The following is a 72,089-nucleotide window of genomic DNA, read 5'->3' as shown; positions in this document are numbered from 1 at the left end:
AGAGTAAAAGTTAAAGGAAAAGAACAAATAGAATTTGATGAAAAACTTGATAACTTAGGCCTGGATTCATCATCCTTTCGCATGATGAATCCTGCGAAAAAGGGGGGCGGGGGCGAAGGGGGGGCAGGCCTGCAAAAGCCCGCAGCCTTCGCACCATGGCGGTGCGCCAGCTGCTGGCTTTCGCACCGAATAGCGCCGCCGTGAAAGGTGATGCTATTCGGTGCGCTACTGCCGACAATAACGTTACTAACCTTATCGCCGGCAGCAAAGACACTGCCGAGTCCGCCCCCTCCCCTCGTCACCCCGACTCGAATTTACATGCTGTCGCACGTGAAAAGAGCCTTTTCGCGTGCGATAGAGGCTTATCGCACACGATATGGCCGTATCGCGTGCGATAAGGCTTTAGAAAATAATCCCGTTAAGTTGGAAATGCTGTGGAGAAAAAATAGGCCTTAAAGGCATTTCTAAATTTTAAATAATCCTTCTCAAGATGAATGGAAAATGGAAGGGAATTCCAAAGACTTGGGGGCCAAATAGGAAAAAACATGTTTCACTATTACAATACACTTAGAGGTAGATTTTTAAAAAAAGCGCGTTCGCGTACTTTTGTTCGCGCACCAGGCGCAAACAAAAGTACGCTGGATTTTAGAAGATACGCGTGTATCTTCTAAAATCCTGGATCGACGCGCGCAAGGCTGCCAATTTTGGGCAGCCGACGCGCGCCGAGCCGCGCAGCCTGTCTCCGTTCCCTCCGAGGCCGCTCCGAAATCGGAGCGGCCTCTGAGGGAACCCTCTTTCGCCCTCCCCTCACCATCCCCTCCCTTCCCCTACCTAACCCCCCCTACCTTTATCCACGGATTTACGCTTAATTTTATATTGTGCGTGCAAGTACACGTTTACAATTTAAAATATCCCTACCATGCGTGTTGGAGCCTTTATGCGCGAACTCATTCACTGGGGGTGGGGGGGTTGGGAGAGAACCTTTTAAAGAGACAGACAGACAGACAATCTGACCCTCTATATATCTCCCACGGTAAGGGGGCACTTTCAACTCAGGTTGGGGTTTTTTTGGGAGGGGCAGTGTTAGAAGGGTCTATAGACCCTTGCGCCCTAGGCAGACCAATGTAACACTGCCCCCCCCAACCCACCCAGAGTTGAAAGTGCCCCCTTACCGTGGGAGATATATAGAGTGTCAGACTGTCTCTTTAAAAGAGCCTATCTTTCTCTCTCTCCCCTGCCAGACTTGCGCCTCATCAGGATCTGTAGTAAAGTTACCCAGGTAAGATGGCACATGTTGCTAGGGTCAGCCTTGCAAAATTCAGGGGTTGCATGCATACATCTTGGCCCCGGCTCCAGAACAACCCATGCCTCACCCCTTTATGGCCTCATTGTTCATGCGTGTACAGGTACGCACGCGTTTCCCAGCTTCCTAAAATTCAGGTTGCTCGCGCGCAGTCCACATACGCATTTATGGGGCCATTTTTGCCCGAGCAATGCTTTTAAAATCTACCTGTATCTTTGCTTAAACAATTCTAAAAAAAATCTGATGCATACAATTATTTATATCAGTAGTAATATTACAAAACATGAACAGACATAAAATACAATTATGTAAAACAAGTTTTAGGCTATGATAGTAAAATGTTATAAATGCTATCAACATGGAACCTGCTTAAAGCTGTTTATGAGGTAAATAAATCACACTATACAGTTTGTGCCTTGATTAATTTTAAATTTTGTACAAAAAAAAAATCAACATTTCAAAATGATCCCTAGCCCTGTGATACCATGGACAGTTTTATAGCGTACATTTTGAAACTCACCTATATTGTATATATTATTAGTTTACTACACTGCTAGTAAAGCAAATTTTTAGCATAGTAGTGTGGTAACTTGGGCTGGTCATGACTGGGGAAACAGCCAGTAAAATAATGGAGGCAGGCACTGGCTGTTTCCTTATATAAGATCTATTTACAGAGATAAGGCAAAACAGAAAAAGAAACTGCTCACCCTGCAGTGCTGATAACAAACCCAATCAAATGTTAAGTGGTCCTGGTGTACTCTGACTTCTTTCCTGCTTCTCGGGGTCTCCCTAACTCTTCTAGGCCCTGAGTTCTTATGTTCTGATGAAGGACTTTCCTTCATCCAGGATTCCCTGTGGGTCTGGCTTTTAAGGAGGACTGGGGAAGAGAGATGTGCCCAGTCCCTTAAGGTAGACTGAGAGAGTTTCTTGTAGTCTCCCTCACATACCCTCCCCCTCAGCTCAGCCCTGTTGAGATGCATGCCTGCCCATACAGGGACGCCACTCTGGACAGGAAATCCGCATTGGCGTTTTCCTTTCCTGCCCTATGTCGGGTTATGAACCATCTCATCACCCTCGAATTGGACTTCTTGTTCCTATTCATCCATAACAGTGGTTGGTGGTCCATTATGAGCATGAACTGCCATCCCAACAGGTAATAGTGCAAGGATTCTAAGGCTCACTTGAATGCCAAGGCCTCCTTCTCAACTATTGAGTAGCGCTTCTCACATTGCATCAGCTTCCGGATAACATATGCTACAGAATGTTCTTGTCCATCCTTCTCTTGGACTAAGACTGCTCCCAAGCCTATCTCTGAGGCACTGGTCTATACCGTGAAGGGTTCGGTAAAGTCTGGACTTATCAGATACTGGTTCAGAGCAAATTGCCTGTTTCAAAGCTTGGAAGGCTTTCTCTGCTTCCTCTGAACACTGAACTTTTTCTGGTGCTTTTTTCAACAACAGCCTTGTGAGAGGCTCTGCAATTAGGGACTAACCTTTGGAAATATCCCATTAGCACTAGGAACACGCTCACTTTTGCCTTTGTTTGCAAGACTTGCACCTGGGTGATTGCCTCAGTCTTCCGGGTCTGCTTATGGACCTTGCCCTACCCCAGGGTGTAGCTAAGATATTTTTTTATTTATTTATTTATTATTTTTATATACCGACATTCATCTCAATTGAGATATCACACCGGTTTACATTCAGGTACTGTAGGTATTTCTCTATCCCCAGAGGGCTTACAATCTAAGTTTTGTACCTGAGGCAATGTAGGGTAAAGTGACTTGCCCAAGGTCACAAGGAGTGACAGTGGGACTTGAACCTTGGTCTCCTGGTTCATAGTCCACTGCTCTAACCACTAGGCTATTCCTCCTCCTGCCCTCCCAACAAGCAATTCTTGCTTGTTGGACTTGCCCTCCCAACAAGCAATTCTTAGGGTTAGCCATTAGTCCTGCTTTCTTCAGACTGGTTAGCATGGCCTGGAGTTGGTTTAGATGTGTTGTCTAATCTGGGCTGTACAACACAATAACATCTAAATAGGTGGTGGCGTATCCTTGATGTGGGCAGAGCAAGCAGTTGACCAAGTGCTGAAACTTTGCAGTCTCTGTCTCACACAAGTCTCTCTGATCCCAGAGCCGGGTTCTTTTGCTGGCAGAGGGAGGGAGAAATTTCTTCTCCAAGGCCCTGGGTAGCAGGGGCTTAAACTGTCTCTCTTACATGGGAGAGGTATGAATTCCTTTTTACCTTTGCAATGTGACTGCCAATAAACAACTCAGGAGATTCTGGTCAAGTGTCCAAAAATAAATGTTATCGTAGATAAATCAATAGCACTGTTCACATCAGTTCTTGGAACCACAGATGACATTCACATTGATTAAAAATGACTGATTTTGCTCATTTGTTATGTATGCACACATAACATTTTTGTTTAAGGGTGTTGGGTTTTTTTTTTTTAAATCTTGTTTTTAGTGGTCTCCTTGTTTGTATTTAGGAGATTGGGGCTGGATGAGCTATAGTGTTACCTTTATTTGTATTTTACTGTAGGAGATTAGGAGGCAGGAAGTGCCAGCCTATGAGTTTTGAAAATGCTTGCATTGTTGGCATGGACTACAAGCAGGATGCGCTTCCACCTCTAAGTCAGGTTACCTGAGAGAGGCAGGAAGCAGATGCTGTAGAAAGGGCAATGGCATATAACCCCCTCTTTGTGGAGCTCCCATAATGAAGGGGCACACGATAGGCCCTGGGGCTACTTAATATTTACCTGGACCTCGTAATCTCTCCACATGCCTCCAGGGTCCATTCTGGCAGGGGGGAGGATACTTCTCCCGGGCTTTTGGTGCATGGGCGTGGGGGCCCACTTTCAGTCCTATCACTCTCTCATTCAGGGAGTGCTCACTGTCTCTCGCCTCAGATGTTGGCTCAGGATCACAGCAAAAATAGGCAGGACAAATTAAATAGCATTTAAAATAAACTTTTACTGCAACAAACATAAAAACTTTGAAAATTCATTTCACAAAACAAAAAATCAATGTCCATGAATTTTCCAAAAATAAATGCAAAAGTCTATAGTGTCTGTGCCTGTGTGATAGGGAGCACCCCCCATTCCTGGGTGACCAAAAAGTAGGATCTTGGTAAAAGAGCCAAGCCTCTCTCTCTCTCTGATGGAAATTAGTAATACTGGACTTCAAGTAGCAAAGTCCAAACATACCTTGATTCTTCTCTTGGGCAAATGCAATCCCCACTTTGAGGAGGGAGGGGGGGGGGGGGCCTTCCCTCCTGAATGGAAACGGGTCCAAAAGCAAATCACCAAAAAAGGTCCTTTTTCATTGTGGCCTGGGCCTGTTAGGCCCCCCAAAGGGTCCTCTACAAATCTCTCCTCCTCCTCCTCTCACTCCAAACACACCACCTCCACTCCCTGACTACTCCCTTTGTCATGCTCAGCCCAATTTATAGGGCAGAGCTAATCAATCCCCTGTCTGGGGTGAAGGAACTTTTAGGGTTGGTCTGAAAAAAAAAATTGCAAGCCACCCTTAGTGGCTGTCAAAAAGGTAAATTTATCGGTAAAAGGAATTGGAGCATCCTTTACATCCCCTCCTGTCAAAAACACACACAAAATATTTTTGATGTTAGGGAAACAGATTCAGTTTTTTTTTCTTATGACACTTAGCCAATCCCCTGTAGCTCAGCACAGACACACAATAAATTAAGCACTGTGAGGAGCTTAAATCCAAAGTAGAGGTTGTGTCCTGCACATCTTTCTACTTAAAGCATATTGCAGACAACACTTAACACAATACAAGTGTATCCCTATGCACAATACATGTCATTGACTTCACTCTCCCACTTTCCCAATTCTGAAGCTTTCCCTTGGACCACCTTGATTAGATACCTCTTACCGACACAAGAAAACAGTTCTCCTGGATGGAGGGCTGAAGCATTTTTCCTCTTCCTCTAAATTCTCACAGTAGCTCTCCTGCGTGGAGAATAGGCCAGTCATCACCAACCCTTTCATGAATCTGGACAAAACATCCCCACTCTGGGTATGCCAGGACCCCCTTCTAGATGACAGCCAGCCCATGGGCAGACAGTACTAGTAGGAAGGCATACTGTTCTCTCCAGCATGCTCACCCATGTCTGCCCACCTGCAGGGAACAAAAGATCCAATCCCCAAACCCAAATTACTACATCACATTTACATTTCCTTGGGTAAGATACTGTGGTGTATCATCCCTGGGGATCTCTGGGCTAGGGAAGGTGGCCTCAACTCATTCAGATCTATAGAAACAAAACTTAAAAACACAAACTCTTCTTCAATCACCAAAGCAGGAGACTCAGGATAAGATTGGCACTACAACGAAAATAGTTAAAAGATGGAAAGATCCAAAATGCAGAGATCCCACCTTAAAATGGAAACATTAAGATTTGGATGTTATTGTTAAACCAAGGAACACTTTTTTTTTTTTTTTAAGACTTTTGCTATTTTTATTTGGTATTTTCTTGATTTTTTCAAGATGTTTCCTCACTGAAAGTCCTAAACAGCCTAGTTCCAAGACTCAGGAACATGCCTGGGCTTGAAAGAAAAAAACAAAACATATGGCACACATAAGGCAAAGTATAGGCTCTTTGCAGTCTCTCTTAATTGAAACAAGAAAATTATAGTTTTGGAGGTGGCAGTCTCCTTAGGTAGAGGGGCTTCTCTGCGAGCAGTAGGGTACTGTTCTTCTCTCTACGATGTGATCTAGCTTTTTAAATGAGCACTCTACAAGCAATAGGAAGCTGCTTCCCCTGCTTAAAAAGAAAAAAAAAAGTCTTTGGTGGGAGTTGCCTGTAAGAAAGGCTCCCTGCCTCTCTCCAGCACTGCTCTGAGGCCTCCCTGCGGTCAGGGCTGACAACCCCACTCCTCCCATGCTGCCACTACTTCTTTAGGGCATGTTTATCAGCTGCCTCTTCACTCAGGTAATCATGCTGCTATAGCTCTCCCCCAGGTCAGCCCTACACTTCTGCTGCTTCCTCTGCTACCAGAACGCGATCATGCAGACACAGCCTCTTTTCTTCAGGCATGTGGTCACTCCAAAAACAACTCTTCCCTTCCAGCCTCACGCCTTCTCTAATGCCCTCTGCAGTTCCATGTGGTTAGTAGGGAAAGCATCAGGACAGGCAGTGACATCTTCAGGTATACTCCAGTTCTACATGGATCCTCTCTCCTCCTCAGGCCTGGAAAAGCAGCTGTTCTCTCCACCCTGGGCCCTCCCACCATACCTCCTGACTCCATGGCACAATTTCCTAGAGTCCAACAGTTGATGCTTCAGGCCTTACTGCTGCAGCTTCCCTGGGCCTCCCTATGCAGCAGGTTGGCTTCTCTCCATAGATCCAATTTCTCACAGCAGAGGGCAAAACAAGTCCTGCAGGCAATGAAAGCCACAGCTGCTCTTTAGGCATGCTCCTGCACCCCATGGGGCCTCTCCCTTCACCAGGCCTGCTTGGGAATGGGGTCCAGACTCCTCTCTAGGTGCAATCTGGCTCCTAGTTTGGTAACCAGCCTACAGCAGGGAACTGACCACATACCTCCTCAGCTGGCCACATTACCTCCATGGCTTTTAATCAGCACATCTCTGCCTTCTCACTGACATCAATGCAAGCTCTCCTGAGACCTTTTTCAATTGTTCCTGCCCTGTCACTAGTACCACCCTCTAGGTAAGTGGCATAAGGCTCCTTAGGCTTCACCATCAGCAGGGATGGCAGCCATTTTTAGTCCATTACCCTAGGGCAGGGGTGGGCAGTTCCGGTCCTCGAGGGCCACAAACCAGTCTGGTTTTCAGGATATCCCTAATGAATATGCATGAGAGAGATTTGCATGCACTCTGCCTCAGTTGTATGCAAATCTATGTCATGCATATTCATTAGGATATCCTAAAACCTCGACAGGTTTGTGGCCCTCGAGGACTGGAATTGCCCACCCCTGCCCTGGGGAGTATTTGTTTGCAAGTGTCTCCAAAATATTATAAAAGTCCAAAAAATGTTTTCGTCACATCTGTCTTCACTTCAAAGTCTATGCCAGAAGTGCCCATGGGTCCCTGTTCAAGAATCATCTTATGTAACCCCTCCATTCAGGGACTTCCTGGAATGCAGGGGCACTTATCTACCCAGATCTCTGGTTTTCTCCTCTCTTGTTCAGAAGGTATTGGAGTGCTGGAGTCTATTCTGGCGCAGAAGAGCATACACCTCCAGGGCTCTAAGTGCACAGGAGTAGGGGCGCACTTTCAGTCCTATCCCTCCCATGCAGGGAGTACATACTGTAGGGATGTGCAGAAGAAAAAATTTAGTTTTGGTTTGTTTTTTCATTTCATTGGTTTCATAGAAAAAAAAACCCAATTCGTTTATTAGTTTCATTCGTTTTTCGTTTGCCATTAAAGTCAATGAGGGAAGTATTTGCAGCCTATTATTGGCTGCAGAATTGGGGTTTTCTTATCAATTCGGTGAAACTTCTGGGGAGCAATCATCAGAACAGGAAAAGAGCTCCAAGGAACTTAGACTTTGGCAAAGTGGCACCAAAGTGGTATGAATAGCCTAAGGCACAGTAAAGGGGCAAAGGGGTAACAAGAGTGGCAAGAGTGCTTTAACAGAGGTACAAAGCAGTAGCCAGATTGTCAAAAACACCCCACAGCTTCAAAAGAGAGCACCGATAACAGTTGCATGAACCCTCAAAGGCAGCACGAGAGGCAAAGTCGCAAGACAAGTGGCATCAACATCCTACAGCACAATGAAGGGAGAACATAGCAAGCAGAAAGGGTGTCAGAAAAAACCACAAGGAGCTGATAAAGGGACAAAGCAGCAGAAAGACTAGCATCAACACACTGAGGAACCATGATAGTGGCAAGAACACCACAAGCAGTAGAGTCGACTGGTGTATGGCTGCAAGATAGAGTAGCAGAAAGTTGATAGGGGCAAGACAGGCTGGCATAGTGGAGGTAGTCAGGTTGCTGTGGTGTTGATAGGAGCAAGACAGGCTGGCAGAGTAGAGGTAGTTTAGTCCCTGTGGGGTTGATAGAGGCAAGACAGGCTGGCAGAGCAGAGGTAGTCAGGTCACTGTGGTGTTAATATTTATTTATTTAAAAGGTTTTATATACCGACATTCATCAATGATATCACATCGGTTCACAGCATAACATAAAACTAGTGCCTGAAGCGGCGCTTTACATCGAACAAGTTTAACATAATACAATTAATAGGGGCAAGACAGGCAGGCAGAGTAGAAGTAGTCAGGTCCCTGTGGTTTTGATAGGGGCAAAACAGGCTGGCAGAGCAGAGGGAGTCAGGTCACTGTGCTATTGCTAGGTGAAAGACAGACTGGCAGAGTGGAGGTAGTCTAGGTCCTGTGGTGTTGATAGGTGCAAGACAGGCTGGCAGAGGAGAGGTAGTCTGGTCCCTGTGGTTTTAATAGGGGCAAGACAGACTGGTAGAGGAGAGGTAGTCTGGTCCCTGTGGTTTTGATAGGGGCAAGACAGGCTGGCAGAGAAGAGGTAGTCTGGTCCCTGTGGTGTTGAGAGGAGCAGGACAGGCTGGCGGAGGTAGTCTGGTCCCTGTGATTTTGATAGGGGCAAGACAGGCTGGCAGAGTGGAGGTAGTCAGGTCGCTGTGCTGTTGATAGGGGCAAGACAGGCACACAGAGTGGAGGTAGTCTGGTCACTGTGTTGTTGATAGGGGCAAGACAGACAGGCAGAATAGAGGTAGTCTGGTCCCTGTAGTTTTGATAGGGGCAAGACAGGCTGGCGAGGTGGGGGGAAGGAAGACAGGGCCTCCCGCTTCCGGCGCGACTGTCAACCGGGGCATACTGTCCACCCGACCCATCTTGAAACATGGCCCAAGAAGTCTAACACACATGCTAGGACCTGAAAGATGATGAACTATGCCTGGGTGTAGCTGCAACAGGTGCATATCTTGATGGTATTAGGAAATATTCAAACAAGAGCCCCAGGGAGAGTTCCCTTTCCTTTGTGCAGGAAAGGGCTCCCTGGAATGGGTTCACCCCGAGCCTTGGAAAGTGTGGTGAAGTGGAGGAGGTTTCCATGTGAACAGCGGTTCAAAATGGGTCAGTGGGATCTAAGAGATAGGCAAGACCCGGGGAAAGTTCCTTTTCCTTTGTGCAGGAAAGGGCTCCCTGGAATGGGTTCGCCCCAAAAGTGTGGTGGTTGTATTGGTGTCTAGTGAGCTCTCGCTGGTCTTTGAAAATCTGGGGGACATAGCAGATATACAAACGAGAACTTTGAAGGCCGAAGAAGAGAAGGGTTCCATGTGAATAGCGGTTCAACATGGGTCAGCGGGTACTAAGAGATAGGCGAGACCCGGGGAGAGTTCCCTTTCCTTTGTACAGGAAAGGGCTCCCTGGAATGGGTTCACCCCGAGAATGGGGCCCGAGCCTTGGAAAGTGTGGCGAAGTGGAGAAGGTTTCCATGGGAGCAGAGGTTCAACATGGGTCAGCGGGTACTAAGATAGGCAAGCTCCGGACAGAACTCAGAAAGGGAGCCAGTGCTACCTCCTTTTCCTCTCCCACTACGACCTGAGATCAGATGTGGCGACCTGCTGAATTGACGGAAGGGCACCACAAGGAAGATGAACTTGTTCCAGCTCTTCTTCATTCAGTTGATTACTGCTGCTGTACTGCGCAAGGCGGGACGAGAAACGGATGGACCTGCAACTCTTAGTGGTGGATCACTCGGCTCGTGCATCAATGAAGAAAGCAGCTTTCGAAGCCTCGATGCCCTCCCCATACAGAATGCGGAAAGGGAGCCAGCACCTCCTCCTTTTTTTCTTCCACTACGACCTCAGATCAGACGTGGCAACCTGCTGAAATTTAGCATATTACTAAGCGGAGGAAAAGAAACTAACCAGGGTTCCCTAAGTAATGGCAAATGAAGAGGGAAGAGTCTAGCTCCAAATCCCCACCCGTCTGGTGGGCGCTGGAAATGTGGCATACAGAAGACCTCCTCCCTGGTGCTGCTCAGAGGCCCAAGTCCTTCTGATTGAGGTCAGGCCCTTGTAGTGATGTAAGGACAGGACGGACAGGCACAGTGGTTGGTGTCAGGCTCTTGTAGTGATGTAACGGCAGGACGGACAGGCACAGCGGTTGGTGTCAGGCTCTTGTAGTGACGTAAGGGCAGGACGGACAGGCACAGCGGTTGGTGTCAGGCTCTTGTAGTGACGTAAGGGCAGGACGGACAGGCACAGCGGTTGAGGTCAGGCCCTTGTAGTGACGTAAGGGCAGGACGGACAGGCACAGTAATTGAGGTCAGATACATGTGCTGATATTATCTGGAGCATATGAGGCAGTTGGAGCTGCTGGAAGGTTTTAATTGCTTTTATTCATCTTGCAATTCACAGAGAAAATCTGGAAACCCAAGCAAAGGCATGTTTATTTTCAAAAACACTAGAATTTCCATCAACTCTGGGGCCAGCCTTGAGCAATAAGGGCTCATGATATCCCCAGTTATTGAAAATACACATTCACTGGGCACAGTGGTTGGTGGTCATGACAGAAATCGCTGAGCCACTTTGGCTAGGAGTGGCCAGACAGTGGACTTATGTGCCCAATATGCCAGCGCATCTGCTCCATGTCCTCAGTGGGCTCTGAGAGATATTGTGTCACTGACATTTGTACTGGTGTCTCCTTTGCTTGGGTTGGCTGAGAGTCCTTCCTGCCAGCTGCTTTCACTCTAGCCTGTGCCAGAAGAGATGATTTATTTTTTTTTTAGGGGCAACATGGCTTTGGCATACTGAAGTGGAGGAGGTAGTAGCTGTCACTGACAGAATGCTACTTCTGCTTGGGCTTGCACTACTCTCTGAAGTGCTCGCTGTTTCCTCCTCTGCTTCATGCCTAATCTGTTTCTGCCTATGGTGCTCATCTTCACAGACCTTTTCTAACAGCATTTTCTTCACAAATGTGAGACAATCGGACTGTAGGGCAAGTTTCCCTTTCACACGGGGATCACAGACTGTGGCAAGCATGTATGTGTGGTGTTTTGCTAAAGGTCCTAATCTGTTTTGCACCTGCTTCTGCAAAATGTCCAGACAACACATCACCTCTGCTGTCATTCTCTCTTTTTGTTTAAAGCCCTCCAAATTTTCCTTCAGAATATTAACTATAGGGATGACATCAGCCAAGGTGGCACTTCTGGAACTCAGCTCCTCCGTGACATCCTTGAAGGGCTGCAGGATTTTTACCAGCTGACTCATGACTAACCAATCATGATGCCCTAGGGAACTCTGCACACCTATGTCCATTTCCTCAGAAAGTTCATGAAGGGATGCCTGCAGCTCCACTAACCTCTGCAGCATCATATAGGTAGAATTCCACCGGGTGCCAATGTCTTGAAAGAGACACTTGTGAGGCTTCCCCAAATCAGTCTGCTTTTGTAGGAGAACCAGCCCCGCCTTCAGACTTCTGTGTAAGAACGCTGCTATGTTCCTGCACTTGTGTTTTAAGTCCTGCAGGTATTCATTCTCTTGGTGTTGGGACTCCAACCCCACAGCTGACTTCACTACCAGGTGCAGAATGTGTGCAAAACATCGGGTGTTCTGAAAGCGCCCATCACATATTGCCTTTACCACGTTTGCACCATTGTCTGTGACAAAGAACCCTGCCTGAAGATTCCTGTTTCACTGGTGTAGCTGCCAGCCGGCCAGCATGTGTCTGATGCATGCAAGAATATTGGCTGAGGTATGGGCCTCATCCATCAGGTGGGTGTGCAGTAAAGCCCACCTGCACCCTGATATTTATTCATTAATAGAGCTGCTGCCTGCCCCTTCCTCAGCCAGGTCCCACCAGTGTGCGATCAGGGAGAGGTAAGAGTGTGCAGCATTTAGTGCAGTCCAGATATTGCAAGTGAAATGCACATTCCCCTGTGCCTTAACTAGCAGCACTTGGATGCGACTGCGACACTGGTTGTACAGGCTGGGGCTGACCTTTCTGCTAAATGTGGTTCTGGAGGGGACTTTGTAATTTGGAACTACAACCTTCAGAAAATGCTTGAAACCCACATTCTCCACTACCTGCAAGGGTTGATCATCAAGGGCAATCATTTCCCCCAATGCTCCTGGTTACAACTTTTGAGGCTGCCTGCCTCCTTCCCTGGGATAGCGTTACCTCACTCCACCCCATTTCCTCCATGGTGGGTTGTCGCTTCTGACACATGGCAGGGGGCTGCTGGCCTGCCACCTGACTTCTAGAAGGGGCTGAGGGCGTGGGATGACTCTGCTCCTTTTCAACCACTTTAAGCTGCCTGGAAAAAGGGATTCCCTGACTGGTACTGCCACCATCCCCAGATGTCAGTACTTTTGAGTATTGCTTCTGTGTAAGATGTATCATGCCAAAATTAGTTAATGTCCCACTTGCTTGCCTCTGTTAATATCCCCGAGCAAAATGTAGGTCCTCCCCTCAGTTTAAAGTGGCTCCAGATCACAGATTTCTTTCATAATCCCTTCTCTATAGCCTTCAGGGTAGATACTGGAATTGGAGAAGCAATGCCAGGGGCATCAGTCACATTCTGTGCCTACACTGACTGCTCTTCCTCATCAGTTTCCTCTCTCCTCCAGCACTGAAGTGGAGGATAAGACAGAACTAACTAATCCTCCTAAACCTTCTTCAGCTATTAATTCTTCCATTTCTGATAAAGGGAATCCCACACAAGATGATTCTTCATCAGAATCAGATTCAAACAGTGTCTGTGGTACATTGTCAGCGCTAACTAGAGTCTGTTACTTTTGGGTCTTGCGCTTTTGTCTTGGATAGCTCAGCCTCCCCTTTCCTCACCTCTAAAACAACAGGGTCAGAAATAGGTGGTGGCAGTGCATCATGTTTAAATTTAAGTTTTTTTCTGGATAAACTGCCTGCCCCTCCAGAGATTTTAGATTAGAACCAGTCCCTTTTTAACTTTAATGGGGGATTGGCACTGCCTTTTGAAGTGCCTCCTCTGCCAGTGCCAATCACATCTACCTTTCCCTAACATCATGGATTTAATGTCACTGCCTATTGGTATTTCAATTAAAAAGATTTTCTTTATTAGTGACTGAACACCTCTGTACCAATATATGTGAGTGTGGAAAACTACACAGACACATAGTGCAGTGCCTTGTTGTACATTACAGCCAAGAGTACTCTGTGTGCACAAAAACAAACTCCAGATGAAACAATGGAAGTCTGCAAGCCCAATGCCTACAGTACTCACTGTGATGCTGCTTGTAGTTTGAAAATCCCAACTGCCAGACAGTCACTGCAATTATCGCACTATCTCCCACCCACCCCCTGCAACCTACCCCAGGAGGGTAAGATCAGCAGCAAAATGCCACTGCTGGCAGCTTTTCTCGGTGGGTAAGACAGAGAGACAGTCTGGGTGCCTGGCCAGCAAAGAAGCAAAAAAAAGAACAAATATCTTTTTTCAGCAATAGCAAATTGTAGCAATAGCAATTAAAGATTTGAGACACTCAGAGCTCAAACAGCAAACAACCTTCTCAGATAGAACCCAAGAAGAAAGTGCACTGTGCTATACTAGCTCGAGGTAGAAAATACAGTAGGAACAGCATCATAGAGTAGTGATTGGCTGAATTAGAAAAATGCTTTGCTCTGATACATTGGCATTCTGGTCTCCTTGCCAACCTGTCTGACCCACTCTATATAACAGGGCTGTGAGGTCACTTATGAGTCACAGGAAAGGGCTTGTGTTGCAATGGATACTCCCACATGACTTATTTCAGAAAGCTAAGAAAGAACTATGAACTAAACAAATGAAATTAATATGATGTTTCATTCATAGGGGGGGGGGGGGGGGGAAATCACCATTCATTTGCAATGAATGTCCCAATGCACATCCCTACTTACTTGCAACTGACTCAGATTGCACTGGCTGTTGAGGGGAGGCAAGACAACTTTAATAATGTTCAAAATAAGACTACTGCAATACAAATGAACTTAACAAAAACTATGAAAAATTTTCCTAAAATAGAATAGGTGCTGGCCATTTAATTTTTAGTTTGCTGTTCTGAGCCAGGATCTCTATGTACCACCTGAAGTTCCCACACTGAGTGACCAAGAAGTGGGCTCTTGGCAAAAGGGCCAAATCTCAATCTGACTGGACTCCACGTAGTAAAGTTCAAATACCTCAATTCTTAAATCTTGTCAGCAAATAGTCTCCACTTCAGTCGGGGAGGCCTAAAGCAAAGCAGTCTGCTGCCCCCATTTCCCACAGGCAAGGAGGCTTACCCCTTCTGAATGGGAGTAGTGGCAAAAGCAAAAAAGTTCCCTCATTGTGGCCTAGGCTGAGGGTCCTGTGTCCCCCCCTCCCCAACTAGGATCCTCTACGGAGTTAAGGCATCAGAGTTCTAACTACTCCCTTTGCACATGCATCATCTCAGTTTACAGAGCAGTGACCAGTCCCAAAACCTTGTAAGCAGAAACCTGTAGGGATGTTTAAAAAAAAAAAAACCACTAAGGGTGACGTGTGGTATAAAAAAAAAAAAAAGGGTAAGTTTTATTGGCAAGAGATCAGAACAGCCCTTGCTGACAGATTTAGTATTTTGCCACCCTAGGCACTGTCAAGGTTCAATGGCAATGAGTAGAAAGTTTAAGACAGATAGTTTTCCAAAGCAGCATGGCTAGATGACAAAGTTAAGAGTTTCTGAAGCATCTCAAAGAGTATTTCCATCTCATTTTACATTGAGATTTTTCCAGTTTTGCTTGTCCATATTTTGTATTGGGGAAGAAAAAATATCCTCACAGATGAGAGCTCAGGGATCAGGCCTAGGAAGACTAAGGCATTTAAAATAAAAGTAGGTAGCAGTAGAGGGTTTGGAGTTTCGGCATAAGTGAAAAGAATCCAAGCCTGAGCTTTGAATTGCAGGGGGAAGAGATGTGCCTATACCCTTATCTGGTCCTGATCACCCTTGCATCCCTCTAACTTCCCACTCTCCTAGCAATCCCCCCCCCAGCCACTTAATGTCTCCAAGTTGTGTTACTTCTCTGCACCAGGCTTACCCTTCCCTTCATGCCAGGAGAGGGTACTAGATTAGGGAGCAGAGTATCTACACCAGGCTCATGCTCCTGTTATCTGCCTGGAAGGGGTTGATAATGCAGGTCTAGTCTGACTGAATTTGCTGATTTTCACCTCTATTAGGTCCACTCTGCCTGGTGCAGTAGCCTATTGAGACATCCAGGTGCAAGTATCACTTAAATTGAATTACCTCTTACTCAGAGCTTGCATGTCAGGGAGGGCTGAGAGCCACAAAAGTTATAGGTTGTGTTACATGAAGTGGAAGATGCATTAGTGGCCATCTTACCTAATGCAGACAGCTTCTACATCTTAGCTAGCATTATACCTGAATGCATCAGCATGATGGCAAGTCACAAGAGATCCAAAATATTTGCTTTATCCCTAAACAGCTGACAAATTGCTAGTTTAACCACAAAAATGCTTAGTTTTAGTGTCACAGCTGACTGGGTGATTCAGCAGGCTGTCAGTATAGCTTAACATAAGAAACTGCAATGCTGGGTCTGACCAAGGGTCCCTCAAGCCCAGCAGCCTGTTTCCAACAGAGGCCAAGAGAACCTGCCAAGTACAAACACCAAGATCCTATGCTACTGCTGCAATTAATAGCAGTGGCTATTACCTAAGTAAACTTGATTAATAGCAGTTAATGGAATTCCTGCTCCTTCCATGCTCTTGTAAGACTCCAAAATAAAGCCTTGACTAACTTATTTTCTTGTCATAAGGTATTAAATAGAATCCCTAGACAGCCAGTATAAAGCATATTAATGCCATCTGATACTTTAGGTAGAAACAGTATTGCTGGATGTAGTTTCACTACTCCATGGACTGATGAAACACCCTTGTACTCACATAATACTTTGCCCTATGTCTCCACAAAAGAGTCCAATAAATCAGTTGACACTTCCTTCCCTGATGTTTGAGTGCTCCTAGTGATACATGCTGGAGAGCACAAGAACAGGCAGAGGAGCAGCTCAAAATACAGAGCTTACAAAGCCTACAAGGGGCAGCTGATGTTTTGGCTAGTAACTATGGCTTACATGTAGATGTTAACTCTTGTAGAGAAGCTTCTATGAAGCAGCTTGACCAGGCCCAGAACAAACTGCATGTGTGGCAAAGAGCCAACACTGATTCACTCTTAGGAGAATGCAAGATATGCAGAGTCAATAAGCATAGGCTTGTTACCTACAGATTGTATGGAAGACAAAACTAGAGATCGCCACTAGGGATAAAATCCTCCCCCTTTTGTCATGTTCATTGCAACAGATCTAAGTGCAAGCTACTACCTGATCACAGGAGGCAGGTCAGTATTGCACTCAACTCCCACCTATGTCTATGCTACAGTATCTGAAAACCACCATTTACTTTCAAGATCCCAGAATCTGCCTACCTAAGTCCTGCTTATTTTTAGTTTGAGAACATGGACATAAGCCTCTTTAGTTCATGCTTTAAGAAGTCAGGTTCATTCTATTGATCAAGAAATGAAGCTTCCATTACAACCACATGCATGCAGTAACAGGTTTAGAATGGTCTATTGCCCATGTCTAAAGCAGTAGTTTTAGCCAGAGAGAGGGGGCTCCCTGCTTAGGCTAACTAGTATACCACTTTACTTACACTGGTCCAAGCATCCTCATGGGTACCAGTGTCAGCCAAACTCACTGCTACACTTGCTAGGACAGGAATTTGTTGCAGACATCCAAAAGGTGTTCTTGAAGTATCAGATACAAGTGCTTAGCTACTGCACTTATGCTCCTGTAAGCAAGTCAAGCAGTCTAGAAATGCTTTGTAACAGACAGGAACAATAAGTACTACAGCCTCTCAGTCTGAACTTTTATCTACTAGTAGATGCTGTGCAGCTCTAAAATAAAGTTGTTTTCTAGCAGGGCCCTACGGATAGGGAATATAATTCTGTTAGCCACATCTGGCCAGAAGAGGTTAAAGCATTTAATCCAGGTATATATGGGCATGTGTTTCCTTCCCTCTGCACGTCAACTGTAGGTAAAGAGTAAATGTTTATCTGAAGAAAGGACACTGGTTCATATTGACTGCCCAAAATATTTATTGCTAATAAAAATATGACCAATTATAGCTAGAGACAAAGCATGGCCTATGTGAAAGTAAGGTTTAATGGAGAGCCTTTCAAGCAAAATGTTCACAGTACTGGTTCAAACAAACATTCTTAAATATCAGATTTTAGATCACATTTAAGCCCCACTTGTAAGAGATGGCAGGAAAGATGTTATGACATACTGAGCTGGCAGCATGTCTCATTTAAGATACATAGCTGCTGTACAGACCATTCTAAACAATGGCCATTTTGGCTGCTGGAAAATCTGTATGCTGATTAACTTCATCCAGAGGCTCAGTGGAAAAAGAAAAAAGTGTACAGAGATTGTCTATCTAGGTTTTATAGAACCATCTACATTTCAGTTACAGGGTAACAAGCTTACAGATCTACATGAACAAGGCAGCACATGGAGTCTTAAAATGGAACAAGTGCCTTTAATAGCTATATCCTCCTAAGAGGCATAGTATTTGCTTTGCTCTATTCTGGAGTTAGCCAATAACAGCCTACATCCATTTCTACAGAGTTGCAGTGTAGCTTAAGTGCTGTGCCTTGCAATCAAGACCTCATTTCCCTACAGAATATTTTGTACTTCTGAAAGTCACACTGCATAGTTTGATATTTCTTCCCCACTTGTCCTCAGATGAAACCAACAGAAAGCAGACATTCCTGACATTCAGTGGAACAGTAGTTTGAACAGGTAATTTCTAGGAAAATATCACCTCTTAACAGCTGACTATACATAGAGACTGTCTGGCTAGCTGGCTTTTTCCTCTACAGGCTGCAATTGGTGGTAAAAGCAACCCAAGCAGCTGAGTGGTATGTTAAGATAATCCATTTTCTTCAGCTGTGCTTTACTGATGCTAAAGAGTTGATCAGACACATCTCTGAAGGAGGCGGCAGAGATGAAGTTCTGGTAGATGTTTCTAGCCATAGTATGGGCACTGTGAACCTGGTCCTGGATGCTTGATACCAGAGTGAGGCATGTTGTCTGAAGCTGGTGAGACAGGTCCTGGACAATAGCGAACATAGGTGATTCAGTGTGTTTAAACTGAACAAAAAAAAAAAGGAAGACGTTTTAGAATCTGGTATCCTATTGAATTAGTTATGCTTGTGATAGTACCCAATATTTTAATAAGGCTATATCAATCTCAGATTGTTCCAACTTGTTTGAAATTAAAGACTTGATCATGTACAGTATAAAGAAAGTTAAAGTAGCTGTATGCCTTTTCAAAAAAAAAAAAGCCAGCCCAATAAGGTTACACTTGACAATGGTCTAAGCCCTGCCCTACTGTCTTGGCTGCTTTCAATTTATAAGCATGATAGCAGATTAATGTTGGCAAAAACTCCAGTTGAGACCCATGTAATCCATTGAGCCATGTCACATGTTGCAATACTAAGGCATGTCACATTTTTTTAGTACTAAGTCCATCATGAATTTTATTCATTTAGTAATTAGATTATGAGGTATAGAGCTCAGTTAGATTGGCCTCTTAAAACAGTTTTATTCTAGGATACAGCCTTCTGCTCCCTTAAGCTTCCACCTCAGTTGGAACATACTTGTGGCACCAGTCTGATTTCATGAATACTTGGAGCTTCCCCAGCCTCTTTAGTCCAGTCACCAAGTAGTCAGAGTAAAATAAGAACTCTTCTCTAGAACCTAGTACACCAAGCTGATCCTGATAATTGTGAACCCCAACTCCCCATCTAGTTTAGAAAGAAAGTTTCAGACTTAAATCTTATGAAATCCCCTCCAATATTTGGAAGAGCAGTCTTCACAGCAGCAGAGCACTACAAGAATTAGCTTTATGAACAGCATGCAAGCTGAAAGGGAAAACTTACAGTACAATCAGGAAGATTAGCCACAAGTTACTGCTCAGAATGTAGTCCAACCTGGATTGTGCAGATTTTACTGAATGCTTTTACTAGCTAGATCAAGAATTCCCAGTCAGGCTTGCAATATATTTACATTGAAATGTCATGCAAATAGCTTGAAAACTCACTGGCAAGGGGGCACCAGAACAAGTTTGGAACCTGTCCTAAAGTTGCCTGTGCTAGATGCCTCATTGTTAGCCTGTGCTTTTCTTCCATGCCACCAAGAACTGGTATAGCTTCTCCTGGGCATCATGCAGTCTTGTTGGCATTGGACATACCATTTGTAAGTGTACAAGAAATGAGTGTTTTGATTCAACACTGCAAGCAGTTTGTACCAAAGACACTTAGTCACTCAGGTTGAGATTAACATCTCAAACATGTTTTTTGGAGAAGCTATTAGATTTAAAAGATGGTAGACATGGAACTTCAGACCAACTCTTTACTCATGTAAGGAGTACCACTTAGACCAACCAACACAAATCCCAACATGTCTGGGTTCAAATGCTGCCCTAGTTCTTGGGCACATTAAGCTTTGATACTCAAGCTTTATGGGTTTGGAGACAAGTACACTGGTTCCAATACTGTACATGGTAGTGTCAAGACCAATTACAATTCCTACACCAAGACTATATAGAACATTGATCACTGAAGATACAAGTTCATCCAAATAGATTCTTACCAGATAAATGGTGGTGTAGAGCTGGGAGATGGCATCCTGGCTCCTGCATTTAGCATCTTTGACTCTGGTCAAGGCCTGCTCATAAACTCTTCTGTGAACCTTGGAAGACAGTGACCCTAGTCTTATGTAGTAACTTGGCTCCTGGGTTCCAGCTTCAAATCCTTCACCTCTTGCTTTTTTGGCTGTGAAAGAAATGAACACAAGCCTTAGTTGCTTATGTTTAGCTTTCCATAGATTGAGTTTGAAGTCTAAAATTTGTCAACCCTCTGCTATAAACTAAATGCAATTTTCTGAAACCTAGGCATATGGAGTATGCTTACTCAAGTTAAGAGGTTTGAACTAAGAGGGGAACTAGAATATAGGAAAGGGGATTATAGCCATAAACTTTGAGAACTCAGTAACTAGTACTCAGAATCAAATAAGAGTTACTCTGGCAATAAAGAAGCTTGGATAATCTTAGGGTAGTTTCTTACCTACTTCCTCTTCAGTCAGTGGGAGATAGTGATCCACAAGAGCCTCAGACTTGGTCAGTGCAGCATCTATCCCAGTGCTCATCATCTGCACTATGCGGCTTCCCAGAACAGTGTTAATGCTGCCAGTCACAGCCTTAGTCATTTCCATGCTCTCCTGCACAGCTCCCTTGGTCTTGTCCACCACTCCAGTGATCATATGGGCAACGGTGTCCTTGGCACCTGTCACAGTCCTTGTGATAGCTTCTTTTGCATTAGCCACCATGTCAGTGGCATCAGCAGCAGTCTAGTGAAAATGGGTTCATGTTAATGCAGTGAAAACTTCAAAAAGGCATGCCTCCAAAGAAATAAGGAAGCAGGCAAAGAATTTGAGCAGTTTACATGAGTGATTTAAAAAAGAGTTGTTACGAGTTGGTTAAGTCTAGCCCTACCATTACTGGTTAGGGTTGTGTCAGTGCAATGGCCCTGATCTCTAATGTTACTTTCTATTCAGGAGTGCTGGTAGAACAGGCCAGAAGGTTCATTGCTCACATCTCAGGACAGTCCCACCTTCTACTTGTCAATGTTTTGTGGGGGGCACAGGGCTTCTGCAGTTGAATTGCCCTCAGCCCTGCCATGGTACAGTGTTGCAGTCTGGAACCAAAAGGATTAAGTAATCTATTGTAAAGATAAATTCCTGTATTGAGACTAAACATTAAGTTCACTGATGAAGAGTTGCAAAACTGACAGATGAATCTTATTTTGGGCCATATCTAAATGCTATAGGGAAATGTTTGTGTAGCTACCTATCCTGAACACTTGTGGTATGCATACCAAACAGGTCCTTTAGGGAAGAGTTATAAAAAACATCCCAAACTGGTCCTGGTGACCTCAAAAGACCCTCTAATTAGATGGAAGAGGGACACATTTACAATTTTAACACCTAAAAATGGAAACTCTAATTAGTAATTATAGTCTAGTTTGACTGAAAAAGCCTTAAAGAATAGTGGTAAAGATTTTTACAGCCTTGTGCAAGCTACAGTACTTTTCCTGAAGCTATTAGTCTAGGCAATATAAAATAAATTTGCTTAGATATGGGATCTGAGAGATTTCAAACTAGATCATGTATAAATATGGTGCTGGGCGTTTAGTCTGTTGCCTATGCACACTTCTTGCATCCGACCTTTCCACTTTACCCACCATGATTATATGCACCTTAAGGTGCAAGTTACATTTCTAACTTGACATCCATTATCCAGTAGGGATGTGAATCGTTTTTCAATGATTAAAATTATCGTCCGATAATGTTTATATCGTCTTAAATCATTATAGAACACGATACAATAGAAATTCTAACGATTTATCGTTAAAAATCGTTAAATCGTGTTAGTGCGCACTAACTCCCCGTTAGTGCGCACTAACTGAAAATGATACAAATAAACACTTTCCAGGTCACTGAAGGTCAGTTAGGAATGAATATGTGTTCCTATTGGCTGGCTACCCTCTTATCTATTGATGTTACCAAGGTTACCACTGAGGTGATGGTTGGGGGGATGGGAAATGGAACTGGAAACTAACGAACACCAACAGAAAATGAAACAAAGTGTTCACACTTCCCAGGTCAGTAAAGGTCACTTAGGAATGAATATGTATGTATGTATTCCTATTGGCTGGCTGTGCTCTTATCTATTGATGTTACCAATATGGTTGGGGGGATGTGAAATGGAAACAGTTGGAAGCTTGACAAAAAAAGTAATGTAATGATCAGCACTCACGTGACTAGAACTTGTTTGTTTTATTTTTGTTAGCAGGCACCTGAAATGCTAGTGCATGTTGAATTTGCCAATCACTGTGCATTTTAGAAAGGTGGTCCTGGCTGGAACTGTACACAGTTCAAATATGTAATTGATTGTTGGTAAGTATTTAAGTAGCCACACTGGCACCAGTATGTTTACTTTTCCTCCTACTTAACTCACTAGCTCAGCTTTGTAAGAAGGGCTTCTCTGCTTGTGTGTTTTTGTTTGGTGTGAGGAGAGCAGAAACATCAGATCTTTATTCAATCTACTACAGTCATCTCTTACAGTGCCCTATCCCTATTAATACCAGGAGTGTTGTGATCTTCCTGCACACAGTGCCCTAACCCCGATACCAGTCAGACCGCTCCCTCCCTGCATTACTAGTGAGAGGCTGGCTTCAGACAGGGGGGAGCTGCCTGACCCTCACTCCTGACTTCCCCCATGTCCCAGCTAGTGAATGGTGTGTGGGTGAGGGGGGGGGGAGGATGTTGAAGTCTGAGACAGCTCCCTCCCTGCATTACTAGTGAGAGGCTGGCTTCACAGACAGGGGGGGAGCTGCCTGACCCTCACTCCTGACTTCCCCCATGTCCCAGCTAGTGAATGGTGTGTGGGTGAGGGGGGGGGGGAGGATGTTGAAGTCTGAGACAGCTCCCTCCCTGCATTACTAGTGAGAGGCTGGCTTCACAGACAGGGGGGGAGCTGCCTGACCCTCACTCCTGACTTCCCCCATGTCCCAGCTAGTGAATGGTGTGTGGGTGAGGGGGGGGGAGGATGGTGAAGTCTGAGACAGCTCCCTCCCTGCATTACTAGTGAGAGGCTGGCTTCACAGACAGGGGGGAGCTGCCTGACCCTCACTCCTCCGGGGTATTGTGATCTTCCTGCACACAGTGCCCTATCCCTGATATCGGGATGTGTGCAAGAAGATCACAACACCCCCGGTATCAGGAATAGGGCACTGTGTGCAGGAAGATCACAACACCCCCAGTATCAGGAATAGGGCACTGTGTGCAGGAAGATCACAACACCCCTGGTATTAGGGATAGGGCACTGTGTGCAGGAAGATCACAACACCCCTGGTATTAGGGATAGGGCACTGTGTGCAGGAAGATCACAATACCCCTGGTATCAGGGTTAGGGCACTGTGTGCAGGAAGATCACAATACCCCTGGTATCAGGGTTAGGGCACTGTGTGCAGGAAGATCACAATACCCCTGGTATCAGGGTTAGGGCACAAGTTCTAGTCACATTGACTGATCACATTACTTGTTTTGTCAAGCTACCAACTGTTTCCATTTCCCATCCCCCATATACTGTCAGTAGGAAACTTGGTAACATGAATAAGAGGGCAGCCAATAGGAATACATATTCATTCCTAAACTGACCTTAACTGACCTGAAAAGTGTCAAATTGTATCATTTTCAGTTAGTGCGCACTAATCGGAAAAAACGATTAACGATTTTTTAACTAAAAAATCGTGCCTAAGACGATTTTCTTGCCCTGCCACACGATTTCTATCGTTAAGACGATATGGAAAACGATTCACATCCCTATTATCCAGTTTACAACACTTGCTTTAGGGTGCTCAAGCATCTCACAGCAGCCATTGGCATGCTGACAAGGAGACTACTGTGACTTCCTCTCAAAGATGGTCTGTACTGTCCTATAGTCATTTGGCAGTTTATTCAGGAGAAAAAAAAGTTGCTTTAAAATGTGCATGTTTATATACTATATAATTTGTGAAAGATTAGACCTGGTACTAGAACTAGTCCCCATTGAAAAACTCAATCGTTTGACTTGATTCTGAAGAGATGTGGTCTTAGGGCTTTCTGTACAGAAAGAAATGGCTCCCCTGTTGAGAATTATTGCTTTTCCTATTCTCTCATGTGAGAACCCTTTTGCTTATTGTTGGGAAGACTCACCTTATAAGTGGGCTGGAGGAGGATGGGCAGCTTCTCTTCAATTTTGTCCAGGCTGATGCGGGCATAGTTATTAGCAAGAGCAACTGCAAAGAGGAAACTACAGCCTTGAACAAAAAAAAGTGTTTACATCCATATATCTTTGATATCATCTAACAGTCTTGGTAAATCTTAACTTAGAGGCAAATGATTGCATGGTAATTTTGAGGAAGACAAGCTCAGGGAGATTCAGATCCAGACTGCAAAGTTCTTCACCCAACTTAGGACCTATTGTGCCATCAGCATGGCCACTGACTTGACCTAGTCCTCCACCCCCAACTGCACTCATTTCTCACCTCAGGTTAGGTTTCACTTAGCCACCCATCCCCCTTATGTCTTATCCAATCATTAACTTAGAAATATCAGGTTCTTGACCCTGGTATCCTTACCAGTAAAGTCATCTCTCTACATGTCTGCTTTGGGCACTATGCCCCAATGTTGGCTCACCTTCAGCATTTCCTGTGTCTTGCTCTACAGGGCATCTCTGGCTGAAGTCTGGTTCTCATACTGACTTAGTCTGAAGTTCAGTCACCTGGTTTGCTAAGCACCCTTTCCTACAAACCCTGTTTCCCAGATTGCCTGTCATCCCCTTTACTTTCTGCCTTATAGATTACTTTTCATGAAGCTCACCACACTTCTTTTCCTGAAATCATGGAGCAGGATGGGGGGGGGGGGGGGGAAGAACTTCTCATTCTTACTCCAAAGTACTTGTTCTGCCTCCATTCTCACCCAGGTCTTCAGTTTCTCTTCTACAATTCTCCCTTCCATTTACTACATCCTCAGTTGCTAGGTTGCCAACTGTGCACTCTGCCTTCAGGCATGCTGTGATCATGCCACTTAAACCATTCCCTGAACCTTCTCCATTAGTGCTCTTTTTACCCTGGTAATCCACCCTGGAAGGGCATAAAAGTTGTAGCATTCAAGTAGACCAATGGCCAGACTCAGGGTTTCATCATATTTTACCTCAGAGAGGACCTAGGCCCAGAGGCAAAGCAATGGTCTTTTTTGGCTGGACAGGGATCCTGCTATATAGTTCTCCCTTTTATCCAGACCTATAGCTAAGTAGTTTGGCACCTATGGCCAAGTGAAAACTGCCCTCACCCTTTATGCATACCATGAATTGAGAGACTGTTCTGTTTGTACAGCAATGCAAGGGGATTTGAGGCCCTAGAAAAGTGTACAGCCTTGCACCCCCTCCTCACAAAGTTATGCATTTATATTTTTCATGTAAAATATGAAAAGCAATCGGAGGTAAAAATCTCACTTACAATATGTATATTTACATGTACTGCTAAGGTGCCAACCAGAAAACCCTGCAAAAGAGCAAGAGATGCTTGGAACCAATATGTATTAGGCCTAATGTAATGCATCTTTGGCATGGGCATGACCCTCAGAACTATAAAAAGCTTAGATAATAGCACTCAAACAGCAACTTATGAAAGTTACTACAAATATTACACCAGGCCTAAAATAGTAATACACCCCTTATTAGGAAAAAGGGAACAATCCAAGCTACATGGAAGCTATACACAAATAGACCCTCAAATACAGTATACTTACAAGTGTACAGACAAACTGAACTGGAAACTGCACAAGACAAGTTCTAATGCACTGCAAGTGTAGACATTACCATTCTTCAAAACAAAAATTAGTAAAAGCCATACTAAAAAATTCAAAGCCATTAAATGAACATTCAATAGTTAACACAAATCTACCAATGTCACAAGCACCCAACAATTAAAAAACTGTTTAAGAATTCAGTTATCCATAACTTGGAACTTTGTTTCCAGATGCCCTGAAGTTGTCATGGATTTGCAGTCAGTAACTGGGGTTGTTCACATGCACCCTCACTTCCTCCTTGACATAGCAGGCAGCAATCTTTCAGCCCCATGGCCAAGAGAACTTCTGACCATGGGGCCAAGCCAGCTCTAACACTGGACTTCCAGTAGGTGCACTCCTCTGCAGGGCAGCCCTGCTAGGTATGATAAGTGTGGCCTTAGTAAGTGGAAAAGCAATGCAGCCCCACCAGAATCAGTGTTGCTTTTCTACTTACTAAGGCTACACTGACCAGTCAGTTTTGATAGGGCTGTGCTGCTTTTCTCTTGCAGAGGACCCACTGGCAGCCAGCTGTAATGCTCTCATTGGCTTATGGTGCCTTTTTGATAGCAGCACCTATATGGTCACAGCCATAAGCATGCTATGGCTCTTATCTTTCTTGTCTCCTGGAAGGGCACAAGACTAAACTAGTTAGGGCTCACTCCAAAATGAGTCTTCTAGTTTGCTGGTGTTACTATTCAACTCAGAATACCCAACTGTAAGGCAGGTTTCTATAGCCAGTGCAATAGCATTAGTTTCAGATGCAAGGTTGGTACTTTTTCCCTTCCCAAATTTCCAACTTCTACAAAGTTATTACCCACTGTTGCAGATACCTTCAGTTGTACATCCAAACTCTCCTCCGGCCAACTCCAGAAACATTCCGTCAGTTCTCGCAGGGTTCCCCACCCCTTACCACTTGTTTCCTTTGTCTTCCACTGCTGTGACACTTACCAAGACCCTGGTATTGGCCTCTTAGGTTGTTTCCTCATGAGAGGGGACACCTTCCAGCTTTTATTTTTCTACCCTGTTTAGAAGTGGGTTCCTTCCACTTCCACCTGCCAAACCATGAACTCAGCATCTTATGTACTAAAGATGCTACAAACCTCTTCCCCCATAAGTCAGTTTGTATATACTATAGGGAGAAGCTGTTATTCTTATTCCACAAGTTTAGTAGTACCCAAGTAGTTTAGCCTCCCTTATCTAGAATCCTCTCCAGGGATGTTCTGTTTCTATATTTGTATTGTTACACTAAAATCCAACTTAGCATAAATAAAGTAAGCTTTTAAAAATTGAGCCAAACTGTTTTAGCTACAGTTTGGCTTGTTTTTCCTATATGTATCCCTTTATACTTGTGTACATTAAGCCTTCATCTGCCATTTACATGACCAGTGTCAAATTCATTCATGTGATCAGTTTCCTTTTCCAGATCATAGTAAAAGCACCAGTCCCAATAGATCCTTTGGGGGGGGGGGGGTGGTTTACTCTTTCCTCCATTCAGAAAGTGGAGGATTTAGTTCCTGTCCTAACCAGTTGTAATCCACAATAGTCATGGAATAGCAATCCATGTCCTAATTCAGATGTTTGAGAACTTTAGTACCTTCTGAAGAACCAGACGCACTGATTCACCTTTATCTACATGGTTAAATGTAATAGATTAGAGAGACAAGTCTGTTGCTCATGTATATATATATGTTCTATAATCCCCCCCCCCCCCGGAACCAGCACCTAGAATGTCACCAACTACTTTGCCAGATCACTCCTAGAGCCCTTTTAAAAAGAACTATAGATACATGGGCCACCCTTCTATCTTAAATAGATTTGAGTCTCCAGAATGTGAGGTTATGCCATCCAAACCAGGTGATTTGCTACTCTTGTCAAATTTAACTACATCTGCCAGGTTCACTAGTTTTTCCAAGTCACCAATACACTTCCATCAGTATCTCCAACATCTTCTTCCATGCACAAAGCAAAGAACTTAAGTTGTGCCATTGTTTTCTGTGCCCCTTTTACCCTTAAATCTAATTATCCAATAGACTCAGGCTTTCTGCTTCAGATGTCTAGAAAAGTGAGATTTTGCCTCTATAGCTTTTCACCTGCCTAAATGTTTAAGTAAACAAAGCATACGTACTGACAAGTTTGATGGCTTCTATTTTTGGCTAGAATAGCCTTTTAACCATGCAGGCAGTCATATGGAATAAATCTGGTCTGGGTTTCCAAGATGGTATTTATGAACAAATGTCTTACACAAAAAAAAAATTACCCTTTGCAACTTTACCTTTAACTATTCTCTAAGATATTAAAAAAAGCTTATTGTTCTAGCATTTGTTTTCCTTAACAGGAGGAAAGGCCATTAAATCAAATTTGGGAGTAATGTTGCCAAGTGGTCACACTTGTTTTGCACCAAATCCTGGTTTCTACTAAAATATCAAATAGCAACCCCTCATCAGTTCCTGACCATCTGCTCCATGAAGCTGCCATGTCATCTAGAAGCTACTTGTAACATGTTCTGATGTGAAATTTGTCAATATTGGGAGAACTGAAATAGCCTGCACAGTAATGGACAATTTGTTCAAGTCCCTTATTTTAGCATTTTGTCTGTTCATGCTGGCCCTCCCCTATCACATGGTATTTTTACCCATCCAGATTCTACAGTGCATTTAGTCTCCTGTAGATCTTTATCCTGTTTGACTGCCTTCCTTGACATGCCCTCCCCCAAGATTTGATCCACCTTATTGCTATTTGTAGCCTGGTACTGTACTCCCATTGATTCTCCTTCCATCATGAATCAGATGCCAATTGGATCTACCTCTTCATTCATTACTATACATTTTAACTTCATTTTATGCACTTCTGGAATTCACATAAGGACATTAAGCTATACTTATACACAAGCCATCCTTCAGTTGAGGGATGTTTGAATTTTGAGTTAAGATTTAGATATCTGGGCTACTATTTCTTTAGAATCATTGTTTGGATGCTCCTCCCTTTAAGATTTGACAATGCTATCCTCTGAATCATGTTCTACTTAGTGACTGTTTTAACCTCCCCCTATGTTCTAGTTTAGAAAGCTTTCTAAAGTTTCCAGCAGTCTGATTCCACCCTGGTTATGGAAGAGCCCTTTTTTGGGCTATGCTTCCCAGTTCAACAAGTCTAAAGCTGCCTTCCCTGCACCATCTTCTCATCCACACATTACCTGTTCAGAGTCAAAGCATTTGAGAATGCAACTCTGGAGTATTTGGATATCAACTTTCTAGAACCTCCTTTCCACACCTATGTATCAAATGGAAGAGGGCTGTAGCTCAGTATTTGTGTGACAAGGTCTGCCATCTTTCCACTGTACAGCCACATTACCAAGCAAGCCTCCCATCTGCCAGTCTCTACATTCCTAATCTTTTCCTCCTGGAAAGCCAACCTATGAGGATAATGTATTGTTTGAGATCAGGTCCTGCTACACCAAGGTGGTTTTCTTCCTGTTGAACTTGCCTACTAGGTCTCAGGTTTTATATACTTCAACTCTTCTGGACATTGTCACCATGGCCTCCAGAGACAGGAGCTCTTGGCATCAACTCATACAGCTTATCACCAGCTGGTAGAAAGCTACAAGGCCCCTGCCACACATGCATTTTACTATTGTTAGTTTAGGTTGCTAAGGGAGTAAGGCTACCTTGCCTCCATTATGGACAAGCACAAAATGCTTAGAGATCAGGTACATGCCAAAACTAGCACAAGGCACCTACATAGCAAAGGACACCAGTGGCTTGAACACTAAGGTAGACTGAGGTGCAAAGCTGCAGCAGTGGCATGAACATCCTAAAGCTTAAAATGCTAGGCATGGAAAGCCAGAGTTGCATTACCCAAGTTATTGAGATGGAATGACTAACCCAAGGCACCAGAGGGCCAGAAATAGTCTGTCACTGACCAACCTAACAGCAAGGTACAGAATCCGGAAAGCAGTGTTCTTGAAGCTTATAATTTTGGGGAGGGATGGGGATGCTGGTATAAATTAAGAGAAGCAGGGTGGTTAAGCTAGGCTAGGATCCAAGCATGGAACAAGGAAACAGCAAAGGTACAGAACCAGGAGATAGGTAGGCCAGTACCAGCATTAGCTAGAGACACTGGTGCATATAGCAAGGTACTGAGGACCAATACTATGGGCACTGGTTTTCTGTACCTGTATACTCCATTCTGCTACTTGCATGGAAAGTCCAGGAAACCCAATGGAGAGGCTTGTTTTAAGACTGAGCAAAAAAGCAAGGAAAAAAAGTTACATATTCAAGACTTAAGGGTATTGGCAAAGTACCTTGGCTAACATTTGTGCCAGAACAGTCACTGGATAGTGACAATTGGAACAGTTCCAATTGTCACTATCCAGTCTAGTTTTATAGGTTTTTCATAAAGCTTGTGAAAATTGCTATTTCCTAGTCTACAAATTTGTTACTTTAATTGAACCAATGATGCCAGTCTCAGTTGTACACTATATAGTTGTTACCCCTCTTCATTCAAGAAGGCTTAGCCTTTAGCACACTAATCCTGCACCAGTTTGTACTGTTGATTTATATAAATCATCCAATGATGCTACTTGTGAAAATTTGACAGGCAGACAATTGGTAGGACCATATTGGCATGTTAGATGCAAAAAGATGTTAAAGGACCTTGGCTAAGTTAATTCAGATTTGCTTTTCTGCTTTGCAGTTTGATGTGGGTGGTTGTACACTTAGAATGTTTTAAATAGACCCCTTTTCCACCATCTGGCACCAGCTGCCACTGTGTACTCAATGTCCCCTGCCATTTAAAAAACCATATTCATGAGGCATACTGGCTGATTGCTAGAACAAGAAATAGTGGGCCACATTAGCAATACCTGGCCAGGTAGTGACCTTGTGCTCAGAATGCTAGTGATCCGAGCCTCATCTTATGGACTCTTAGATGAGATGTGACATTTGTGCTAGCATTTGCTTTGGTAGGACTCTACTTCAGCAATGGCCCATTTACAGAGTGTTCTGCCATGGGCATGGTAGGTGACAAGGTGCTGCTCAAGCTGACTGGGGTGCCTATTCCCTTGTTCTGGTCTCCCTCTGCAATATATTGCCACTGAAGGCTAGTAACTAAAAAGAATTGCTTCCTTTCACCTAGGGGGTTTCACAGCTTGGCAAACAAGTATCCTGGGTGAGGTGTTTTAGCTTCTTGCACCTGCAGAGTTTATGACCACTGTCATTAACTGCTCTTGCTGAAGCCATTTCTAACATTCTGCAGTATGTTGATGTGGGGGGGATTGCCTCAAGATTCTAGGGATGTGAATCATTTGATTAAAAACAATCATATTTTAAATTGACAAAAATCATTAGAGCTGCGATACAATTCCCCCGATTTGTCAAAAAATCATAAATCAGGGAGGGGGAGGGTGGGAAAACCGGCACCCTAAAACCCACCCTGAACCTTTAAAATAAATCCCCCACCCTCCTGAAGCCCCCCAAAATGTTTTAAATTACCTGGGGTCCAGTGGGGGGTCCCAGCACGATCTCCCGCTCTCGGGCCACGGCTGCGTTAAAAGAAATGGTGCCGTGGCCCTTACCGTATGACAGGGCAAAGGTAGCGCCAGTGCCATTTTGGTTCCTGTCACCTGACGTCATGAGTGCAGGAGATTGCTCCCAGACCCCCAGGGGCTTTTGGCCAGCTTGGGGGCCTCCTGACCCCCACAAGACTTGCCAAAAGTCCAGCGGGGGTCTGGGAGCGACCTCCTGCATGTGGGCTGTATTGCCAATATTCAAAATGGTGCCAGCGCTACCTTTGCCCTGTCATATGGTAAGGGCAAAGGGCCACTGGCGCCATTTCTTTTAATGCAGCCATGGCCTGAGAGGGGGAGATTGTGCCAGGACCCCCCCCCCCCCCCCACTGGACCCCAGGTAATTTAACACATTTTGGGGTGGGTTTTAGGGTGCCGGTTTTCCCACCCTCCCCTGATTTGATTTAAAAAAAAAAAAAAAACAAAACAAAAACCATGACGATCAGATTTTTCTCCCCCCAGCCAAAATTGATCATTAAGACTATCACCCGATTCACATCCCTACTAGATTGTGTCATCCTTGAAGGGTTTTAGGACAGATCAACTCTGCTCCCATTCATAATGTCCTGGGGGGGGTGCAGCCATCCACATCTTGTCTAGAGCCAGCTGATATATTTCCTATTGGCTCCAATAACCTCTGCAGCATTAGCTTAAGTTGAAAGTCACTCACACCTACATCCTGAATCAGCTGGTGCAGAGGTACCCCATTGATTCTTGGGCAACCATGCATGCTATATGAATACATCCTGCTATTTTCCTGTACCTCTTAATCAGGACTCAAAAACTTGCTTCTTGGTCCCAAGTCTCCCCACTGTTTACAGCCAGGTGCAGAAAGTGTGCACAGGAACAGATAACCCTATGCAAGTCCACCATTACCTGTCATATTTCCACTGTCCAAAGTCATTTAGGCCTAATCCTCAGCTATAGTTACCAGCCCTCCACTTCCTTATTGCTGTTAAGATTAGTCATGATATGGATCTTGTCCATCCCACAGCCTACCAGTATCCTACTTCCCTGCCCTACTAGAGCTGCTACTTGTCCTGACAAGTGCCACTGGTATGCCATCAGGGCATAGTGTCCTGGCTAGTCTGTGTCAGTGATGTGTATGCATGCAAGTGTACCTAGCAAGTGTATATAGGCTGGAGATAGCCTGCCAGTTAAATATTGTCTGGGAAGGCACTTTAACTAAGGTCCACCAGCCACTGAAATATAAGTTCTACCCATAAGTGATCAGGGCACTCATGTCTTCCAATGCAGTGTATGTCACCTTTGATACTGGCTGGCCAATGACATGGCATTGAAGGTTACTTGCTTGCCAACCTTGCTGTTTGAGCAGCAGGAGTTGACTTGAAACTAGACTTTCCTGTGGCTTTTGACTGAATAGGCATCCTCCATTGAAGGCCATGCTAAAATGTTTTTCATGTAACCATACCACAATTTATAAGAGACATCCCAGTACTTTTCTACTAGGATACTTAGTGAATGCACTCTGCAAAACATGGGTGATACTTCAGAGTGAAATATTCCTATACTTTGAGTTTTATAGGACTCCCTCTGCAGGCTTGGGTGCTGCTGCTGGGTTGGAGTTTAGGGTGGAATGAGGTAAGCCATGGACATCATTCATTCAAGCCTGCCACTACCTCCTCTTCCTGGAGCAGATTACTACAGACAGAGCTCAAATACCACTACCATTTCATGCATATCTGTTGTGATTCAGCTGTTAGTGGCCATTTTCTCTTTAATGGCTTCAAAAATGAGGAAAGGGACAGTCTGGCCAGAGTTTTATAAATGGATATCACCATCTCATCCCAAAACTAGACAGAAGTCTCACTAAGCATGGACTGAAGAGGCAAGGCCAGTACTAATGCCACCGATGGCTCTTGTTCTAAAGTGCAGGAACAGCAGATGTAGGCTCTGGCTTCTCTGTGCTGCCTTGCCTGTGTGTGAAGAGGTCTATAACTTAGGGCAGGGGTATTATTGGGGTCTTAGGGATGTGCAGAGGGACTGCATATGTTACATTGCATTTGGCAAGGGGCCCTGATCTATTCATGCATTCCATTCTTATTCATTTCCTGGCTAAAATTTAGCTACAAACCCCCCCAAGATTTACCAAAACTCCCTGGTGGTCCAGCAGGGGTCTGGGAGCCATCTACTGCACTCATGCTGTCTGTATTCAAAATGACACAGAGCCTTTGCCCTTACTATGGCATAGGGGCCACTGGTGCCATTGGTCACCCCTGTCACATGGTAGGAGCTGACAGCATATTGCTCCCAGACCCCCAGGGAGTTTTGGTAAGTCTTGGGGTTTTTTAAATTCATTCCTTTAGACAGCCAAATTATTCTGAAGATTTGTTGTATTAGTGGGAATTGCAATATATGTTTTGCTTCCCCATGAATATGGCCCTATACGTTGCGGATTTCCAATATGTTACAAACTAATGCACCCCCCTATTGGGTCTTAACTACTGCTCTATGCAGATTATCCTCATGTAGATATTATACCAAAACAGGTTTCTTCATTTCCTGCCTTTAGCTCCTAGAGATCCTGTCTATCCCCTGCCCATAGTCTTTCATCCCATTCCCTATGGCATGATGGAAACTTGATCAAGCAACCACTGCCCATGAAAAAATTGTCTTTTGCCCAATATTGTAATGCTTGTACTCTTATATTCACTACCAGTACCTGTAGTAGTGTTACAGGTCACCCCCACATGAAGACAGTACAGAGTTTACAAGTCTACCTCTCCAGCACATAGCTGAACCAGAAGTTCTAGGCAGAGTCCTTTGCTCATTTTTCCAGTCACATTGCAGTGTACTGCTGTAGGTTTAAAATGGTCAATACACTGACCAGCACCCACTAGTGGTCTCAGCCCCCCTCCCCCCCTTTGTAGGTGCTATAACAGCTAGAGAGAAGCATTAGACAAGTCAATATTCAATACCATTTATCCAGATAATTATCTGGATAAATGCCAAGTTTTGAAAGCAAGCCATTTATCCTGATAAATGACAGGCATCTCAGGGGCATTCCAGGGTGAGTTTGAGATAGCTACATGTTATAGGCCCAAAAAAGGTATATGCCAAAAGAGAGGGATTTAAAAGTCCAAGCACAAGGCTCTCTACTTACTGCAGCAAATAAGCTTCCAGCTCTTGCTGACAGTGCTAGATTAAGCTATTCCTGTTTGGAAAGCAATATGGATAGCAACACTGGTAGCTTAGGATGGGCATGAAATGCTAGTTTAAAGTTCAGAACTATAAAAGGTACTTTAAAATTTGTGTACTGATCACAGACAAGACTCCAAGCCAGTGTCCTACTGATACCATCCCTGGTAATAAGGCTTTGGGTATTTGGGGGCTAGTAATGCTAGTAGCCAGCACTCCCACATTATACATTCATAGTTTCTATCTCTGAGCTCCTGGTCATTGTAAGGGGATTGGAGTGTGGTGTAAAGAGAATAAGATCAGCTAATCAGCTATATTTTGAAAATATTTGGGAACATTTCAGGGTAGTGTTAACATTGAAACCTGACCAGCACTATTCAAACCTATCTTTTAGGTTTCCTCTGAAAACAAGCTATTGAGTAGATACCTATAACATTCAGTAGGATTAACAAGGTACTTGACTGGTTCATAATCCTATTGCCCACAGATTAATTTGAAACACTGCTCCGATTGGTATTTTGATTCTGCAGTTCCACAAGAATCTGCCCTTTCTGCAATCCTATTAGATATCTTATTTTGCTATGTCACCTATCTAGCCTCAATATAAACTACAAAATATATGCAGACATTCAATTCCTTCTTCTATTGAACACATCCCAGAAACACCCCTTTTCCCTAGCCACTCTTAGATTACATGGTTAACTCCTAGCTGTCCTACTTTAAATGCAGCAACAACTGAAATTATAAATCCCTAATTCTGTATGTGCCCCCCCCCCTCAGTATTCATATTCAGCCATACTATGCCTCTAACACCCAAGTTACAGGCATGGCTGCATAATCAATTCAAAACTATGACCTCACATCTTAGCTGCCACAAAAATCTGGTTTTACAAAGTTAGAATACTAAAAAAAAGTCTTAACACCCTTACTATTTCCCCCAACTTCTGTTCAGTATTACAGTCATTAATATTAATATGCACCATTACTTTAATTCACTATACAATGGTCTCCCAGAATATTCAATCCAATCCCTTCAATTCAAAATTGTGCTGCTCTTTACCAATACTCCTTGCATAGCCCATATAACTCATGTACTTAAAACTCCATGTTACTGATTCAATGAATACAGTATAAAATATTGACAATTCACTCATTACTTCCATTTGGTTATGCTCCACATCATCTCTGCTCTTCTGAAAAAAAAATTCCTGAAGTGCTTACTGTCAAGACAGCTCACTTAGATACTGCCTTCTCACTGGTCCCAAATTATGGAATTCTATACCAAAACCATATCTGTCAACTTCTGTCAAGCACAAGTTCAAAAAAGCAATAAAAATATATTCTCTATGGCTCTTCCCAACACCCAGTTAGTGTATAGACTAAAGTTAATTTGTAGATTTCTTTTTTCCCCCCTCTTATTTTAATGGATTTTGTCAGTTGTAAACTGCCCAGATCCACCCCTGTGTATATGTAGCATATAAAACTTTATAAGATGTTAAGAGTTTGAAAGTTAACCTCCATAACAATGGTGTGACAAGAAACCAGGCCTAGATCCCACCTTGCTTTACTTCTAGCCCCAGTCTTCTCAATCTGATCTTAAATTTTGTTCTGCACAGAGAAGAGTCAACAGAAAAATGGTACAGCCCACATCCTGAGCACTTTCAGTATATAAGAAGTCAGAAGTCACTGTCAAATCCATGCAGATGCCAGCTAAGCTAGTCCTACTTCCCCACCATGGGTCCAGTTAGTCTAGGGTTAGGTGCAATACCACATGTTGCTAAGCACTGCACTAGCTGCCTAAAAAAAAAAAAAAAAACAACCCTACCAGGGAAAGTGATAAACAGAACAGTAGAAAAGTGACTTTGTACAGACACTGAAATTCCCAGAGCATAACTGGGAGTGAAGGTCTACCTATACACTTGTTGGAAAACATGAATACAATAAAAGTTCTAGTTTTAAGTACTAGCCACTCATGTTTTGTTTTTCCATGAAAAAAAGCCGAATTCCTTGTTTTAAGCAGAATGCACATCCCTATGACATGTTTGTCAGCTCATTAAAAGCAGGGACTGCTGTGCATATGTAGTGTACTTTATACCTACGTAGTAGCATCTGTAAATTGAAGGAATATTAGAGAAGATTTTGATGTTGCTACTGGTTAACAGGCTAACTTTTCAAGGTACCAAAGCAGAAGTCAAAGTTTGACAGCACTTGGCAATAAAGGGGCAAGTACAGAAATTGTACTTTTAAAGTCAGTTCCACTTACTAACCTTGCATGACAAGCATTTGTGGTATTTGCATAGATCAGCAGTGTATAGAATCCCCAATAGACAGCAGGACCAAGAGCCAACATGCACTAATCCCAGGAATGAAGTTAGCAATAAGGTAAGGTTTAAGTATTATATAAGCAAAACAGAGCAGTGTAGGTCCTTGAAATCAAATGGAAAAAGGGACCAACAATGACACTTAAAAAAAAAACAACTTTTGGCATGCAGAAAAAAAAAAGTCAAGCATAAATACAAAATATTGAAAAAGTAAGATCTGTATCTGCAAGTGTCAAGACAGTCTTAAGAGAACTTGTAACTCCAAAGCAGAATTTAAGCCTCTAGGGTATACCATGTCAAGTAGATGTATCCATCGCTGCTCTGTTGAAATCTCCTCCTCGCCATGAGGGAATAAGCTATTTCAGAACACAAACTTGTAAAGAGTTGAAGCTATGGGTTTTTTCTAAGCAATGTGTAACCAGTGGGGCTGTGACATGTGCTTTATTAATGCATGATTTATGTTCATTCTGGTTTTCAACTGTCTGCCGGTTTTGCCCACATACCAAAGGTTACATGGACATTGAATCAGATATACAACACCTGCAGATGTACAATCTGTTTCAGTGTCACTAAGATTTAATCTAGAGAAAAAGAGAACCAGTTTCAATCACCTGACAGAACAAGAGCCACAGGCTTTGTGACCCTATATTGTTACCGTACGGTGATCTCGGAGTCTGAGTGCACGAGTTGGCTGCGCAAGTTAGTACCCTCTAGTGTATGTGAATCGTGGTATTTGATAAAACTCTGGATGGAGTTGCAAAATGTGCCAATTATGTGCAATGTTCGTTTGATGCGTCATAACAGAAAAAGGGCGCACACAGGCGAGTTTCTGAATGTTCATCAGGTTGCTGTAAAAACAGCCAGTCTGTGTGAACTTGGCTAGTGTAAAAGCTCGCTTGATGCAGCGAGCTGGATAACCTCTTGCTGCAAATCTGGTGCTTAAATGTGCTTGAACTTTAAATTCTGCTGCAGTAGTGCAAAGGCGATGGATCTGAAGGAATTGGCCGACTGGCAAATTCTTTGAGACTACGAGGATGAGCGCTGGTAAAGTGTAGAAACGTGTTACTGGAAACTGGTTTTCTATATAAAGTAGTAAATTTTCCAGTGGTTTTAATAATGGTAATGTCCAAAAAAATGGATGCTATCTTTTTGAATCTGTGAAATGTAAATGGTTGTTGTGTTGATTCAAACTAAAAATTGAGACTGTCACAAGTGCCCGACCATAAGAGAAAAATATCAATATATCTTTTCCATATTGTGATATATTCTGTTATGACGCATCAAATGAAGATCATTGTGCATAATTGGCACATTTTGCAACTCCAGAGTTTTATCAAATACCACAATTCACATACACCAGAGGTACTAATTTACACGACCAACTCATGCACTCACTCTGGGAGATCACTATACAGTAACAATATAGGGTCAAAGCCTGTGGCTCTTGTTCTGTGTGTCAGGTGATTGAAACTGACGTTCTTTCTCCAGATTAAATCTTAGTGACACTGAAACAAACAGATTGTACATCTGCAGGTGTTATATCTGATTCAATGTCCATGTAACCTTTGGTATGTGGGCAAAACCGGCAGACAGTTGAAAACCAGAATGAACATAAATCATGCATTAATAAAGCACATGTCACAGCCCCACTGGTTACACATTGCTTAGAAAAAACCCATAGCTTCAACTCTTTACAAGTTTGTGTTCTGAAATAGCTTATTCCCTCATGGCGAGGAGGAGATTTCAATGGAGCAGCGATGGATACATCTACTTGACACTGTATACCCTAAAGGTTTAAATTCTGCTTTGGAGTTACAAGTTCTTATAAGACTTGTCTTGACATTTGTAACCATGACTATGGAATGTCATGACATCGACGTTTGTGGTCTGCACAGGCTACTGCAATTGGTCTGTCCCGCTTTTGAGAATACTACACTGAGACCAGGCGTCTGAATAGAAGAGGTTGGTGCTGTGATAATTCAAGCTACGTAATTTTATCTTTGTCCCACACTGCAAGTTTAAGAATTCTTTGGTTTCCTCTTTAATTTAAAGGTTTGACACCTGAAAAAGCTGCACAGTGCAGCAAAACACTGGCCACTGTTGGGAATCTGTTTACACACAGAAAACGAGACATTGCAAGATTAATTCATAAAGCAATTGATTTAATAAATTTCTACAGGCTCCTCAGCCCACAAGAGTCACATCAGGCTGTTTGGCAGGGTAAGATCCGCAAATTAAGAAAAGACCAGACAGTTCAATTTGTTGAACACGTTGTCAGGCTTGCAGATGCGGATCTTACTTTTTCAATAATATTTTGTATTTACACATTTACTTTTCTGTGTGCCAAAAGTTTGTGTCATTGTTGGTGCCTTGTGTTTGTGTGTTAAGTATGATATATACAGAAATACTGAATTCCAGTGTATCAGTCTAGTTAAGAGTGAATCTCCCCCTCATAAAAGTGAGGTATTCATGGTTAGCTAGCCAACATCTCAGCAGTATTTGAAAGCTTGTGTTAATATCCATAGTCAATGCTTGTAACTGAATACAAGCATGTACAGGAAGCAAAACCCAAGGATTACAGCAGTGGGCTAGGAACATGGAATCAAGTCTTACTCATATAACCACAGAGTAAGCTTTTTTCAGAAAGGAGCTATCATCGTTGTATAGCAATGAAGAGTGTCTTATTAAATAAGAGGTCTTAAATGAAATAAAAGACCACGTTCCAACACAACAGTATCTTAAAGATGTATGATCTCAGGCACATTTTAGCTTCAGAGCATAAGCCAATGACCCAGGGGACAGAATGCACAGAGTTCATAGGAATCTGCAAAGGCTTGCAATGGTATTGCTTAGCACCACTTAAGATATATAAACATATCTTGGAGGATTAAAAGCTGGAGGGTTATATAGAACAATTTTAAACTTATATTCATAGCAAGTGTCTTAGGATTGTATAAGACACCACTTAAAGACGTTGTACTGTGTTTAAAATCTTCCTCCTCAGAGTAGCATAGTACAGTGGGTATTAGAAACAGAGGAGGAAGTTTTTATCCACCCACATGTAAGCTCCTGCAAAAATTAGATCTTGCTTTTTCAGTAGTAAGGTGTCTACATCAAGGTTTGAGATAGTTAGATTTGTTTTATGATAAGATCTGTTAACCAAAGGGCCGATGCAAAAACCTTGCACTAAAGTGGGCACTGCATATTCAGCACCACTTTCCTAACACCCCCAGGCACACATGCAATATTTAAATTAGGGCTCATGCTGTCGAGGCAGCACTAGGGGCAATTACACAACCCTAGCACCTCCTTGACAGCACAAGCCGGAGAGAGGTCTGCTGTTAGTGGCTGTCCACCAGTTAAGAAACCAGAAGCTGAATTTGTCTGCATCCCATTTTCCAAACCCCTGCCACAACTTAAAAAAAATTTAAATTTGTTCCTCCTACTTAATATCCCAAGAATATTAAGTAGTAGGTAATATAGAAAAAGCAGTTTCTGTACTAGTTTTAGTAGCACTCAGCAATTAACACCTGCTCAGGGCAGGCATTGATTTCTGATCACTAAAATGTGCATCTTAAGACACTTTTTTGTCTAGGGAATGAATAGCTAATAGCCTCATTCACATGTATTTGCATGTGATGAGTGCTATTAGTTTCACTCCACTTTGGACATGCATTATAGAGGCACTAATCCCCTGGGTCAGTGCACTGTGTTGCATCAGCCCCCCCCCCCCCCCAGCATGGCCAGTCACATCAAGGTGCCATTAAATAAAGAGAGACTTAACTACCCTTTGCTTTATATGAAATCCTACTTGAGTGCACACAGATACCACTTACGTTGTGGCTCCCACTTCTGGATTATGTGTTTCGTGCTTCTGAGGGTCACAGCATTTATAATCTTCACCCTTCTCTCTGCCACCTCACAGACAGACTTCAGGTAGGGATGGTTCTTTTTTGTGTTGGTATATACAGATGATAGCATATCACAGGTAGAGCTCACCAATGGCAGCTTACCCACCTTCACCACTACATTCTGTTAAACCAGAAGAATTGGAGGAAGTTAGAGGTCTATGAATCAGAACAGCTGCCTGAACAAGCTCAGAAGCCATTTCATGCATACCTGTTGTGGTTCAGCTGATAGAGAGGCCATTTTCCTTTAAAGCCTGCAGAGAAGAAAACCAGTTTAGCCAAGAACCTTTTTTTTCTTCATAGCACCTTATCCCAAATCTAGATACAGAAATCTCACTAGGCTTACCTTCAGCTGATTTAAGCTGTGGTAACTTTCTAAACAAGAGACTGAAAACTGTTCCAGCAGACAAACACTTTCTAATCACAGTTGTTAAATTGTGCCAGGTCTACAGGACATGCAGCTTCAAAGTGTCTGCTTATAGTACTGTACCTTTATTATGGGGTCTCATGGCAGCACGTTAGTAGCTCAGTTATAAGCAGGTGAGACCACTGGCTAAATATTGCAGTATACCAGACTGTAGCTATTTGAAGTTGCTCAGTTTGGCAGCTACTAAAGTGAAAAAAAAAAATCACACCCTGTTAAACTTAGATTTAAAGTTGTAAACCCTGTTAAATAAGCCAGGAGATATAGAAAGACACAAGAAGTTGCCTAAGTTAAAACCATAACCCACAAGAACTATAGAAAGCCAAAAGGTGCAACTCCACCTGGCTAGAGTAGAGTTAAGTTACCAGGTGAGATGCACTTGCTACTATTTCCACAAAACTTCACTATAGAAGGAATGGGAAGTAGTAACAATGATTGGAAGTCATTTAGTGAGTGCAAGACATTATCAGACTAGAACTACATTTTCTTCTAAACATCTGAAAGAAGAGGCAGAGAAGCTAAATTAATATGAAGAGGCTAACATTTTAAGGCCCTCATTTACCAGATACAGCCAAGAAATAAAGGAACCATGGAGACCCCACTAATTAAAGCAAGAAGACATAAAACAAACCAGTAATCCCAATTACCTTAAACACAACAACACCAAAATAATGCTTCTTGCTGACCATCCCAGCAGGGACCTTATCTAGGAAAGAGAAGGGTGGGGTCCAAATGATCGTCACTGCCCCACCCCCCTGGCTCCTCCCTGGGATTTTTACTGCTTCGCTCTTCCTGCCCTCCTGCACCTCTTTTCCCCCCAGGTTTGTTTTTATGTTTCAGGTTATCTTTCCCTTCTTCCCAATTCCCCTGTAGGGAGCATACACACCTTCACATGCTGCTGCTGCTACTACCAGTACCCCCCGGTTTCCTGTGGCAGATTTTTCAAGATTCTGTGGTAAAGATATGGCAAATTTGTATACTTTTGCATATTAAAATGAATGTTTTTACTTTATGAAAATAATCAGTTTCTGGCATTGTCGTGTCCAGTTAATTTATTTGGTTTTCAATTTTAGAAAAAGGAATGTTAGCGATGGTACTGGGAAAGGCAGGAGGTGGGAAAGAGAACAGGAGTAGGATCTGGGACCATGGCAAGAGAGAGAGAGAGAGGGGATCCCAGAGAAGGGCAATGGAGAAGTAATCTCAGGCAGGATGGGGCAGAGAGATAGAGGACGGAAAGGGACAGAGGCACAGTTGGAGGATAGGATAGGACAAATTGGGGAGCAGAGGGAAAGAGAATGAGTGGATAAAAGGTAAAAGGGCATCAAGGGGGGAGGAGGAGATAGAGGGGGGATCCTGGACTGGAATCCAGGATCAGGAGAGGCAATGATGTTTCATTCATACGCCGCCTCCTCCTCCTCTTCTCAGCACCGATCTCTTCTTTTACAGCCTCTGTGATTCCTTCACTAGCTCTCTGCACGTCCTCCTCCAATCCTCACACTCCATAGCCCCTTCGATCTCCTCCCTCACTCTTCTCATACACATCCCTCCAATGACCTTTCTCTTTCTTGGCACCCCTCCTCCAATCCCCTCACTCACACTCCAGAGCCAGGCCCTCTGATTCCCTCACCCTTTCCACTGATTGTCTGGCCCCTCATTCTCTCTCCGTACCCTACTGTCCCCTCTCTCTTAACCCACTCCCCCACTTTGATTCACTTAATTATACCTCACAGCACCTCTGATCCCCTCACCCACTCTTGCCTCTGATCCCCTAATTCACTTTCTTTCCCCATCCCCTCATTCACTCTCCCTCCCCCCAACACCTCTGATCCCCTCAATCACTGTTGCCCCACCACCCATCTCCCCACTTTTACATCACTCTAAACTCTCATTTTGCGTCCCATTCCCTCATTCACTCTTTTGCCCACTCTCTCCCCAATCCCCTCATTCATTCTTTCCTCACACTGCCCATCCCCTTATTCTTTGCCCACCACCAATCTCTTCACTTAACCAGGGCCGGATTTTGGGCAAATGGCACCCTGGAGGAAAAGTGCCCCCACACCTGAAGGTGCCCACTCTCCAACAGATGGTGCTCCCCCCCCCCCCAGGTGTTTCCCAGAGCCGACAGCAGAAGAAGAGGCCTTGTTGTGCATCCAGCAGCCGAAGAAGACCTCCAAAATGTATGTGAGAAAGCGAAAGACTGGCCCTGTGAGAGGATGTGTTTGTGTATGAGAGGGTGAGTGTGTGTGTATGTGGGGGCGGTGTATAGAGGGTGCCTTGTGTATGGGTGAGTGTATATAAGAGTGAGTGAGTGTGTGTGTGTGTGTGTGTACCTGTGTATATATATGAGAAGGTGCCTGTGTGCGTGTGGGGGTGGGGATGAGAGACAGAGGAAGCTTGTGTGTGTGTCTGTGTGTGTGTGTGTGCGCGCGTGTGTGTGCATGTGCGGTGTATATGTGAGAGAGAGAGAGAGAAAGGAGAAAGATGGAAGAAACGTGTGTGTCTCTCTCTCACACACACACACCCAAGCTCCCTCTGTTACGCCCATCGGTCGCAGATGGCTTCGACCACTCTTGCTCACCTCTTTTATACATCTTTGACTCCGTTGGGAAGACTTGCAGACTCCACTCGCTATCGCTGGCCTGTCTACCACTCCCAGGCCTCCCTGGATGGCATGGATGCTGACGACCATCATCTTGCCTTGGGATCCCTTAGGATCCCTTAAGATTGGCCCGTGCGTGCGCACGGGCCAGTCTTAAGCACATCATGGCGGGAACCTCGGGGGTGTCCCCTCCGGATGACGTCATTCCTACAGGATACTTAAGCCGGCTGGCCCTGCCTACCAACGTCTTGGCAACGAGTTCCCTCATTGCTGAATCTGCTTCGCTCACTATGGACTTCTGTTCCAGTTCATACTACTTGGCATGAGACGCTTTGGGTACCTGCTCCTCGGGGGCCCTTCCTAGTCTCTGGCTATCCATTCCTCGGAGGGCCTTTTGCCTTGGACTACTACTTGCTCTGTTTCCCCGGGCTTCTTCTGGAACCTTCGCTACTGTGAGTACTTCTGATCTACAGACTACCGTACCATCTGTTGTGTGGAACCCTTGTCGGTGTACCCCATGCTGCGGGCCACTACCGCGCCATCTCTAGTGAGAAACCCTCATCGGTGTACCCTGCCCTGCGGACCACTACCGTGTCATCTCTTAGTGAGGAACCCTCATCAGTGTACCCCGCGCTGCGGACCACTACCATATCATCTCTACTGAAGAGCCTCATCAGTGTACCCCGCTCTGTGGACCATTGCCGCCACTTCGCTACCGAAGTATTCCCCTTGGGTATACCCCATCACACAGACTCTGTGTCTCTCTCCTGCACTGCCCGCTCCACGAGCAGTGCCTCTCTCTCTCTCTCTCTAATAAAGTTTTAGTGACGTCCGACGAGACCTCGCCTCCCAACGGTGAGGCTCACAGGGCTCTTCCCTGTGGGCGGTACCATCTCTCACCTCCGCCCAGGGCCCACATACCTATAGATCCTAACACCCTCTGTCTCTCACCAAGCATGTATGTGTGTGTGAGATTGAGGGAGCATATTTTGTTTGTGTCTGTGTGTGTGTTTTTCCCCAGTAAACGACAATCTTTGAGTGACAGGTATGGAGAGCGGGGGATTTTTAAAATCCTTATTAGTTTTAATTACTGGGTGTTATTTGATGTCTGCTGTTTTGAAATATTTTATTGATGTTTAGGAAATTTTTAAAAATGTGTACAGCAGCTTCTTATTATTGAATATTATTCTATTCATCAGCTGTTTTGAAATGTATATTTTTTAATATAGTTTTACTATTCTAATTGATTTATATTTCTTGATTGTATTATTTTGAGGAATAGTGATCTTTTGATTTTCTATTGTTGCACTGCATACAGAATCTGGCTTGTTGTGGTTTCCAGTTCAATTTTTGTCTGCATTTGTGTGTGTGTTAATGTGTGTGAGAGAGAGAGAGAGACAGAGGAAGCATGTGTGTATGTGTGTGTGTTAGCAAGTGAGAAAGAAAGATAAGATGAAGCATGTGTGTGTATGTGAGAGAGAGACACACACAGGAAGTGTGTTTCTCACACATACACACGCTCCCTCTGTCTCTTACCATGTGTGTGTGTGTGTGAGAGAGAGAGAGAGAGAGAAGGATCATATTATGTGTGAGTGTGTGTGTATATATGTGTGTGTCTGTGCATGCAAGCCTCCAGTCTATAACAATCTTAGGATGACAGATATGGAGAGCGGGAGATTTTTAATATCCTTATTAGTTCAAATTATTGGATATTATATGAAGTGTCTGCTGTTTTATCGATGTTTAGGAATTTTTAAAATTATATATTGGGGGAGGGGGTGCCAAAGAATGTATCCGCCCCAGATGGCTAATACTATAGGTACACCACTGAATGAACGGCTCCCCAATTGACACTTTTTAGCTTATCGGTAACATTTCCAGTTAGTGCACATTAAGTGCTGATAATACATACTAACGCTAAGACCAAAATTTCCAAATTTTCAGCATTTTTTATTTTGTTTCATAATGCTCTAGAAAACAGATGAAATAAATTGTTTTGTTGCAGTTGTCTATTTTGTTTAAAAAGATTGCACATCCTGAATGCAGAGTATATTTACAGAACTGGAGGTGCAGGATTTAAATTGGGGTTCTGTTCTATCCTGTAGAGAACCCAGACTTAGCTTTCATATAGAATTGGTTGAAGAACAAATATAATTTTAGTGGGTGGTTAAAATCAGTTGAGGGGATGGGGAGGCCCTTAGAACGTTTTCTTGTAGTGTCTTTATTGTCAATTTATAGCACCCAAATGCATCTAGTGTCAGACCAAGATATGCATAGTCTAGGGCAGTGGTTCCCAACCCTTTTTGATTTGTGGCACACCCAGCACAGGGCTCACTTCATTGTGGCACACCATCACTTTCCCTATCCCCCACCCCTTAGCATCCTCAATCTCTTTCTCTTCCATCTTCTCCCACTCCCTAGCATCATCACCTTCCCTTCACGCTCCCCACCCCCTAGCATCATCATCACCACTTTATCTTCCCTCTCCCTTTCTCCATTCCTCTCCTCACTCCATCATCACCTTCCCTTCCCTCTCTTCTTTCTTCCCCATCCCCTGTAATTATCATTGCTCCCCTTTTCCCAGCTCCCCTCATCACCTTCTCTTCCCTTCTCCCCTCCCCACAACCATCATCATCATCATCATCATCATCAACACTTTCTGTTCACTTTCTTCTGACATCATCATTGTCTCCTCCCTTCCCTCTTACCCATACCTCCCCCAGCATCACCATCATCATCACCTTCCCTTCCCTTTCCCATGGTTCTCCCTTCCCTCTCCCTCCAGCATCATCATCTTCTCTCTTTCCTCTTCCTCAGCATCATCATTTTGTCTTCCCTTCCCTATCCCCCACCTTCCATTCAGCATCATGATCTTCTCTTCTATCTCCCTCCACTCCTTGGCATCATCACCTTATCTTTCTTTCCCTCTTTCCTCACCCTCTGGAATCATCACCTACCCTTTCCCTTCCTTCCTTCCTTCCTTCTACCCCTTTGGCATCATTACTTTCTACTCCCTTCCCCCTCCCCCACCACCCCTTGGCATCATCATCATCACTTTCTCTTCCCTCTTCCCTGTCATCATTACCTTCCCTTCCCTCTCCCCTCATCCCCATAGTCACCTTCCCTTTTCTATCTCGCACTCCCACCCCTGTTATCATCATCTTCCCTTCCCTCTCCCTCTACCCTGGAATTATCACTTTCTCTTCCCTCTCTCTTTCTTTCTCTCTCGCCTTCATCCCCCCCCCCCCCCAGCATCATCATCATTACCACCTCTTCCCTTCCCTTCCCTCTCCCCCATCCACTTACTTCATTACCTTCTCTTCTCTATCCCCCCCTCCCCCAGCATTATCACCTTCCCTTCCCTCTCCCTCTACCATCTGGGATCATCAGCTTTCCCCCTTCCCTCTCCCACCACAGCTCAGCATCCTCACTTTCTTTTCCCATCCCTCTCACTTTCTTCCTCCCCTTCCGACATCATCATCAACTTCCTGTCCCAGTCTCTCTCTCTCTGGCATCATCACCTTCTCCTCCCTTCCTCTCTCTCACTACATCCTGTCATCATCATCATCCCCTTCTCATCTCTTTCTTCCCAACCCCTGACATCTTCTTCTCTTGCCTTCCCTCCCCCTCTATCCCATTGGTATCAACACCATCAACTCTCCTTCTCTCTGTCTCCACCCTTTGCCCCCCCCCCCCCCTCCACCCCTGGCATCATCAGTATCACCTTCCCTTCCCTCTCCCTTCATCCCCTTGCCATCATCACTTTCCTTTCCCTCTCCTTCCACCTGCAAAGCATCATAACCTTTTCTTCTTTTCCCTCTCCCCACTCACTCATGCATCATCACATTCCCCTCCCTTCCCTCTTCCTACCAGAGATGTGCTTCGTTTTTTACTACCAGGTCGTTTTTTGAGTCGGACGCTTCGGGGTAAAGTTCGGTTTTCCTTGGTTAGTTTTTTTGACAAACGAATAAAAAACTAAGAGGGAAAACCGAAACCGGCTCAAAAAACGACGCGGGAAAATGAAGCTAAAAAAAAACCCCACCCCAAGCATTAAAACTTACTATTAAAAACATTACTCTCCCCCCCCCCCCCGATCCCGATCCTTCACCAAGACTTACCAACATCCCTGGTGGTCCAGCAGGATCCCGCGAGTGATTTGTCCTGGCGTGCATGCCTCGCTCAGAATGGCGCCGATAGCCTCTGAATTACTATGTCACAGGGGTTACTGGCGCCATTGGTCAGCCCCTGTCACATGGCCATCGGCGCCATCGTGTACTCTTACCATGTGACAGGGGCTAACCAATGGCGGCGCCGGTAGCCCCTGTGACATAGTATGGGCAAAGGCTATCGGCGCCATTTTGATTACTGGCAGCCAACGATGAGATCGCTCCCGGACCCCCACTGGACCCCCGGGGACCATCACAGTTTCTGATATCATCTCAAAAAGGTCTCCTTAAGTTGCCCACTCTGAAGGAAATTTACTTAGAGGGTACTTGACAGTTTCAATATCAGGCTCCCGTGTTTTGGAACTTATTACCTCTGGGTATCTGTTTGGAAGGCAATTATCTGAAATTTAAGAAATAGGTTAAATCCTGTTTTTTCTCACAAGTCTTTGATTAAAACTATGGGTATTTTAGCTCTTCTTGTAATTTCTGTTTCTTCTGTACCTATTCATGAAACACTTATGAGAAGGGGAATTTGATATTGTTTTTTTGGATTTATTTTTATCTTATATGGATTTTAATGTTTTTGTGTTTAATGTGTGTTTATTTTTTGTATTTTGGTTTTTGCTATATTGTACTACCTTTTCAGAGGTAGTTTTTCAAAGGCTTGCACGCAGCCAGACCAGAAGATACCCGCATGACTCAGATGTGCGCAGGCTGCGCGGATTTTAAAAGGCCTGTGGCCACACGAGTATGTCTTAGTACATGGATAAAAAATATTTTGAGGTAAAGGGGTGGGGCAAGGGTATTCCTGATTTTCTCAGTGACACCTGTTGTGATCCTGCTCGTGTCAGCGCCGTGAGCAGGCTCTTCCCTTCCTTGGCTGGCCCGGCTCGGTCCTTGATGTCATCACCGGCATGGCAGGAGCTGTGCCAGGGTTCCTGGAAGCGGCAGGAGGCCACCATCATGCCGGTGTGGCAGGCGATCTCCCTTTCAGCATGGAGCCGCTCCAGTCCTGCCTCTGCGGCCTGGAGGCCGCCGCCAATGCCAGCCATCCTGCGGCCTGGAGGCCGCAGTCCCCGGATCTTCTTGTGGCATGGAACTGCCATCAACCTCATCTTCAGTGGGGCCTACATAACCCAGCTCTAGCTCCTCCTCGAAGTCGGCATCTGCAGGGCCGTTGTTCAGGGTCCTGCAGACTTTCTGTTCCTGCCCTACTAGGAGCAGGCCCGCATCTCTCCTCCGGAGTTAAAGGGCCAGGAGGGAGTGGTCCCTCTGGCCCCACCTGCAAGCTCCTCCCTGGGTGTTCTTGCTTTAGCCTACAAAAGACTTCTTCCGTCAGTCTTTCCTCACCTTCGCAAGGAACAAGTTCTTCTTGGAGCTGGTCTCCTGAGGATCTCTGTTTCCTGCTTCTGCCTGGCATTCCAGCTCTTCTTGAGATCCCTCTATGTTCCGTGTTCCAGTCTCTGCACTGATGTCTTTGATGTCCTGATGTCCATATGTTCCTGATGTCCTAATGTCCATCTGTTCCTGATGTCCTGATGTCCGTCTGTTCCTGATGTCCAGATATCCTCAGCTCTGCTCTGACCCATCATTCGTGGTCTGCAACCAGCATGGCAGGGTTGAGTAGGGCGCATAGTGGCCCAGGGGACTATGACCACCCCCGCTGGGGTGTATAGAGCGCTGGTGGGTCTTTCCATCTGACAGTGCCATGGAGACTTCACCCATCTGAGTTTCGTCTCGGATCTTCACCCTCATCCCATCTGAGTCTCGTCTCAGATCTTCACTCACTACCCATCTGAGTCTCGTCTCGATCTTCACCCTCATCCCATCTGAGTCTCATCTCGGATCTTCACTCTCTACCCATCTGAGTCTCGTCTCAGATCTTCACTTCGTCCTTCTGATCATCATCATGTTCCGGGTTCCGGAGTTCCTCCTAATGGTCCGTCTTCAATCCAACCTTAGAACACCTTCAGATGTGTCTTCCACACTGGGTCAGGGGTTTCATCCTCTTTCGAATGACCTCACAACGGGTCAGGGGTTTTGTCCTCTTCCAAATGACCTGTCAGGTGTGTCGATCATCGCCGGGTTCCCGAGGCTTCTTCCAGGATGTGGCTACCAGAAGTCTTAGCCAGTTACCTTCATCCATCTGTCCTGATGTCCTTCATATTGGATTTCCAGTCCTTCTCTTCAGTACTCATTACCATCTTGAACTCTAATGTATTTGAGTCGATGTCAGCTCACTGCTTTGCCTCCAATGTGGTCCATGACCATCCCGGCTGGGGTGTGTAGGGCGCGTAGTGTGGCAGCACTCCTTTCAAGTTCTACCTCATTGCCTGAGTCCTCGTCTACCTCAATGCCTGAGTCTTCGTCTTCCTACGTCTGAGTCTTGTCCTGTGCCAGATGTCTCTGTCCGCCCTTGACCTCTGTCTGGCCTGCCACCCTTACCGTTACCCAGCGGCAGTCCAAAAGGGCTTGGAATGGTCAGAGGACTGTTTAGAGATCATCATTGCGTTGATGGCCTCACCTGGGCATGCAGGTTCGGTAAGAGGTTCCTGGTTCTCCAGTTCCCAGACATGGACCATCTCGCCATAGGGGCACACATCTTGTCCCACGCTGGGGAGTGCCCCCTAGTGCTCCCTTCCATCCGCAGCGCAACAACACCAGCACATAATTATTACGTGTACAAGTGTGCACTGGGGTCCCTATCCGCGTATATTTGCTTCAGCTGTGGATAGCGTGTAAGTAGAAACATAAAAAATGTTTTGCCTACTCAGTGGGGGGTAGATTTTAAAAGCCCTGCGCGCGTAAATCCGGAAGGATGTACGCGCACAGGGCACTTGCGCGCCGATGCACCTATTTTGCATAGGCCGTCGGTGCGCGTAAAGCCCCGGGACGCGCGTAAGTCCCGGGGCTTCGTAAAAGGGGCGGGAGGGGGCATGTCCGGGGCGTGTCTGAAGACCGGGGGCGTGTCCTGGGGGCGTGCCCGGGGTCAGGGGGAGGTCCGAGGCGGGTCCGGGGGCATGGCAAGGCTTCGGGGGCGGGCCGGGAGGGCGGTCCCAAGTCCCCCGGCACTGCGGCCTGTGCCGGGGGCTGACGAGGCGGCGCGCACAAGTTACGCCTGCTTCAAGCAGGCGTAACTTGTACAACAAAGGTAGGGGGGGATTTAGGTAGGGCTGGGGGGTGGGTTAGATAGGGGAAGGGAGGGGAAGGTGGGGGGATGCGGAAGGAAAGTTCCCTCCGAGGCCGTTCCGATTTTGGAGCGGCCTCGGAGGGAACGGAGGCAGGCTGCGCGGCTCGGCGTGCGCAGGCTGCCGATTTTGCACAGCCTTGCGCACGCCGACCCCGGATTTTAAAAGATATGCGCGGCAACGCGTGTATCTTTTAAAATCTGGCTTACTTTTGTTCGCGCCGGTTGCGCGAACAAAAGTACGCGCGCGTATTTTTTTAAGATCTACCCCTGGGGTTTTAAGGGTCGGGACAGGTAGAGGAAAAGAAAGGCAGGCTAACTAGGGGAGTATGGAAGTCCTATACTTTAAGTGGGTAAACTGGGAATTGCCTGGGGAAATGGGTATTGGCATCGCTGTACACATCTACTAAAATTCCCCCCAATTATGTGCTCGAGACAGCATTCGCATTCACAAGCGTGCATCAATATAAAATTGTGCGCACATGTACGCACGGGTAGCTGATTTTATAATATGCATGCATAAATGTGCACATGTTATAAAATCAGCAAATTCATGTGCATGCACCAGCAAATGCACGCACATGTGCGAATGCGCATCATTTTGCATGTTACCACTTTTATATTTATTAGTATATTGGTTTATTATTTTGTGCTACTTTTTAAATTTTTATTGTACACCATTTTGATGTGATTATGAAAATCAGTTTATCAAAAATAAATTACCATTACTATCTACAAGTGGCAGCAGCATTAGTAATGAAAGTCAGCATGCCTGCAGCGGCCCTGAAACCTCCTCATGCAAGGCTTCCTGTTACCACAGAAACTCATGCAAGGGCAGGTTCACTGTAGGGCCTGTGAGTGCATGCTGGCTCACAGGCCCCATGCTGACTTCCATTGCTAATGCTGCAGGTGCCTAACGTGTGCTGCTATTTGAGGCACTTGTAACCCCAGGTGAAGGTTTTCTGACCCCATTTTGGATCCTGCGCCATAGTTTGAGAAGCTCTGCTCTAACACAATTATGCATTTTTTCAGGATTGTTTTTGGAGGTGGGGAGGTGATCATTATTGTACAGTGTAATTGTGAAAATATGGGAGTGAAGACCTAAGCGTCCATGCTCCATATGTTTTAAGTACCAACGAGCAATTCTCCTGCCTTAGATCATGGATCACAATTTAAGACTGGAGTCTGGCAAGAACTGATGAGACTCTTGGAGGTATAGTAAGTAACATCAACCATCAGCAAATCAATGTTTACACAAAATGTTTAAAGATAATGATTGTATGTTATTGTATAGTATTACTTTCATGTATATAAATTGTAACTTGCCTAGGATTTTTAGATTGCATAAGTAACAAGCATTTTAAATAGATAAAAATAAAATAATGTAGAAGATAAAAATAATTATTTTCAGCCCTTGTACTACCACAGTGAACTTTTGACCGGAGAAATCCACAGACAGGATTGCAGCTGGCAATTTTTTTTTAATTCTAGCATTATTTTTTTTTTTATTTCAGAACCCAGTGCCATCAGTGCCTATTCTCAAGTGTGCTGGGTACAGCACCATTTCGAGTGCTGTCTATTGAAGAAGTTGAAAGGATTCCTGATTTTCCCCTTCTGCATTACAAGGTGGAATTCTGAATGAAGCTCCCTGCCACTTTATTGTTCCCTCGCTCTTTCTAAGAAGCCATTTCCCCTCTCTTTCCCTGAGATGAAGAGACCTGTATTAACAGGGCAGACATCAAGAGGCTCTGCTCTGGTCTATTACGCAGGCTGCAGAGGTCGGTGGGTTTGAGGACAGTCTGTCTGAAAGCTTGCTATAAATTTGCGCAGGTGGTCCAGGAAGATGTAAAAACTGGTGTGTGCTGTCTGGGTCGCAGGAGGATACCAGGACATAAAATAGCACTTTTTTAAAAGGAGACCCGGCATAGCAACTCCAATAAAAAGCTGCAGTAGACTACACAGCTTTCTCGGCCTTGGGAGTTCAGGGATTTTGCCCACCCAAGTGTTACTATATAGCAGAGACAGGTTTCGGAAAATGAAGAAACAAAGACGTATATCTTAAAATCTATTCTGCACTCTTGTGAATCCAAACTGAAGTCTTCTGCGTCTTCGCTGTTTTTTTTTATCATCCTCATTTTTTGGTTTATTGCACCTTGTGCAGAGAAGGAAAACACTTGCAGAAAACTCCTTCTTAAACAGGACCCAGTGTTCACAAAATTAATCAAATTCCACATTAAAAAAAAATCCCATAAGTTTTCCTTTACATTAAGGAAAAACAAGTATGCACTATGTAGCAGAAATCTGGGTGCCTGCTTAGTGCCTCATTCAGGGCTTATCTTCATGACTAAAGTGAAATCCAATATCAGTGTGCAGACTAATAGGGAAAACAACATGTTTAGAAAGAAACACCTCTGCTGACTAAAACAAAGAACACAAAACTGGGGGGAAACAGCACAGGAATTCATTCACAAGCTTCAAAATGTGCACCGTTCTCCTGAGGCAATATTGGAAAGAGAACCTAAAAATAGAAGGGATGTTCAGCTTTGGGGTTTTGTTTTTTGTTGTTGTTTTTTTTTTTTACCAGTAATAAAACAATATTCCTCACTGTATCAGGAGGAACAGCTGAATATGATTTTCCTTTATGTCTCTAAATCCATTTCCACCCCATAAACATTCCACAGAACACCTTATTGTTTAGCAGAGTTCCAATGTTGCTATAGGTTCTGGAGAAACGTCAATCGCTTACAGGTTGTAATATCTTTCATGGGCCCATCATAGGAATAATCCAAATGTATTGTAGTACCTTGAGCTCTTCTGACCACTTAGGTTCCATCTTCAGATATGAAGATGATCTCTTCTTAAGAAGAAACCTGAGGGTCAGAAAAGCTTTTTTACTATAACATCTTTGGACAATTGTTATGTGGGACCAATAAAAGGCATCAAAACCTGCAAAGTATTCTGCTTTTACTATTTTGAACATACACTATCCCTCCTTTGTAGAGTAGGGTTGCCAACTGGCTCCAGATTTTCAGGACAGGGTGATCCAGACCTGGTTTTATTGCGTAACTTTACACGTGCTGGGTTATGTGCATATAATCATTGTTTGCATTATGATTCAAAATATTCTTTTTTTTTTTTTATTAATTTGTTTATTTTGAGTCAGTACAAGAACAGAATGAAAAGTACACCATACCAATATGAACCAAGAATATTATCAAATTGAAACCGTCTCTAAAAGTCAGGAAGAAGGCCCAGACAACTGATCCGTAAAGATAGACTTTTATTGCCAGCAAGATGCAGCTAAGACAATGGCTTAGTACAACTGCATGCCCCTCCCCTCCGGGAGCAGGCTCTTATACATTTTACAATCCTTATCTTTTACACATGCGTTTTACACATTGCTGAGCAAGCATATTTCGGCCGAGGGCTTCAAGTAGGTGTAGCTTATAATCAGATCATGCCATTTAATTGCCGTGTTAGACATTTTATAGCATTTTATACAATACAAATTATTTTTGTTACAAAATGGTGGTGCATTCCACTGAATGTCAGTACGTAAGTACGTAATTGCGTAGTGCATGTCATTGCGTTTCAAATGTTAGTACATTCAAGATGGCTGTGCGTTTCAATGCGGTTCACAGCTGGCAGTGTTAGAGGTTTTCAGTTTTCTCATTTCACCGATTGTCCATAAAATCGAACTCCTTCAAAATGTACAGAATAATACAAATAACAAAGCATAAGACTCAATCTTTTCCAATCTGACATAACCCATGAATAAATGATTCAAAATATTCTATATGTTAACAAACGCCTTTGGATTTGACTAAGCTTAAAAAAAATAAACATCTCCATACAAGTGATTTTGAAATGTAAATACCTTATTTTCCATTATTTTACACTTGCGCCAAATGTCTTTTCTTTGACATGATATTCAAATGAATCATCATTTCTGGTATGTCAGTATATTTAAGTCAGCTTTTCTTCCATAGGTTTCCCACTATCTTTGTGTTTAAAGTTAGAGTTGAAAGTTTAGGCTGTAAGGATTAGCAACAGGAAGTTCTTCAGTCATTCAAGGTTTTGTGTTAGTGTGTGCACATCTGGAATGTCACTCAAGACACATCTTAAGTGCATAAAAAGTACATTTGCAAATGTGCTGTTGTCAGGAAATGGATCCAGGTGCAACCAGAGGATAGGCCTTCTGTCTGCCCCAATAACAGCAAGCAGCGTAAGTTACTGCATTCACTTAGCACAAATCTAAAATTACAGCACTCATAAAAGCAGAGCAATGACTTGGTCCACAAGCCAAAAATAAAACTGTCATTTGCACGTCAGTTAGCCTCATTTTAAAAATAAATTTTCTTTGCTTCCAAAAAATGCATTAAAAGCTCCTAAAATTAGAGACTAGAAGCAATTGCAAGAATTGTCCTTTTTTTTCCCTTAAAGACTGAGGAGCTCACTCTAACTATGGTTTTACAGAAACATGAAAAAATGTTCAGATTTGGAAACATGATTTTTATGGAAATCTGACATTTGCAATTCAATCAAATCTGGCAAGGGCTCTTATACAAAGGTCTGTCAAGATACACATTCACTACTGATAACAGGCAGATTGCCAGGAAATTCAGAATTTTAAAATAAATCAATTTTCTTCAGTGCTAATCTTGGTTAGAATAGAAACATGCACTGCATGCATTGGTTGAGTACAGTGCCAGTAATTCAAAATTACACGATTAGTATTGCTTCAGTCTATTAAATCCAGTAATGCACTGCCATTTATTTATTTACTTCAGCTTAATATCCCACCTGTCCTAGCCAGCTCAAAGCAAGTTTATATTATCGCTATGTTAATTAGAGATGTGCATTCGTTTTTGCCAAATTGGAAAATTGCAACGAAATTGTCCAATTCGGCATGTTTCAGGGAGCCTGAAAAAAAATCATGATTTTCCCGTTTTTTCACAAAAATTCGTTTTTCTGATTAGTGCGTGCTAACAAAAAGTTACAAAAAGTAACAAAATCTAACAGTTTTTGTTAGCGTGCACTAACGGGAAGTTAGCGCACACTAACTAAAAATTGATTTTTCGTGAAAAAAAAGACCCGAACCGAAAATAAACGACATTTTCCATGGTGGCCGAAAAACGAAGAACGACATGAACACAAAAAACGATGCACATCTCTAATGTTAATGACTGATTACTCTCCTCTGTCCTTGACACTCGCCCACCATGGTGCATGCTACTGTCATCAAACGCTAGTGAAACAAAGGTACCCGTGGGTCAGATTGAAAGACTGGGCAAAGGTAGGGCACACAACAAAAGTACAAAAAAGCCACAAGTCAGTTTGTTAGCCAATTTTTTAAAATAGTACATATTTTAGCCAAGGCTTATATTTGTTGTAGCTTCTGCTAAGGGGGATAAAATGTCTACAGAGACATTTGCAAACAAATTGTGCAAACGGCATGGTGGATCTTTTTGCCAGAAATGTAAAGTCTGAACCTTTGCTTGCTATATTTCTATGGTGTGGATGATAGAGGCAGAACTAGGTCAACATCAGTGCAAAATGCTTCCCTGATCCTTTAAAGAGAACCTACTACTACTAGGGAGTAGCCTAGTGATTAGAGCAGTGGACTATGAGCCAGAAGAGCAGCGTTCAAGTCCCACTGTTGCACCTTGTGACCTTGGGCAAGTCACTTTACCCTCCATTGCCTCAGGTACAAACTTAGGGGGTTATTTATCAAAGTGCTATATGGTGTTTTCGCATGTGTTAAGGTGGTTTTGCATGAAAAAACGCCTTTAACACATGCGAAAACACCAGGTAAAAAGTCCATTAAGCTAGGTTGAGAGAACATTACACAATTCCTCACTCTGAAGGTCATCAAATCTTCACAAGAGAGCACTGTTCTGTTCGTACGTCTCACTTTGAATGTCAAAGTAGCCCCTAACCTCTATACTAATACCTAAACCTCACCTCGAGTGACTAGGTAGGCCTCATATAGAGGTATAAATACCTACTTAGTATGAGGGCATTATGGGCCAGATTTTCTAACCTGCGGGCATAGATTTGTGCGTGCAACTCAGCGCACACAAATCTATGCCTGATTTTATAACATGCACACGCAGCCGCGCGCATGTTATATAATCCGGGGTTGGCACAAGCAAGGGGGTGCACACTTGTGCACCTTAAGCACACCGAGCCATAGGAGAGCCCCGATGGCTTTCACCGTTCCCTCCAAGGCCGCTCCGAAATCGGAGTGGCTTCGGTGGGAATTTTCCTTTCGCCCCCCCCCCCACCCCCCCCCCCCCCCCCCCGCACCTTCCCCTCCCTTCCCCTATCTAACCCGCCCCCCAGCCCTACCTAATTCCCCCCCCACCTTTATTATTTAAGTTGCGCCTGCCTCCGGGCAGGCGTACGTTGCGAGTGCCGGCCAAGTGCTGGTGCACGATTCCCTGGCCTAGCAGGCCTTCGGAGGCCTCTGGCCATGCCCCCACCCTGCCCAGGACGTCCCCGCCCCTTTTTCAAGCCCCGGGACATACGCGCGTCCAGGGGCTTGCGCGCATCACCGAGCGTATGCAAATTAGGCTCAGCATGCATAGGAGCGGGTTTTCGGGGTTACGCATATAACCCTTTGAAAATCCACCCCTAATGCTAGTCTCTCTCTCTCTCTCTCTGTGGTTGTAGAAGGGCCTTGATAGCTAGGCTGGATCTCCAGGAGCTTAAAATGGTCCCCCCAGTGGTTGTATGTAGGAAATACAATTCTGGCACTTATCACAAACTGTGAAAAAGTTATCGTAGTTTGCGTTAATACCTGTGCAAAGCGCTAAGATAGTGCGCTTTGCAATAAACCGCTATTACCATAAAACACATCCCTTTTCCTATCACATGCGATATTTAGTGCATTTTGATAAATCCAGGCCTTAGATTGTAAGCCCTCTGGGGATAAGGAAATGCCTATAGTCCCTCATGAGAGGCTTCTAAGAAAACTAAAAAGTTATGAGATAGCAGGCAGGCAATGTCCTTTCAATGATTGCAAACTGATTAAAAGACAGGAAACAGAGAGTAGGATTAAATGGTCAATTTTCTCAGTGGAAAAGGGCAAAAAGTGAAGTGCTTCAGGGATCTGTACTTGGACTGGTGCTTTTCAATATTATAGAGATATGCTTCATTTATCATATCAGATCAGGTGCTCCGCAGGAAATTTCATTTTCCCTTGGTTCGTTTTTTTTTTTTTCGGCAATTTTTGACGAAGTGCGTTAGTGCACACTAATGGGCCTTACTGCGCACTAACAACCAGTTAGTGCGCACTATCTCCGCATTAGTGCGCAGTACACCGAACAAGATAGTGCGCACTAGCTAGATGTTAATGCTCATTAAGGCCCGTTAGTGTGCACTAACAGGTTAGTTAGTGCGCACTAATAGAACTTACAGCACACTGAGGGGCGCGCAGGGCCCTGCTCGCCTAAATCCGCCCAAAACCGGGCGGATTTAGGCGAGCAGGGCCCTGCGCGCCGGGAAGCCTATTTTACATAGGCCTACCGGCGCGCGCAGAGCCCCGGGACTCGTGTAAGTCGCGGGGTTCTCCAAGGGGGGCATGTCGGGGGCGGGCCCAGTCGTTGCGGCGTTTCGGGGGCGTGTCGGCAGCGTTTTGGGGGCGGGTACAGGGGCGTGGCTACGGCCCGGGGCGGTCCGGGGGCGTGGCCGCGCCCTCCGTACCCGCCCCCAGGTCGCAGCCCGGTGCGCAAGAGGCCCGCTGGCGCGCGGGGATTTACGCCTCCCTCCGGGAGGCGTAAATCCCCTGAGAAAGGTAAGGGGGGGTTTAGACAGGGCCGGGCAGGTGGGTGTTAGGTAGGGGAAGGGAGGGGAAGGTGAGGGGAGGGAATGGGGGTAGGCTGCGTGGCTCGGCGCGCGCCGGCTATACAAAATCCATAGCCTTGCGCGCACCGATCCAGGTTTTTAGCAGATACGCGCGGCTCCGCGCGTATCTACTAAAATCCAGCGTACTTTTGTTTGCGCCTGGAGCGCAAACAAAAGTAGGCTATTCGCGCTCCTTTTAAAATCCGCCCCTAAGTATGTAGTAGTGCACTGTAACTGTTAGTGTGCACTAAAAAATGCTACTTAAAAATTACAAAGTATCAATTCATGAGGAGTTCATTAGCTAGAAAAACAGTGCGCTCTAATTGGTATTACTGTGCACTAAGAGATATGCAGTGCGCAGTAACTCCGTTAGTACGCACTAACATGAAATACGAATTTTGCCGAAATTTTGGCAAAAATCGCTTCCTATATTGGCACTATCAAACCATGATGAATTAGACAATATCATTGACATTGCTAATTCGTGAAAAACGAATGCACATCCCTAATATATATATATAAATGATCTGGAAAGGAATACGACGAGTGAGGTTATCAAATTTGCGGATGATACAAAATTATTCAGAGTAGTTAAATCACAAGCAGATTATGATACATCACAGGAGGACCTTGCAAGACTGGAAAAATTGGGCATTCAACTGGCAGATTAAATTTAATGTGGACAAGTGCAAGGTGTTGCATATAGGGAAAAATAACCCTTGCTGTAGTTACATGATGTTAGGTTCCATATTAGGAGCTACCACCCAGGAAAAAGATCTAAGCATCATAGTGGATAATACTTTAAAATCATCAACTCAGTGTGCTGCAGCAGTCAAAAAAGCAAACAATGTTAAGAATTAGGAAGGGAATGGTTAATAAACCGGAAAATGTCATAATGCCTCTGTATTGCCATGGTGAGACCGCACCTTGAATACTGTGTACACTTCTGTTCGCCGCATCTCAAAAAAGATATAGTTGCGATGGAGAAGGTACAGAGAAGGGCAACCAAAATGATAAAGGGGCTGGAACAGCTCCCCTATGAGGAAAGGCTGAAGAGGTTAGGGCTGTTCAGCTTGGAGAAGAGATGACTGAGGAGGGATATGATAGAGGTCTTTAAGATCATGAGAGGTCTTGAACAAGTAGATGTGAATCGGTTATTTACACTTTCGGATAATAGGAGGACTAGGGGGCATTCCATGAAGTTAGCAAGTAGCACATTTAAGACTAATCAGAGAAAATTCTATTTCACAATTAAGCTCTTGAATTTGTTGCCAGAGGATGTGGTTAGTGCAGTTAGTGTAGCTGGGTTCAAAAAAGGTTTAGATAAGTTCTTGGAGGAGAAGTCCATTAACTACTATTAATCAAGTTTAGTTAGAAGTAAATTTTTAAAAAATACGCACGTGCGAACAAAAGTACGCTGGATTTTATAAGATACGCGCGTAGCCGCACGTATCTTATAAAATCCGGGGTCAGTGCGCACAAGGGGGTGCACATTTGTGCAACTTGCGCGCGCCGAGCCCTGCGCGCGCTGCCTGTTCCGTCCGAGGCCGCTCCGAAATCGGAGCGGCCTCGGAGGGAACTTTTTTTCTACCCCCCCCCCCCGCACCTTCCCTTCCCTTCCCCTACCTAACCCACCCCCCCGGCCCTATCTAGACCCCCCCCCCTACCTCCGGGCAGTAGTAACTTAAGTGCGCCGGCGCGGCAGGCCCCGACACAGGCCGCTGTGTCAGGGCACTTGGCCACGCCCCCGGACACACCCCCGATCCCTAACCGCGCCCCCTGGCCACGCCCCCGACCACCCCTTTTTGCAAGCCCCGGGAATTACGCGCGTCCCGGGGCTTGCGCGCACCACCGAGCCTATGCAAAATACGCTCGACATGCATGGGGGGGGGGGGGTTGGGGGTAGTTTTTGGGGGTTATGCACGTACCCCTTTGAAAGTCTACCCCTCTGGGAATAGCCACTACTATTAATTGTATCAGTAGCATGGGATCTTCTTGTTGTTGGGTAATTGTCAGGTTCTTGTGGCCTGGTTTGGCTTCTGTTGGAAACAGGATGCTGGGCTTGATGGACCCTTGGTCTGACCCAGCATGGCAATTTCTTATGTTCTTATATTCTTATGTACCTGAATGTAATTTGCTTTGAAGTGCTGAAAAAAAAAAGTGCAAAAAGCAGAATATAAAAACATCTAAATAAAATACTTAGCATTTCTATAGCACAGCTCAATGTATGCAGTGCTGTACAAACAACACATAAGAGATGGTCCCTGCTCAATAGAGCTTACAATCTAATCAAGACAACATGCAGGTCACAGTTTTATTATGTTAGTCTAATAAAAAGTTGTGACTTACAGCAACTTATTCATTGACTTATTTTTCTGCATTTCTTGGAAATAGGGAGAAAAATTCTCAATATTTTATGTAACTCAGTATATTTGAGTGTAAATAGGTACATCTAAAGTTATAGCTGTATTTTATAAACTGGGCCGTGGGAGTCGCACAGCTTATGAAATACCACATATCACTCACGTGCACAGCTTTTTTATGCAGAGAACTGAATAGTTTAAATACTCATTTTATAAAAGTATATGCACATATTTCATGCGTATAATAACCCTCAGTTTAAGCGCAAAGGCAGGTACTTTACATGGTTGCTTGCTGTATATACATATTTCGCTTATGAAAATGAATGTGCACATACCTGCAGGCACCAGTTCACTGACATCTCCACCAGTTGAGCCATACCTTAACCAGTTCCCTCACTCACATCCTCTACTGGAAATTAAATTTAATATCCACAACTTGATTAGCAGATGTAAAAGTGATGTATATGTGCACTCCATTTCTAAAATACTTAACTGTGTGCAGACTTCCAAACTTTACCCCAAACATCCTCAAAACACCCTCTTTGTATTTGCATACTTTCTGTGCGGTAACAACTGTGCATGCATACTCCCACCCTTCTGAAAATCCACTTACTAAACCCAGAGGCTATTTATGTGTGTTTATGCCAATTTTACATACACAACCACACATTAAGTCTTTGAAAAATTACCCACTATAGGTTCTTGTGTCTTCTTGGGCCAGGAGGTGGCAGCACTTCCTTTTGATAAGCAGGCAGCAAGCACAAATAACTCTGAATCACTGGAACTTGTAATCAGGCTGCACAAATAAAGATATTTTTACATTACAGATGTTAAGTGGCTGCACTTTGCTATGATTATCTTGTCCTTTCCAAGGACTGGTATGCACATTGTACTCTTGATTTAATTAACAATACTAGTATTATAATGTCCTCCCTATACACTGTATTCTTCTCCCACCTTATCTTCCCCATCAACTTGTATATATACCTGTGTGTATATATATATCCACCTCCTCTTCTATGCTTCATGCCTTTAAGGGGACTCTTGTCCTCAAAAGCTTAAGCCTCAATGTTACACCCCTGCCCATGGCCTGTATCCCGCGAGCAGTGCCTCATCTGCTCCTCTGTCGGCTCGATGCTGCGGCCTTCTTCCTGCGGCCTGGACTGCCGCCGAGCCACGCTGTTCCTCTTTGCAGCTGGGGAAGCCGCCGGTTGCCTCTCTCCTCCTGTGCAGCTGGAGCCACACTGCTGATGCTCCCTGTGGGGGAATCCCCTCGCCAGCATTCCCTCCTCCTCCGCGGCTCGAGTGCCACTGCTGTAGTCCTTCGCAGCAGGAAGCCACCACAGCCACTCTCCTCTTCTTCAGGGCTTAGGATGCCCAGGTGCAGCTCCTCTTCAGCGGTAGGAGCTGCCTCCGACCGTCTCCAGGCTCCACGATGCTGCTGCAGGCCCTAGCTCCACCCATCTTCCTTCCTGAACTCCCTCTAGGGGTTGGCTGCGCATCTCTCTTTCTCTTTTAAAGGGCCAGAGACAGGAAGCACTCTTGTCTCGTCCCTGATGATGTCTTCAGGGCTCTTCCTAGTCCTGCCCTATAAATAGGCATTGCTTCAGTTCCTCAGTGCCTTCGAATGGAGTTACTACTGCTCCATAATCCATCCTCGGAGTTACAATCTCTCCAGATTCCCTAGAGTTACATCTTCTCCATTTTCCATCTTCGGAGTTCCACTGCTTTCATCGTGGTCCATCTTGCTGCTCCTGTGGAAGACTTCATGTTCCATGTCTTCTCGTTCCTGATGTCTTCGACCGATGCTTCAGGTTTCATTCCTCGTTGGATCATCTTCGTGGTATGTTCCAGCCCTTGGCTTCCCTTGCATAAGCCTCGGGGTTCCTCATCTGTCTCAGATGTCTCTGACGTCTCCGATGTCCTGATGTCCAGATGTCTAAATGTCCAGATGTCCTCTGGTTCCAGTAATCCAGTTGTCCATTGTCCAGACATCCTTCATCCTGATGTCCATTGTCCTCTTCTCTATGACCCTCTGATCTCTACTCATCCAGTAGTCTACTCTTCCTGTGTCCACCATTCCTGATGTCCAGTGACCCTGATGTCCAGTTGTCTTCCATTTCTGAAATCCAGATGTCCAGGTGATCTGCACTCAAGGCTTCCCCCTCCTGCATATCTTCTTCTCTTCTTCTCTCGCTCCTCAAGGATCTGCCAGCACCCTTGCTGTCCCCCAGACTCCTCCTCCAGTCGTCCTTTGCAGAAGCATTCGGTGTTCCCGGTATAAGTCTTTAGGTGACCAGAATCGTCTCCGGAAGGACTTCTTTCAAATGCTGTTTGGTCTCTCTTCTCCTCTCTGTGCACATTCCACTCTTAGCGTGGTCCACGACCAGCCTTCCAGGTTGTCTAGGGCGTGCAGCAGACAGGGTGGTCCATGACCAGGCTACGTTGGGCTGTGTAGGGCACCCTGAGGGACAGCACTCTCCTAAGTCTCCAAGAGCCTCATCTCTTCTTCATCTTCAAGAGTATCCCCTTGTTCGAGTCTTCAAGAGTTTCATCTTGTTCAAGTCTTCGAGTGTCTCCCCTCATCCAAAGTCTTCAAGTGAATCCCCTTATCCAAGTCTTCAAGTGAATCCCCCTTGTCCAAGTCTTCAAGAGTATCATCTTGTCCAAGTCTTTACGTCTTCGATAGTCTCATCCTGTCTCATCCTGTCTCGTCTAGTCCAGGAGTCCTCTTCTCGTCCAAGTTCCAGGAGTCCTCCTTCCCTATACACTCTGACTCTTTCACTCTCACCGGTTAGGAATCCCCTACTCTGATACCTTGCCTCAGAGTTTCCAGCCCTTTGTCATCTCTAGTACGTGTTGGTTCAGCAGGGGGTTGACTCACTTTATCCTCCTCCTGTGTTCTTGCTCTGCCCATGCTTACGTCACTTGAGGTGTGTCTTGGGGCTCCTCCCTGAGCCACCTCAGGCCCAAGGGCTCACGCTCTCACTAAGGAGCAAGCGATCACGCCTCTATGCCCTTCCCAGGGCTTTCCCAGCGCGTTCATAACACTCAAACTGTTTATTCTATAAGGTGCCACTATCCTCTGCATTGTTTTTAATGTAGAGATCCTAAAGGCTAAAAGCTAAAGGCTCTCTGCTAAAGAAGATTGTTCCATTTGTTACAGGGAGAACAGAAGTAGTAGTATTGTAGGTTTTAGCTTCCCTGTGTGAGAGCCTGAGATGGTGAGCTCCCAAAGTATATAAACCATTGCCACTATCTTAGTGTATGAACTTTGAGTTATCCATTGTAGGGGCAGCATGTCACTATGCTGATACCTGTTTTGTTTGTTTTTTCTACGGGAAGGACCCTTAGGTCTTTAGGAGTGAGATGTGAATTTAGAAAAGTGGTAAGGGTTCCTCTGTCTAAACTTAAGGGAGCCAATTGTCAAAGAGTTTAGGCTCCTAACTTTTGGAGTTAGGCTTATAAACTGGCTCTTTTGAAACTTTACTAGGGCTGAGTGCCTAAATTTAGGCATCTGGTTTCAGTAGGGTCCTAAATTTATCGGCTTAGCATGGATTTTCAGAACTAGGCACCTAATTTAGGTCCCTAAATTTAAGAAAATAAATAGCAGGCCTAAATTTAGGTGCCTAGAGGTTCATATTCAACTACTATGTGGTTCTGCTGGTTTGCTGGATAAACTTACCTGGTTAGCTAGCATTGTATACTCAGTGGCACAACTGTCCTGCAGCTGTAAAGAATACACCTGGCTATCTTAAAGTTAGCCAGATAAGTTTAACCAGCTAACTTTAACACAGCTCTATGGGCCTATCAGGGTTAGCAGGCCAACTCAAATGTTTCCAGTTATGCCCCTGGAACGCCCCTAAATTATCCGGCTAAATTTCATTTAGCAGGCTAACTTCTCAGAAGTTAGCCTGCTAAAGTTAGCCGTCGCAGTTTTCAACCAAGTCCGTTGATACGTCATCCAAGCACATACAATACGTGCAGGAAACTCAGTTCTCTTTTAGGCCAGATAGAACGCTAGTTTTACTATGAACAAGTTCCCCATCAGGTCGGCAGACCACGTCAGCATCACTTTAACACGGTCATTGGTCAATCTTCGCTCCATAGCTAGCATATAAATAGGGTCGCGTACAACCTATAAATCACTCTTCCGGAGATGGAGCCAGAGCGACTCCATCAAGAGGCATCTACACTAGATCACCAGAGGATTTTTTCCTATGGAGTTATCCAGATCCTTTGAAAGTTGGTTGGACAGCAACATCTTACATCCCTGAGGAAAGACAATATGTCTGAAACACGGATCGTTCGTGTCGGGACCATCGTTGGAAACTGGACAACACACACCAACATCTAAGGGGGAAGTTTGAACTTTACTCCTTTTAGTTTACAATAGAGACTTTATAGCCTTTAAAACGCAGTGCATATAAAAATAGTTTGATGCTCACATTACGGAAGACGTTCAAGTTTACAGAGGTGAATAATCTTAATATATAAAAAACTTAAAAAATCCACAGGAGGAGGAGGACAGTTAATGATTATACACCACAAAAACAGTGGTGCGGAGACACCAACAAGTTTATATGAAACTTTCCTCCAATTCCACTATAATTTTAACATAAAACTCACATAAATACACATTTAATCCATACATACATTTTATAGAGCAGGTGTCAAAAATGTTTTTTCAAATATCAAAATTTTTTTTCCAAATTCAAAATTTATAAATACTGACAAAAGTATTTTATTCCAGCGATTGAGTAGTATCTCATGATTTGTTAACTTCTCAGTTAGCCAGCTAAATGCTTTTGAATATGGTCCTCCTTTTAGGACCTTAAATTTATGTGAATTTTTAGCTGAAATCTTAGGCACCTAAGTTTGACTGAAAATAGGTGCCTAACTTAAACACCTAATTTAGAGGCTCATCTTTTTTGGAATATCGGCTTCAAGATGTCTCCTTGGAAAGATTTTGCTTTTTGGGGGAAGAAGTTTATTCACTCTTCCTTTCTCTCATTTGATTTCCCCTTTTTCTAAGGTTTTCGTTTTACAACCTGCCTGAATACCCTAGGCCTAGGGGCTCAGTGTGGTTCAGGGAAGAGGAGCAGCATCTCTCAGCCAGAGAGCACAAGTGGACTATTGTAAGTCCTGGTGGTGGAATGGACCTAGGTATGTTCTTAGGGAGGAGAAGGAGAAGAAGATCTGAAAGTACTGAATGGCTTGTTTATGGGGGGTGCCACACACATCCACCACATCATCAAGATGTTGAAGAGAGGAGCATGGAGTACCATCCAGATACAAACAAGGGAAGTAAAGAGATTAGACGAATGGCTAAACAGGTGGACTATGGTAGGAAAAATGGAACTTTACTTGAGAGCAATTATATTGGGAAAATATTATCCTATCCACCAAATTCTGGGAGAAGGCTCCAAAACTACTCCATTAATTGGAATTGATCAGAAATAAGACGTATCAATTGACATCAGTAACAGAATACATTAACTGGAAGCTGAATCTCAAATTTATTAGCATTGAAACTGTAAAATTGATTGTAATTAATAGGGATGTGAATCGTGTGCCCGATCATTTTAACGATCGGGTTCGGCTGGAGGGAGAACAAAATCTGATAAATAACAGGAATTATAACTGAATATTTTTATCAACTTTCCATCATTATTCAGTAAAGGTTCAGTTGGAAACCCCCAAATGTTTCCAGCATGATTATTGCTACAGTTTACAATACATTGATTATTAGTGCTGTATACAAGAGACTTTGATACTGAATTAACTATGGAACAAAACTGAGTACCTAAGAAATAATCTCTCCTCCTCTCCCCCGACAGGGAATTTTTGACTTTCAGAGCATAACATCAGAAAAGGACTTTACCAGTTTAAACCCTAAGATGATAACATTCAAACCGGCACACAGGTGTCAGCAGGGAGCCGTTTATGCACAGAGGCAGGCATTTTATAAAGAATGCATGAATATGCTTACTTATGGCTCTGGTGGATTTAAGGTTGAGCAAGCCAGGAGGGTTTGTACAGAATCCAAGGTTAATAGCTACAACCTCACCCCATAGGAACTGGATTGATATTCAGGACTTTTCAAAGGGATTTCTGGGAGCACACCTTACTTCCAGAAAAAAAGTGCAGGAGAACCCTGTGAGAGAGCCATAAAGTCTTGTTATTTGAAATAACTGTATGTATGTATGTATGTATGTATGCTTGTGGAAGTAAAGTAACTGAGTACATGGAGATTCTGACCTTGGCCCAGATTTGTGTGTTCAATATCATCTGAACCTGTTTACGTCTGCTTGAAACTGAAACCCCTGTTGTATAAAGCCTTTTGAAGTAATAGGAATTGTGTTTATGTTGAAAGCTAATACATGTACTTTACTGTTATGTTTCCATTTTGAATAAAGCAAAGCTTGAAAGCCAAGCAGTGCGTGTTGTCTATCGTTCCTGGTTCCTGTGTTCCTGATTCTTCATCCAGCCTTGCTTCATCTTGCCTTGCCTTCCAGCATTGCCTCATTCATCCTTCCCTTCCATCCTTCCCTTGACCACCCGTGTCTTCTCTAGCCTTCCTCATCCAGCCTTGCTCTGTCCTGCTCATCTCATCCAGTGTCTTCTGTGTGTCTACATCTATCCTTGGCCTGACTCTCCGTATACTGATCTCTTGCAGCACAAAGGGCTCACACACCAGCTACCCTTCACACTTTCATATTTGCTCCCAGCTCCCATCAAATCTGTAATGTTTGCTAAGAAGTGTTATGACCGTCGTCCGTGGCCGTCCACAGCCGACCCAACTCACGTCATGTCATGCCTGGCTCTCCACTCCTGGTGAACTCATGGCTGTGGCCAGCTGCTACTGCCACCTTCCTCCTGGCTCTCCGTGCCCCACGTGGTGGCTGGGACACCGCCGACCTACGCTCCGACTCCGGGCCTCCTTAGGCATGCATGTGCGCCATCTGTCTTCCCTTTAAAGGGCCAATGGCGGGAACTCCAGGGTTGTCCATGGCTGATGACATCACAAGCCTTTGGCCTATGCTAACTGACTTGGCAACGAGTTCCCTGAGCTCCTCTGGTGCTTCTTCCTGTTCTTCGGACCTGCGGTTCCTGCCTTGGATCTCTGCTGTCTGATCGTGGATTCTGGCTCTGGGTACCCACTCCTTGGGGCCTGCTCTGTGCTTCTATTCCTGGAACTTTTCAGCTTGGAGGGGGGATATAATAGAGGTGTTTAAAATCATGAGAGGTCTAGAACAGGTAGATGTGAATTGGTTATTTACTCTTTCGGATAATAGAAAGACTAGAGGGTACTCAATGAAGTTAACATGTGGCTCATTTAAAACTAATCGGAGAAAGTTCTTTTTCACTCAACGCACAATTAAACTCTGGAATTTGTTACCAGAGGATGTGGTTAGTGCAGTTAGTGTAGCTGTGTTTAAAAAAGGATTGGATAAGTTCTTGTAGGAGAAGTCTATTACCTGCTATTAATTAAGTTGACTTAGAAAATAGCCACTGCTAAAACTAGCAACAGTAGCATGGAATAGACTTAGTTTTTGGGTACTTGCCAGGTTCTTATGGCCTGGATTGGCCACTGTTGGAAACAGGATGCTGGGCTCGATGAACCCTTGGTCTGACCTAGTATGGCATTGTCTTAAGTTCTTAAGAACTCTGTCTCTGTGCTTTCCCACTCCTCAGGGTAGCCTCAGCGTTACCACACCAGAGATCTTGTCTCTACGCTTCCCCGCTCCTTGGAGTAGCCTCAGCGTCATTAAACCAGAGACCCTGTCTCCACGCTTCCCCGCTCCTCGGGGTAGCCTCAGCATTACTACTCCAGAGACCCTGTCTCCACGCTTCCCCGCTCCTCGGGGAAGTCTCAACACTACTACACCAGAGATCCTGTCTCCACGCTTCCCCGCTCCTCAAGGCTGTCTCAGCATTACCACATCAGGGGTCCTGTCTCCGCACTCCCCATTCCTCAGGGCCTCCCCTGCACGCTTCTGCATTGGAGATCCTTCCTCTGGTGTATCCTCTCTCCAGACCTGCCCAGCACTGTGATATCATTGAACTGACTCTCTCTGCCCCGCTCCTCAGGGCACCCCGCAGTACTGCTACACTGCAGGCACCTGCGATCACGTGGCTGTGACGCAGGCAGTTCTTATATACCTCTTCTCTCCTGGGCCGCAACCGAGGACCTGTTGCCTTTGTTTCCAGTCAACCTCACCTCCCGATGGTGGGGACCTGTGGGGCCCAACCCTTCAAGTAGCGTCAACCCCCACCTCGGGCCAAGGGTCCGCGAAACCTACAAAACCTAACAGATTGCCAAGTCCATGGACCCGGCAAAGGTCTCAGTTATACAGGCCATTCCTGGCCTGGCACCAAAGATCATCAAGCAACAAAATATCCTGTAAACACTAGCTGCTGCTATAGAAATCTGAGCACTCGATTGGATGCCGCCGTGACAGTAACCATGACATCCCCCAAGCTCAACGCTTCTACCTCCATGTCGGTTCCTCGGCTGACCATTCCGTTACCGGCACCTCCGCGCTTCTCTGGAAACCCTCTGATGTGCAGAGGTTTCCTGAACCAATATAACATGCACTTCTGCCTGCAACCAGCTTATTTCCCAGACGTGATAACTAAGACCACTTAAATCCTTTCTCTCTTGGATGGCAAGGCTTTGGCCTGGGCTTCATCCCTATGGGAGCGTGCTGATCCGGTCCTTCGACACCTGCCAGGGTTTCTTGCATTATTTCACTCCGTCTTCAACGACCCTGGCAGAAAATCCACTTCCAGATCCATGCTTCTCCATCTCCAACAGGGCACCAGGTCCTTGGCAGATTACATCATAGAATTCCAGATCCTGACTGCTTTCAATCCATTTTTCTCGAGAAACTGAGTTTTCGAATCAAAGATGAGTTTGCAGCCTGCAAATTGCCTGCATCTTTGAACTCTTTAATAGATCATGCTGGGCAGATTGACCGCCGACTCCAGGAGCGTTCATAGGAGACCCAAGCTTCCAGAAGATCTACGCCTAGCTCATTGTGCATTCAACGCTCTTCTTCTCCCAGGCTGGACTCGGCTCAAAACAAGGCTGAGGAAGAACCTATGCAAATGGGTCAGAGCAAGCTTTTGCCCAAGGAACGATGCCGCCGCCAACAATCAGGCCTCTGCTTATATTGTGGCAAATCCAGACACTCCTTAGCCACATGCCCCATCTGTCCGGGAAACTCCCAGGCCTAGGTTCAGCAGGAGGTCTGCTCCTAGGCCTGACTTCACCTTCTCCTCCATTGACTCTGCCTGTCTCTATCAAGCTGGACAATCAAGAGTTCCATACCCTGGCTCTTGTGGACTCTAGTGCTGGTGGAAATGTCATTTTAAAACAATTGATGGAACACCTCCGGATTCCCACCATCTGCTCCCTGGTACCTCTACTCCTTTCTTCCATCCATGGAGAGCCACTGCCTGGTCAGGTTTCCCATACCACAGCTCCTATTCTCTGCACTGGGTCCCTGCACGTGGAGTCCATCTCCATCCACATTCTGGACAAGGCCATACATCCTGTGGTCTTAGGCCTGCCATGCCTACAACAGCACACCCCCCCAGTTTGACTGGGCCACCTTACAACTTTCTTGCTGGGGTTCCTCCTGCCATGCCAACTTTCTGGAGCTCGTTTTGCCTCTGCCTTGCCTTAGTACTTCGCTTTTACCTCCTGGACTTCCTCCTCAATACTCAGCTTATGCAGATGTGTTCTCCAAAAAGGCTGCGGACACACTGCCTCCGCATCGTACCTACAATTGCGCAATTGACTTGTTACCCAACACTGAGCCTCCTTGGTGCAGAATTTACCCATTGTCGCTCACAGAGACTCAGGTCATGTCAGAGTACATCAGTGAGAACCTGGCTAAGGGGTTCATTCGACCCTCCAAGTCTCCCACTTGTGGGGAAAAAAGATGGATCACTCCACCCCTCTTTCGACTAGCGGGGTTTGAATGAGATCTCCCTGAAAGACTGCTATTACTACCTTTAATCTCTGAACATTTTGACAGGCTCCAGGGAGCTAAAATCTTCTCCAAATTGGATCTCAGGGGAGCCTATAATTTAGTTCAAATCCGCAAAGGAGATGCATGGAAGACAGCTTTTAATACTCAAGACGGCCACTTTGAATACCTTGTGATGCCGTGTGGCCCTCGCAATGCCCCAGCTGTCTTCCAGAATTTAATGAATGAGGTCTTCAGGGATATGTTATACCAATGTGTTGTGGTGTATCTTGACGACATTTTAGTGTTCTTCAAAGACCTACAGAGCTACCGCCATAATGTCTCTCGCATCCTCCAGCGTCTCTGAGACAACCAGCTCTATGCCAAACTCGAAAAGTGTTCGTTCGAGCAGGAAACTGCCCCTTTTCTTGGATGCATAGTCTCCAGTCAAGGTTTTAGAATGGACCCTCAGAAGTTGAAAAGCATTCGAGATTGGCCTCAGCCTACGGGCCTTCGGTCCTTACAAAGATTCCTTGGCTTTGCAAATTACTACCGGTCCTTCATCCATAATTACTCTACTCTGACCGCACCCCTCACGGCCATGACTCGCAAGGGGGCTAATCCATCTCATTGGTCACCCGAGGCCATGATCGCCTTCCAGGACCTCAAGACCGCTTTTCTCCGTGAGCCATGTCTCCGTCATCCAGATCCCAGATGCCCATTCATTGTCTAGGTTGATGCCTCTGACGTGGGAGTAAGGGTGGTCCTAAGCCAGTACTCTACTACTCTCATACCCTACATCCATGCTCCTTTTTTTCCAGACA

At 44.6% G+C, this 72,089-nt stretch overlaps 1 protein-coding gene across 3 annotated transcripts; it reads right to left on the bottom strand.

The window, feature by feature from the left end:
• Positions 1 to 17,371: 17,371 nt before the first annotated feature.
• LOC115094191 (perilipin-2-like) lies at positions 17,372 to 41,833 on the bottom strand. 3 transcript variants are annotated; one of them, XM_029606986.1, is made up of 7 exons: positions 41,770 to 41,833; positions 40,910 to 40,952; positions 40,627 to 40,822; positions 24,116 to 24,219; positions 20,425 to 20,707; positions 19,952 to 20,133; positions 17,372 to 18,448 (listed from the first exon to the last, which is right to left on the bottom strand). In XM_029606986.1, exons 2-7 carry the CDS (start codon positions 40,937 to 40,939, stop codon positions 18,155 to 18,157), a joined length of 1,089 nt encoding a protein of 362 aa, XP_029462846.1. In that variant the 5' UTR covers positions 40,940 to 40,952; positions 41,770 to 41,833; the 3' UTR covers positions 17,372 to 18,154. The 3 variants fall into 3 exon arrangements, with proteins under 3 accessions (XP_029462846.1, XP_029462863.1, XP_029462854.1); XM_029607003.1 differs by having other exon boundaries at positions 24,116 to 24,198; XM_029606994.1 differs by lacking the exon at positions 41,770 to 41,833 and adding an exon at positions 41,189 to 41,212.
• Between the last annotated feature and the right edge of the window lie 30,256 nt (positions 41,834 to 72,089).

This window comes from Rhinatrema bivittatum, chromosome 1 (assembly GCF_901001135.1).
Source record: "Rhinatrema bivittatum chromosome 1, aRhiBiv1.1, whole genome shotgun sequence".
Classification (NCBI taxonomy): domain Eukaryota; kingdom Metazoa; phylum Chordata; class Amphibia; order Gymnophiona; family Rhinatrematidae; genus Rhinatrema; species Rhinatrema bivittatum.
The sequence above is the reverse complement of the archived record's forward strand: the minus strand, read 5'-3'. Positions and strand labels throughout refer to the sequence as shown.

Excerpts from the sequence above, each read along its gene's own strand:
- LOC115094191 (XM_029606986.1), bottom strand. The coding sequence starts at position 40,939 with ATGGCCTCTCTATCAGCTGAACCACAACAG. Across the intron at positions 40,823-40,909 it reads TATCAGCTGAACCACAACAG|AATGTAGTGGTGAAGGTGGG; the intron begins GTATGCATGAAA and ends CTGGTTTAACAG. Across the intron at positions 20,134-20,424 it reads ACTGACTGAAGAGGAAGTAG|CCAAAAAAGCAAGAGGTGAA; the intron begins GTAAGAAACTAC and ends TTTCTTTCACAG.